Source organism: Populus trichocarpa, chromosome 9 (genome assembly GCF_000002775.5).
Source record: "Populus trichocarpa isolate Nisqually-1 chromosome 9, P.trichocarpa_v4.1, whole genome shotgun sequence".
NCBI classification, from domain to species: Eukaryota; Viridiplantae; Streptophyta; class Magnoliopsida; order Malpighiales; family Salicaceae; genus Populus; species Populus trichocarpa.
This window is the reverse complement of record NC_037293.2, coordinates 6886495-6941373: the sequence shown is the minus strand read 5'-3', so window position 1 is coordinate 6941373 and position 54879 is coordinate 6886495. Positions and strand designations below refer to the sequence as shown.

The following is a 54879-nucleotide window of genomic DNA, read 5'->3' as shown; positions in this document are numbered from 1 at the left end:
AGTGCATGAGTACAAAATATATTGTACTTATTCGAGGCTTCTTATCTGAGAATGTCTAAGTTCAAAAAAAAAAAAAAAATTCTCAATATTTGGTTCGTGTACCTTTTGTCGTATGCATATTAAATAATACTATTCTGATTCTGAAGCGCATCGTACTTGATAGCGCTAAGGTGCGTGTAATTTGTTTGCCAATATTATATAGTATTTGGCATAAACTTTTTTGATATCTCACACGATATAATTAACGAACAGATATCATATAATATCTCCTGCTGTTAGCTAGCTAGATACATTCCACCCTACCTGTACCAAGCACTCGTACATTCGTCTTCCATGGTGGTCTGTAGTAGGCTTTGCTTGTTTTTTAGCTGCTATGTGTTTCTCTAGTCCATGAACCATTTTCTTCGTATTATAAGGGAATCTCTAATACAAGAGCTAAAAGTAAAGCTAAAAAAAACTTAACTTTCATCCCTCATTTTTTATAGCTCAAGCATACGGTAGGAATGACAAGCTATGACATTGGTTCAGAAACATAGCATGAAGATAGTGAGTCCAAATTCCAGTCAAAATACACAGGTACATACATTGCTTTCAGACGTGACAATCACTGCACCCCCCCCCCCCCCCCCCCCCCCCATGTTAGTCCTCCATGGAGAGAAAGAGAGAGGTAACTTTTTTTTTTTTGTACTCGGTTAAAATGATGAAAGTTACTCAGTACCATGGTGAAAACATGGGTCAAGGTGACTGCAAGGACTGAGAGGGTTTAGGCCAAGTGGGTGCACGCGGGGTCAGTAATGCAGTGAGCAAGTCTGAGGTTTGTACACTTTGTCAATCTCTTATTGGCCAAGTATTTTCACGAGCTATGTAATTGTTAGAAAGGAGGGTAAAAAGCTGGTCTCAATTGGGAGTATTTCTTTCCACCTAGTCTAACATTTAAACAACCATGCCGGGATTGCTATTTTTGTGCCAGGATTTGCTTTCAAAAGGGGTTGAATCTGCAAATATGAAAGGCTTTTTCATGTGTTGGGAATTGGAACTTGGTTCCAGTGTGGTGAGCTGTATGCATATAAAGTGGGTCTTGTTCTTGTTGCTTCAACTACGTCCAAGAGTAAAGTTTAGGTTAGGGCTTAGAGGGCCGTTGTTTGGCTAACGTTCTCCAATGCAAAGGCTGGTTAAGTTTGTACTTCCAAATTGAATACGGAAAGTGTGGGATTGACAGATAGAGGAGAGTTCTTTGTCCGTTGGTTCTCTTTCGGTCCCCAGTGCATATCCTACGGTTCATTGCAATCTTCTGCTGAATTTCCTTCTCAATTGTCGATTGCTATCGTACTGCACTATGCAGTCATTAATTACTATAAGCATAGTTACGATACCTCCTGGACTTCGACCGATTTGATTTAGATCCTTGTTCTTTCAGACATTGAATTTACACCCCTTGAACTCTTAATTTGTTAAATTAGATGCTTTTTAACACATTACGAGAGAGTTGTCTTAGTCGGTTCATGATCATGTATTCCGATTTCTATTCCTTCTTGCGTACTTGATTTTGATGCATGTTTTGTCCAAATCTCAAACAGATTATTAATATAACAGCTCGAAAGTGCTTGCCATAAATTCTAAATTTGGTAGCTTTTCAAAATGATTACGCGGAGAAGATGCTAAGAATTAAAGAAAAAGAATTCAGCTGTGCTTGCTGAAGTTCTGAAATGAGAATCAGATGTGCATCTAGTCAATAGATCCTATCTTGACAGATTCTCGACAGTTGATCTCCAAACAGCAAGAGGTTCATGTGTGCTACACTTTACGCAAATACAATCGTCGTATGGACTAGTTAGCTAAACTTGCCCATACTGCGTGTCGCAGGGACAAATTTTTCTCTCAAAATGCCAGATTATATACAGCAGTCTAGTCTCACTGCACAAAGCCTTTTCTCACCCTTTTTCTAGCTGGTGTTTAGCTACAATTATGTGTTTTTGCTCATACAAAAAGGTTTTCCCACACTTTAACTCATTGTAATTAAGCAGAATTAACATGAACAACAAGATAGAATAGTGCACGACATGTACAGTAAAATTTGCAACCTTTATTATTATCTCAACAAATTACAAGGCAAAACTATCATATTAGTATGAAAAAAGGATTGTCACTTTCCTGCCGAATTCATTGCTGTCAATGCAAGGCTGCCACTGTACATTGCTACAAAATTCTAGACAACGTGCATTCATAGACGCGTCCTCCCGCCTAGGCCTCTAACACTTTGCCATTGAGATGTCATTATTATTAACCTTATTTTGTATGATGATACGGTTGAAGTTACTATTCCTCATGGACTCGATGCAATCCTCTTCCTGGACTTAGATCCCCTTCATAATAATAATAATAGAGAAAGAATTGAGAGAAAGCTTTATTAAGGAATATAAGTTCAAAGTCTGAAAATTTGAGATGAGTTTCTTACTATTCAGTAGTCTTTGTATACACTTCCATAGATTCCTCGTTTTTTATTGAGAGCTTTATTGACGAGAAGAGATTTTCTGGAAAAACATTATATTACAATATGGATTTACGAAATTGTAAATAAATTTATGAAAAAATAATTAGAATATGTGTTAGTGCTGATTAAATTTTCAATATAAGAGTACTAATATTACAAGGAATTAATATAATTATTCTAAAAAAAAGAAATATAATTAATTCCTGTATTTTTTTTAATTCAATACCTCTTGATTTGAATACGAAAGTAACTAAAGATGAAGTGTTAGTAAAAAGTTTCAGAGATGTTAACTAAAATATTGTGTTTAATTATTTATAAGCAGGATCGAGCATCATTCCAAATTGTAATAATTTGGAATACAGCATGAATAATATATGTGACCTGATCTGGTTGATTATATAAAAGAAATAATGTCGAAAGCTTTGAATTGATGAAAGAGTTCATGCAACTAATTCATGGATACTTGGATAGCTTAATTCTTCTTCATAAACGACGGCTTGCGTGTAAATATGTATATTAAATATTTTGACAAAATATTTGTAAACAATCGATCAAATTGTAGTTATTTTTATGATGAAGTAAGTAATCCTAATTCAAGCACAGGACACTGTTTTTCAATGTTTTTTTTTTTTTTTACGCGGCCATTGGAAAAAATATTCAGATATACTGTGGAGTTTGAAGAGTTTTTTCCTAGACTAGCTTAGTATAAAAGATATTTTCTAAACAAGTATAGTTAAAAAATAATTCTCAAATTAGCTTAATAGTTGATACATGCATAGTATACGTCATGTGCATGCTCAAAATATTTAATTACACATCTATTACATATGTATATCAATTATGGCGTTAATTTGTGAAATATTTTTAAATGTTGTGGAAAGAACTTGGAGTGTGAGCTAATTCGATCACTGGACGCGCTAGGGATTTTCTTTTATGTCAGTTTTGACTTCACAATCAAGTTTGACATTTCCATGGAATTTAATTTTTTTTATTAATGTAGGTGTCCAGGCTAACTTGCGTATACCTCGACTAATTTCACGGGCCCTAAAATTAACGACTATGTAAACCTCCAGTGACCATCATATTAGCAATCACAAGACTCGAACCTGAGACCACAGGGGAGCAAACCTCTTAGTTCCTAAATTTTATCACTGAACCACCTACTAGATGATTATCCAACTTCTTTTCATCGGCCATGACATGGACATGGTTACTAGTGAAGTGGTGAAATTTTAAGACATGAATGATGTTTTCATGATTCAGCTTGTATGGTATTTTGTGTGGTAGTTTTTTTTTAAAGAAAATTATTTTTGACATTAATAACATTAAATAGATCGAAAAACATCAAAAAAATAATTTGAACTAAAATTTTTTAATATTATTTTTAATAGCATTTTTGCATTGCAAAAATAAACGGTGTTCAATTATGTCTTAAGTTGTAGTGATTGAACTTGAATCTAAATTTTTGTTCTTTCAATGTTTCTTACAACATAAGTTTTTTTTGTACAAACAAGAAACCCTTAAACATTTAAATTAGTAAATGTAAGAGGATAAAATAATATATAAAAATAGATATAATTTAAGAAGTACGGAAAATAATGTTGCGGTTATGTGTTATAAATGACTTATACTTATGACTTAGCTTAAATGTTTTACCTTGATAACTATAGATATTTACAAATATTGATCACATTAATTTACTTTATAAGTGTTGAAAATAATGTTACGTATACCCCGTGACGTATACCCCGTGACGTGTAGAGTTACATGTATCTTGTAGTGAGTGAAGTGGTGATATTTAGCTAGTGATGAATGAAAAAAATAAATATTATTGATAAAGAGATTAATGCTTCCAAGTAATATTTTTAATATATATATATATATATATATATATATATATATATATATATATATATATATATATATATATATATATAAAAGGAATTTATGAGCCCGGAGGTGCGCAAGTGGGTGGTGTTCATGGGCATGCACAAAGAATTCATGTGTGTGTGTGTGGTGGAGGTAGGCAATTCACTGCATGACTTCTTGGAATTAAAATAAAAAATATAGAGAGGTGTTTTACCAAAGCAGGGATAGGAAAAGGCAAGAGACCAGTCCGATTGGAGTGATCCTATCAAAAAATGGATAAAATCCTGTCCGTTCAGGCGAAGTCCAAACCGGCAGGAATTCTAACCAAAAACGGACAAAAATTCTGTCCGTGAATGAATGAGTTTTTTTTTTTAAAAAAAATTGTGTGCTCATTTACCCTGTCCTCTCATGGTATTGGTACAACGCCTTAATTTAATCTCAAATCAATGATCCTATGAATTTGCGAGTTTAAATCTTAATATGTGTAAGTATTGATTAAAATATATATTTTAGAATACATCATACTAATATGGAAATATGATATTAATTATTATCTATACATATATTTTATGTTAACTAACCAGAGCACACTTGTTATCGTCAAATTAAGAAAAAGGGAATTCAAAAATGCTATTTATAGAAAAAATAACGAGAAAGTTGATAAGTTATTTGACTGGTGAAATTTTCCAAATTGACTATGTGATTGGATAAAACGCAATTACTTGTAGTGTACTGTTGTTGTTGAATCACCAGGATTTTAGCTAGAATCTTTATTTGTTCTGCAGCAAACTATAGTGATGGCAGACTGATGGGCCTTCTATGTGCTACAGGAGAATTGGATTCGTAAAGATACAAAAAAAAAAAACGTGTCTCTCTCCGGATTAAAAAAAAATATAGAAATAAAACATTTAATGTTCAATAAAAAATAGTGGGTGAAGAGAGCTGCTTCTCAGCTTATGACCTCACGAGTCTAATCACTAGCATTCGATTCAATTCGATTTTTTCCCCCCCTGCATTTCTAACGAGATCATGTGATGTGTTGAGCCTGACTGAAGGTTGACCTTAATTTCATGTGATACATTGCTTGCTGCTGATGATTTGTCAAATTAAATAAATTTTGGGCAGAGTGGTGTACTTTTCTAAACTAAAATACAGATCCTGAGTAATTGAATGAGATTCCATTGTATACTCCTTCCTAGCTTGGGTTCGTGTAACCCCAGATTCCCAACATTTTGGATCGCTGATCATGACTGGATTCGGTCGCACATCAGAACATCCGATCTATGCCTAAGACACGGTGGAAGTTCCGAGGAGTGGGTGCATATATATTTATATACAAAATGCATATGCGGGTGTGTGTGTAATAAGATCTTAACAAAGCAAAGCTTGTTGAACCGAACAAAGCGAAGAGATAAAGCTAGTTTTATTGAAATGAGTAAAGCGGTAAGCAACAGCAACTGGCAGGCTAGCTTTTTGCCTAGAACAAGAAACACCAAGAAGGAGGGGAGAGGAGTACAAGAGAAAACAGCACTAAGAAAAGCAGTACAGATGACACATAGAGGGATCAAGCAGGTTTGCCAGTGGACAGAGGCTTCTTTGCATTGGGTGGGAAATGAGAGGCTTGATCTTGATTGTGTTGATTGATGGGAGGATTACTTTTGGATGTTTCATTGATGACAGCAACAGTTGTGGCTCCAGATGAAACATGAGTAGTGCTATCAGCACCTGCAGTTGCCTGTCCGAAGTCTACTAAGGGCTCATTGCCGGCGAGTATCCCTGGTGGGAGGACTTGAGATGCTTGGCGTCTATGGCGAGACATGGTCTTTGCTGCTCTTTGATGTTTGTTTGAGAGAGAGAGAGAGAGAGAGAGAGAGAGAGAGAGAGAGAGAGGGAGGGAGGGATTGATTTGATGAAGGCCACGGATGAATCATGGAGTTTGAGTCTAGAGCTATATATAGAGATTTTTATTATTTTTTTGGTGGTGGTGAGCATGAGCTTTTTTTTTTTTTTTTTAATATTTCGGTCAGATGATGTTCTCAAGGAAGTTAAACCCAGATAAGGTTAAAGGTAATTAATGATTTATGTCTACGAAATGAATTTATTTATTATGCCATAGTAATTATTTTCCTAATTTCATTGATTACCTTTTGAATTGTAATGTGTAATTGTAAGAGGGTGTAGTTACAACTCACAAAAAAAATATAATTCCAAAATATAACAAAAAAAACACGAATTTGGATTTTCTTATACTCTCAAGAGAACATGACCGGTTCATGTTTAATCTCATAATTAGTCAGTTTTCAATTCAATTATTTATGAATTAAGATTTAATCATGTTTCTTCTTTCATGTCTTGTTATTTCTATTAAATCTAAATCATTAAATTCAAATTAAATGGACATTGTTTAGTGCGAAACAGATATGACAGAAGTGTTTATCTCTTTATTAGTCTATTTCTCTCACCGCATCTAAATCATAGATTTAGATTCTCTTATGATCTCATATAAATATGTTCGAAATCTCACAATTAGATTTGAATTCAATAATTTATATAGGTTTGGTAAGTGAAATAATAATAATAATAATAATTAAGAAAAAAAAGTTAAGTTGTTGCCATTTTTATGATATACTAAATCATGTATATTTAATATGAATTCAGTGGTTTGAATTCGATATATAAAATCTAACGAGTGTCTTTAGGGCACCTATTAAGAACAATCTAAATGCATTTATTATACTATATTTATTGTCAATCATGTTGAAAAAATAAATATTTAAATAAAATACTGATATTATTATTGATATTATACAAGTGTTATTATCAATACAATTAAAAAAACTTGGGTTGTAAATATTGTTTATATTTTTATTTTTTTTCATTCTCATCCTCACAAAATTTTAGAGGAAGCAATAATATAGTATAGGCCAAACCTGAAAAATATCATACAATTATATATATATGTGGTTCTAATGTTATAATTAATCAAGTTATTTTTTATATCAATTTTATTGAAAGACTTTCAGAAATTTCCAATTAAGAAATTCCATATATTTTTAAGGCTTTATTCTATATTTTCATCTCAATTGTTTGTTTTTTATATAAGAAACAACATCATTTTGTAAAGAGATTAATGTTTTCTATTAAGTGATTCTAATAGAGTCGTTAATTAATTAACACATGAAGATTTTTAGGAAAAGGTATATGTTTTCGTAGTTATTTTTATTTTTTTTTAATTTAGTTTAGAAAATAAAATATTATACTTACTAATTTTATTTTTTTAATTTGTTTAAGACTTTTATTGTTTTTCCTTTATTTTCAGGTTTCCTAGTTATATAAGTTCGTTTTGGATTTTTTAAGTAATTGTAAAAAAGAAATATTCAGTAATAAAATTATAAATTAAGGTTTTGTATGACAACCCTATTCGGCTTCAATTTTGTCTTTCTAGCTTGCTATGTTCTAGTGTGTTATTTCTATTCGTGTCAATTGGTATCAAAACCTAGCAATCCTAGTGGTTATTTATTTATTGTGTGCTAGAATAACCATGGCTGGAAGAGGTACTCAAATATAACATGTTCATGTAGAAGAGGATAAGAAGGTTTATCCTCATAAAAAAAATATTCAGGAACTAATGATAGAAGACATGTAGATACCGATTGTAGAATTAAAAATAGATATTTAGGAGCTGGTGATAAAAACATGCAGAGATAGATTGCAGAATTAACCTATCAATTGGCGGAAGTGATGACTTTGGAGGATCATGAGAAGAATGACCAAATATCCATGGTTAATTTTGAGAACATGTTTTAGAGGCACGAGCAGAGGAAGCAACTTTTTGATCAAGATGAATATGATATTAAAACTAAAAGTTTTGATGATTCTAGTTCCTTCGTGGATTTGAATCAACCACCAAAACTTGATGAGGACCGTAAAGATGATGCTGAAGGAGAGAATTTGGATCCAAAATTCTTGATTTGTGATGTCCGTGCGAATGGAATAAAATTAGATGTGGTTCTAAAGGTGATTTGTTTTATAAAACATGTTGCGAAAGATATACCTCACATATGTTTAAGGAAGATTTTGGAATTGATGAGGTCATAATTAATGTTATTATACTTCATATAAAAGTTGTGTAGTAAATTTTCAAATCTCTTCCTAACGCTAAGATTGATTCCGTTGTTAAAGAGACTTAGTGTGACAAATATGATGTTTCTAACAAAAACATTGAGCACGTAAAGGGTTGGAAACTTTTGATTGGATATCTACGAGATTGAGGCAAGAACAATTTGAGCTCAATGACGAGTTCTTTCAAATTAATATATTTGTTTTCTTAATTATTTTTATTTTTCCTAATTAGCTTAGGAAATTAAATATTATGCCTAATAAATTTTGTTTCTTAGTTTGTTTAGGACTTTTAGAAAAAAACATTTATGGTGCATATGGAGTAACTAGGGATATCCTATTAATTACTCTTTGAATTTCACTTTATAGGTTGTTTGGAACCCTTGTGATTGAGTTCAATTCCAATGGTTAAATCAATTTTTATGTTTGGAATTCTTTTAATATACAAATGACCTTTTTAATGATACAAATAACAAAGAAAACTCCCTGTAAATTTTTAATTTAACTTTCTCTTATAGTAACATGTTGTATTTTATGCACACACAACAAGAGAATGGATCATACTATTAGGCTCGTTGATCTAAGAATTAAAAAACATTGATCATTGTTAGTTAATCTCTTCTATATAGCTCAAAACAATCACTAGACTCTTACTAAAAGGAAGAAAAACCACTATGAGAAACAATAATAAATAGTCGATAAACAACTATATAAATCTAAATACAAGATACAAATTTATAAATAAAAATAAAAAAAAAACATTAGAATTAAAGGCAAAATAGTCAAGATTGGTAATTCAATTCATTTCCACATGTATTCCAAACAATATAATTGAATTTAATTATATGATTTAACATTTTATTCCAAACATGAAAATTGTAATAGGTTATCAATTGAATTCAAATTACACGTGGAATTGAATTCAATTCCACATGTGATTTGGTTCCAGACAAGATATTAAAGAAAGAAACAAACATCAGGAGGACAGATAAAATAAAATCTATAACCCACTAAAAATGATTACAAAATCTCTATTTATGATTTCTTTCTGATCCTTGTATTTATTTTTTCTTTGTTGAATAATTAGAACAAAATCACATGTGGAATTGAATTCAATTCAACATGTGATTTGAATTCAATTAATAATACATTATAATTCATTTGTTTTGAATAAAATACTAAACTAAAAAATTCAATTCAATTATATTGTTTGAAATACTTATAGAATTGAATTAGCAATCTTGATAATTTTACCTTTAATTCAAAATTTATTTTTTTTGTTAAAAGAAAAAAACATTTTTTTATGTTAATATAAAAATTAGAATCCATGAATTATTTTAATGGGATAAACCATCTCTATTAATTTTTTTCATTAGAAGACAAACCCATTTATATCAAGTTCAATCATTTTGGTGGTTAAAATATGGTTGTTTGATCACTTTCTCTCTTCTTGTGATTTTCTCTCCCACTCCTCAGCATCTAAAGAACAAAACGTAATAAAATGGAGTTTTAAATTGAAACGTAAAAATCCAACGCACAGGGATCAAACATGTATGATCTGAAACTTCAGGGATGAGATCGAATTTTCCACATTTTTGAAAGACAACTCTTTTTTATCCATGTAAATCTTGGTCCTATTTTTTCAACTTTTTAGGCAATAAATTTAAATTGTATTTTGCGAAATAAAGCTTTAGTTTAATGTTAAAATACTTTATGACATGCCGGATACACATTGGAATACAAATAAAAATAGACATTAATATATAAAATATGAAATCATGATTTAAAAGAATGAGACTGAAAAGAAACACCAAATGATTAATTTATAGAAAAAAAAACTACTGAAACATTGAAATACTATTGAAACATCAAACCAGCAGAAAATGGATTTTTCTTCTTCTTTTCTTTTCTTTTCTTTTGAATTCTGACGAGAGAGCATTTAAGTACAATAATGCACTTAATCTAATAGAAGGAAATACATACATATACGAAGAACATAGTATAGTCTATTTGTTGGAGGTGTCAGCAAGGCCATCGCCCATGTGAAGGGAATAACGAGACAAATGACAAGAGGATGTGTTGTAGGCCTAAAGACCACTTGCTCCTCTTGTGGTTACCACACCACCTAAATTACGAAAATTACAATTCTCTTGTTGCACCACACATTTTATGTCGAGAGAGAAAGAAAAAGGAAGCCATGTTTCTTGTGTCAAGTTCTCTGCTTATTCCCCACCTTCTTTTTCTCTTTTTCTACCACTTAATTCGCTTTCCTTCCCTCTCGTGAAATCATGATATGGAGAACTTGCATCTCGAAAAACTTCAGAAGCTTATCAACTTCCGGATTCAATTCATTCATGTAAATTGTCTCTCGAGTATTAACTCTTTCGGTCCTAACAACTGAATTCAAACGCAGTTGTTAAAAGAAATTCATGGAAAAACCTGGATTGGGTTGGTAAAGAATTCAATTTGATCATTGACTTGCTCCGAATGATATATGTAGTAAAATCTGGTCAAAATCTAATTGATCAAAGTATAGATTTTTAATTTTTAATTTTTTTACATAACAATGTTATTTAATATTTCTTAAGAGATCAACTCATGTTAACCCTCCCTTGTAGCCAATTATCTTAACTTCATCTTGTATCGATATCTTATTTGGTTTTTATAACCTCGGTACCCAATGCTCGAATTGAAAGATAAGTGAGAGGTGATAAATAATTTTAAGGTAAAAAGGTGATAAATCATGCATTCTCCTCCCAATCATTTCCATTTGGAACGATTGTAAAGTACAAGGACGAGAGTAGTGAGGGAGGACCCTTCTTGTTCCTCTTCTTTACACACAGGTCCAAGCAAGTACCTCTCCCGTCGTATTTAATTAATTTATATTCCTTTAGAATATGATTGTAGTTTTTTAAATAATTTTTTGTGTTAAAATATATTAAAATAATATTTTTTTTATTTTTAAAAAATTATTTTTGATATCAGCGCATCAAAATAATTTAAAAATATTAACAATATATTAATTTGAAGTAAATAAAAAAATAAAAAAAATTAAATTTTTTTAAAAATACTTTTAAAATGTATAAACAAAAAGAGAGGTGACTGCGGACAATAATTAGTTTCTATAAAGGGCAGGACAGTGTTTCCGATCTGGGGATGGTAATGCCTAAGAGATTAACACCTGTTTCCTTTGATCCATGGATAATTAATGTTACTGTTTTAAATGCAGGACAAGCGGGGGGCAGTGCTTTATGTAAATAATATATATCGAACATGGTAAAACGCCAGATCATTGCCTTCTATGCATTAATTTATTGAGTTAAAGCTTAAAAAATGCCCTTCTTTCCGAGGACCACATGGCATCCATTTTCTATCTACATTTTTCAGATCGTGCAGATCACGAATTGATGAGAAATTATTAACATTAACGTTAATAATCAACAAACAAAAAAAAAACTAGACAAATCGCACCTTTCACGGTAGCATTCTTTTTATAAATCACTATTCACAGCCACTGTTGTGGCATTGTTTTGAAAGTTTTCCTTCCCTGGTTTTTTCACTCCTAAGATTTCGTCTTAGAGTATTTCGAGGTGTCAGAAATTGTCGAATTTGTATTGGAAAGTATTGAATCGTAGCTAATGATAAAATTAAAATAACATGGATTAAATTTGACATTGACAATAATTGATACCCTTTTCTGTTTTTATTTTTCCATCCGTGTATAAATCTACACTTCAATCCCTCAATTTTAGTTTTTTAAAAATTTGATCCCTTTTATTCTTGAATCTTTTATTTGGATCTCAAGCTTCATTTGTTTTGTGTTTTAATTTCCAGATTTTAAGAAAGAAAAGAGAACGTCACTAGAAAATTTTGAGAAGAGAGAAAGCTGATGGGTGGCTGGATTCTGGTTACCAATTACTTTAATTTCTAGTCTTTAGTTAACATTAATAATATTTTTTATGATTTACTAGTTGATATAATTTTTATTTTATTTTATTAAATAAACACATCAATTTTTATTTAAAAACTTTCACACGTGTTCATAGTATTAACATATTCCACTTCTGCGTAGAAAAACCAACTTGAAATAACATCCACACGTAGCATCATGGATAAATGACTAATATAGTTGAAGTCATAAAAAAAGAAGCCATTTCATTAAACTTGAGAGATAAAGAAGGAGAAGTCCGATAAATTTTGAGCACGTCTGCATATGGATAACTTCTGTGGAAAACATCAAATGGCTACCTGTCAAAAATTCCCTGGTTTTTGGAGCGCACTACAACTATAAAGTCTCTGATCTTTGGGCAAGTACGTACGGTCATGGGACAGACATTGATATTTGGGCAGCACATTTATTATCAGACACAACAGGATCACACATGGTGTGCACACCAAAGGCTGTTCTTTTTACACAATCAATAGATGCATGGATTTATGTGGGATCACAGCTCTTCCTGGCCACATTCATGTATGGGAATCTGTGAATTGAATCCACATGAACGGCACTGCTCTGATGATGTGGGTTTGTGTTTGTCTTCGACAGCCTTTCAGCACCCGGCCTTTAGCACGATAGATTTATCACTGTCCATCGGTGATCTGGTCTTAGTCCAGGCCATCGTCGAAAAAAATAAAAATACCACTCCAAGAGTTCTTAGCTTGCATCATTTTTCTTACAGTGTTTGGAATTTCGATTTCAAGTAGATTATAATGTAGCTTCAGCTGCTTCAATTTGCTGGTGCTAAAAAATAATATAAATCATATTCTGCGATCTCATCTAATAACTTAAATTATTGGATCTATTGGGTTGAAATGGTTCTTTAACATAATATCAGAGTTTTGATAACCAAATAATCGCGAGTTCGAATCTCATCATCCCTATTTATTTGATAAAAATTAACAGCCGGTAATCCTGTTGCCCCTTCTTCGGTCTTGTTGCATAACATCAACTAGTTGTTGCTATAAACTGTTAATTGGGCATATATAATCTCGAAGGTAGATGTGTTTCGAAAATTATAAAGGTCAATATGTGTTTTTAAAGTAAAGTTGTAAATAATAGACAAGATTGGAGAATCAAGTTTTTTCATGTATGTCATCTAGAAAGTGGACAAACAATGTGAGATACTCTTAAAAGAAAACGTGAATGAACAAGGATATAGTTGATCACTACTACCTGCTAAAAGAACTTACAGATATATGCTTCACCGTTGATAATTCCTTTTCCATTTTTTCTTTTAAAAAAATTCTATCTCCCAAGTTTTTTTTTAGCTTCACACTTTAATTTTTTCTTGGTTTTAAATTAGTTATTATGATTTGTTTTTATTTGTTTTTTATAAAATTATTGTACGTAGCCCTAAACAAACATCTCTGTATTTGGTCAAAGCTTGATTTTTGCAAGCATTTATTTTTGTTTTCGTATCATTTAATAAAAAATTATTTTAAAAAATAAAGTTTTTAAACCTAATGAAGTTCATAATTCGGGTCTCGAGGTTTGCGATTTAAGTTGCGATGCTTAGGTTGATTCAATATATCGCTATCTTGATATTAAAAAAATATTATCTCCGTATTTGGTCAAAGCTTGATTTTTGCAAGCATTTATTTTTGTTTTCGTATCATTTAATAAAAAATTATTTTAAAAAATAAAGTTTTTAAACCCAATAAAGTTCATAATTCGGGTCTCGGGGTTTGCGATTTAAGCTGCAATGCTTAGGTTGATTCAATATGTCGCTATCTCGATATTAAAAAAATATTATCTTGAATTTTTTAAAATACAAATCACGCTTTCACCGGAGGTCCAGGTTACCAGAGTCTCAAACAAATATCACAATATTTGGTTGATACTTAATTTTATAAGCGTCTATTTTTGTTAATATATCATTAAGTAAAAGATAGTTTTTCAAAATAAAATTAATAACTCGGTAGAGTCCATAATCTGGATCACAGGGTTAGTAGGTTAAGCTGTAAAGCTCGGGTTGATCTAATTTGTTACCGTCTTAATATAAAAAAAATATTATCTTGAATTTTTTTATAGTCAATTTATTTTTTTTTACCGGTTATCTATATTGTTTTTGAACCCATCAAGTCAACTAAGTCACATCAAAACAACTCTCATATGATTTAGTTTCAAATCCGAGTTAGACAAGAAATCGAGTTAAGAATTTTTAAAACTACCTTGCTAGATCGGATTTAATAACAATACTAAATAATTTATTAAGATCTAAAAAAAAATTTAAATTATTTTTTTTTATCCAACCCCCATCATAAGTCAGTGCCAGGAAATTAGTTTAGTTGCCAAACTCACTGGGCACAATATATCCATCTCTACGAGTAGTTTAAGATTACTGAAAAAAAAAACTAGCTGTTTATGATATTCTTTTTTCTGGTCGATGAATTTTGTACCAGCTAGCCTGTGAGATTTTGTGGCAGGATTTGCTTGTAAGTTTACCTGTGAAAATGAAAAGTTTCCCTTCATAGAAAAGGGATTTTTTTTATCTGGATAGACAAGTTTATAACAGTCCCAGTTTCATGTAGCATTATTTCTTACTAAGAAATTCTTGGCTTTTATGTGGTCATGGTTTTGGAAGATGAGCAATAAAATGAAGTTTATGCAATAATTTGAAAATGCACAAGAGTGGAAAAAATTCAAAAGGAATCTTGAAAAAAAAAGGAAAAATAAAGATAATTATTATTAAAAAATCGTATAAACCTAGAAATTTTAAAACCTCATCAAAAAATTATTTCAATCTACAAATCTAAGTTATTGTTATCTTTCGGTTGTGTTATATACTAAGACAAATAGAAAAAACAAAAGAAAGACAATAAAAATACATATTATAAAATTCTTACAAAGAGTCACTGCATATATATAATTAATGTTAATTCAAAATTTTATTATTAAATATTTTTTTCAAGTAATCTTATCTTGAAGTTTACAATTCTTTAATATATTTGACTTAAACAAACTAAAAAAAATCCAAAAAAACAAACCTCAAAAATAAATTTATACTATTCCTTAATACACATCAAGTATACGGAAATCATGACTTAATTTCACGAGATAGGATCGCACCAGCTAGCGTCCTCATTGAGACATATATCTCGGCTCGGTGATTTTAGCTTGGAATTCCAATTTTAAGGTTCCAAGTTAACAACTGACTGAAATAGGTCGGAGGTTTCATGAAATGAGATTACGAAAACTATTCGAATCTTCCTGTCTACCAAAAGATGAGCTTATGAGACTGCTATTACACCCTCCCTACAGTATACTATACATACATGTACGTGTGCGACCGAACTAGGATTTCAAAGGGAAAAAAAAAAACCAAACTTTGACTTGGTGATAATTAGCATGACGCAAAACAATATAATTTTTTATAATTTGGATGTGAGCGAAACTGCATGCGTTAGATTAATGCACGTTGAGCTAACGTTTGAATCAAGTATCTGCAACCTATCAAGTAGAAAAAAATACTCTTGGAATATCTCCTTTACTTGTTAGATCTGAGCAAGAAAGAGAACTTAGTCGTAATCTATTAAATGCCATCTGACATTAACCAATAGTAGGAGATGAATATCTTAAAGCTAGCTAGCTTCATGTAGCAGCAGCTGGAACAAGTCAATCATGAAAGAATCGATGAACAAATGAGTTGGTGGTCTGGTGGATCAACCTCACCCAGATTTTGCCATGTTTAGATATTCTTTCCATTCCATTTTCTTCTTGTTTTTACCTTTTACTTTTCACGCGCAATATAGATCACTGGAAAAGTCTCGAGCAATCAACCTGAACAGAGTTAATCCCGTCAAGGGTCATGGGCGGCATCCATGGCCTTTAATTGACACTCCTAGAATCTTGTTTTCATCAATGGCGTTAGTCTTGATAGGTTCGTTCCATGGACAAAAGGTATCTACGAAATGTCTAGATTAAAATGAAGTTGCCACAAGCAATTGTTCCAAAATAGTCAACTTTCTCAGATCACCAAACACTGCCAACTTCTACAACACTCGCCGACATTAAAGAAACCTTCTTCACAATTATCTTGGTTGGTCCAACCCCCATATCTCAACCTGGCTAACATTCCCTCTTCAAAGCTGCCTCCTTTCTACTTTACATGCATGCACCTCCTGCAGAAAATTAAGATCAGAAAATGGCATCTTGTTTCCAGCAACCAAGTGTTGAGGAAGACTCGGTGATATTCTTCTCAACTTCTAATTCCCCAGAGGAATACTCCACCAGCCCCTCCTCTTCTTTCAATCCCTCACCACCGCCACAACCTCATCAACATTCACGAATATATTTTAAACTTTCTGTAAGAAATCTTTCCTATACCATCTGTCCTAACAGGCCAGTATGCACTTCATTTTCTCACTTGATGCAAAAGCCTAAGCCCATCAACATACTTAAATCAGTTTCTTTTGATGCGAGAGGCTCTGAAATTCTAGCCGTTGTTGGTCCAAGTGGCACCGGAAAATCAAGTCTTCTTCGGATCATATCAGGCAGAGTCAAAGATAAGGATTTTGATCCAAAGAGCGTGTTAATAAATGGTCGCTGCATGGCTAGTACAGCTCAGTTGAGGAAGATATGTGGATTTGTCACACAGGAGGATAATTTGCTTCCTTTACTGACCGTGAAGGAAACACTTATGTTCAGTGCCAAGTTCAGGCTCAAAGAAAAGAGTTCAAAAGAGAGAGAAGAGAGGGTGGAGAGCTTGATGCGTGAGCTTGGCCTTTTCCATGTTGCAAATAGTTTTGTTGGTGATGAAGAGAATAGAGGGATATCCGGTGGAGAAAGAAAGAGGGTGTCAATTGGGGTTGACATGATTCATGATCCACCAATTCTACTCCTTGATGAACCAACTTCAGGCCTAGACAGCACTTCAGCACTTCAAGTGATCGAGCTGCTTTCATCAATGGCAAAAGCAAAGCAAAGGACAGTGGTGTTATCTATCCATCAACCAAGCTATCGAATTCTTCAGTACATTCCCAATTTCTTAATCCTGTCTCGTGGTTCGGTTGTGCATAATGGCAGCCTGGAATCACTTGAGGAAACCATAACCAAGTTGGGATTCCAAATTCCATTGCAGTTGAATGCTCTGGAGTTTGCAATGGAAATTATCAATACATTAGAAGATGCAAAATCCAAAATGTACATGCCTGCTCTAGAAAATGAACCATATTCCAACTCAATTTGGCCCCAAGAAGAAATTGTCCAAATCCAACAAGGTTCTGATACCAAATACTCAGGCTTTTGTTCCTTCTTCAATTTGTCTGAAATTATATTTCTCTGCTCAAGATTTTGGAAGGTCATTTATAGAACAAAGCAGCTATTCTTGGCAAGAACAATGCAAGCCATTGTTGGAGGCTTTGGGTTAGCCAGTGTATATATCAAGGTGAGGAAGGATGAAGGAGGGGTTGCTGAACGATTAGGCCTATTTGCTTTCAGTCTTAGTTTTCTCCTTTCTTCAACAGTGGAAGCTCTTCCAATATACCTTCAGGAGCGGCGTGTTCTGATGAAGGAATCTTCAAGAGGAGCCTATAATATCTCCTCCTACATGATTGCCAACACCATTGTCTTTCTGCCTTTCTTGTTTGCTGTGGCTATGCTTTTCTCCATCCCTGTGTACTGGATTGTGGGACTTAATCCTTCCATCGCTGCCTTTGCATTCTTCGTATTTGTGGTCTGGCTTATTGTCCTGATGGCTAGTTCTCTAGTGCTTTTCCTAAGTGCAGTCTCCCCTGACTTCATTTCAGGAAATTCTCTCATCTGCACAGTGCTTGGAGCATTCTTTCTCTTCTCTGGATACTTCATTCCGAAAGAGAACATCCCCAAATATTGGCTGTTCATGTACTATGTTTCCCTCTACAGGTATCCATTGGATTCGCTGCTTACAAATGAGTATTGGAGTGTGAGAAATGAGTGTTTCTCTTGGCAGGGTCAGGATCATTCCACGTGTGTGCTTACAGGAAATGATGTCTTGAAGAGTAGAGGACTTGACAAGGATACTAGGTGGATAAATGTGGGAATCATGTTTGGTTTCTTTGTTTTCTATCGCGTGCTTTGTTGGATAATTCTTGCTAGAAGGGCTTCAAAAACAACAATATGAGATTGTAGAAATTCTGACATAAACATGAAATATTCACTTCAGAATGACATTTTATAAGGATTAATTGCGCCACCAGGGGCATAAGATATTTTCCTCCATTTATGGATGTTTTGCTCTCTGTTTCTGCTCTGGATACTGATGATTGAACTGTAGTTAAACAATTAAAGACTATAAATATAAGGTTTATTAAACAAATAATGGCAGTTGGAAAGGTAAACAGGAACCAAAAATCAACTCCTAGCCTGTAATGAGTTAAGGTGTGAAGTATTTTTATTCCGTCATTGATCTGCAACGGCAGAGTCGTCAACAATTTAGGCTTGTGTGATGTTTGATTCAACAATAGAACGCAATTCTTGTAGATCATTAATATGGATAAGCTCTCTGCAATCCCTTGGACAATTTCTCTAGAGATTCGCAACGTTGTACCCCGCTTGGAAGAGCTCTTAATATCAAATTCCAAACTATCAATTTCTTCAAAGAATATTTCAATTCTCGGAAATCGCCATGAATTGAGATCAACTCATGGCAATAAATTATATCCAATTCCACCAAAGCTGTGCAGTGCTGTACGCTTGGAACTTTTTCTACAATCTCGTATCCTCAAAAACTGAAGAGACGTGAAGCCAAGAAATTCACCAGATATAAATATCTCTGTTCATCACAATCTTCAATTTCAAATTTTACAAGATTGCATGCATGGCATATCCACCAGAATTCACAGCAACCAACTCCCGTCTCCCTTTAGGTTCATTAGGTAGACCCACATAATTAGGAAGAACAGAAGTTTTTTCGGAATCTGATAGTGGGGCAGTCCCGAAATCATCTGTGATCTTTTTCTTCTTATAATCTAGAGCATCTCCAAAAGGGTCATTAAACAATTCATGAGGGCCTAAGATCTTTTTCCTGTTGAATTATACGGGGGCATCAGGCCTCAACCAAAATTGGGCGTAACTGGAAACAAAAAAAGAGAGGGAGAACAGAAAGAGGCTGGAACACAATTGCCATCGCCATCGCAATTGTCTACGATGGGAAATCTCTCTGCCCACTTTGTTTTTATTCTCCAAAGGATATGCCCCAGCTTTTTAAGAGCTGGAATTTCAACAGGTAGATATTAAATTTAAACTTCAGGAACGACGGGTCTAGGGATCGAATTTGGATGATAGTTATCCAATTGTATAGCTTGAGATCGTGTGGACATTTGTTGAATAAAAGCAATTCCTTCTTTCTCGAGAATCAATATCTTTATATTTTAGGAATTAGTTGGTCGCCATATGGAGTTGATAAGTGAGCAAGTCCTGAGTCCTTCTGGCATCAAAATATGTAGTTGATGATTTCTCAAAATGAAAAAAAAAAATTGTCTCGTTATGATACAACTCTAAAATGATGTTGCCAAATATTGAGTCCACGTCATGGCTGTGATATTAGTATTGTTTCGTGAAATTAAATATGTTAAATTTTTCATAATGAATTATTGTATTATATCGTGAGTAAAATTATTTGATAGTCTATTATTATACTGTTTGGATTAAAATTATCATCAAGAATATATTTTCAGCTATTTAAAAAATAATTTTTTTAGAAAACACATAAATATCATAAACAACACAAATAATTTTTTTTATATAAAAATCAAATTAAAGAAAACTTAAAAGATTTGTGGATTCTATTATAGCTCTCCTCTTATTTCATTGTTCCCTAAAACTTAAATGCTCTGTTTTTTTTATCAGTTCTTTAATTTTTTTTCTTAGTTGTTTTTTTATTATTTATAGAGGCCTTTAACCATGTGTTTATTGAAAATTCATCTTCATAATTTATTTTTCATTGTTTTTTATGAAACTATTGTAGTCTCAATAAAACATTCTAGCTATTAGGTTGATTCTTAATTTTACAAATATTTATTTAATTTTATTATTTGCATCAAATTGAAAGTTAAAGATCAAAATTAAAAAAAAAAAACAAACCCATTATTAAAAAAATCCCTCCCTCCATTTTTTATGCTAAATTTTACTTCGAGATCTTGTCAAATCTTTTTTTTTTATCATTTTAGTTTTAAGGATCAAACTTTTTAGTCTAAATTTTTATTTTATTTTTATTTTAATCGGTGGTTTGAGAGAAGTGAGAGAGAATCGCTTGAAGACTACAAGGAAAAGAAGTAATTATTGATTGGCACCATCCTAGCCATGAAAATAATTATTCTTGATGTTGATAGGTTCTATTTGATAAAAATAGATCTATTAAAGTGTTACGTGATCTTTATCTTACCTATTTTATTTTTTTAAATTAGATACTCATCTAATTTAAAAAAAATAAAAGGTTAGGCGCATGGACTTAAGCAACCAAACCCACACATTTAGTTTTACTTTTAAAGGCTCAAGTGTTGGGCCACCTAAGCTAGCAAGCATGCTTGACCTGTTTTTTACTTTTTCTTTGCTAAAACTTGTGTCATTTTTAAATTAATTAAAAATATATACTGTATATTATGTTATTAAATTCTTAAAATAATTATAAATACATTTATATATTATTTTATTTGGCACCGTTGGATTTCTTATTATGTTTTCTAATAGGCTTACCGTAGAAAAAAATTAATTAGAAACTATTTTTTTTGTTCAATCTATCATTATCATTTTTTTCTAGCTTATTCAGTTTCTTTAATGTAATCTTTGAGTTTTGCTATCATAAAATTAAATAAAAAATATTATAATTTTTTTTATGAAACCTAGTAAAGCTCATGAACCAAATCATGAGTTTGGTAAGTTAACTTAGATTAATCCTGGTAACTTTGAGATTTTATCATCTTAATATTAGAAAAGATACATATTAAAATATATATTTTAAAATCAAACCGAGTTTTGCGGATCATTCAACCCTCCCTTTAGATTGAATATCATTATGTATACTTATTCAATATAAATATTTAACAAGACCTTGCTTTTATTGTCGGCTAGAAAAACATCTTATCGATGACTAAACACCAGAAACTTGAATTGACCCTCAATAAAAAAAGAGTCAGCCAATTAGTTATGCTATATATATATATATATATATATATATATAGTTATTGATTTTTAAAATCTCTATCAAATATATTTTTAAATACTTTTAGTTGTTTTGCTTTAAAGAAAAAACAAGGGTCAAACACACTCAAATAATATGCCAAATCACCTCTCTTGTTGTTACCCAAACCCTTTTTTTTCGTAAAATCCCAGATCGCCTAGTTATGGCCTCACATTTGTGATGGTTTCGGAAAAACACCCTAAACTCATCAATTTCAAGGGACCGTCCTTAGCACGGCAATTTACATGTTGCTTTCCTGGGATGGAGATAAAAAAAAAGGTACAGTAAATTGACTTCTTTGGACAGCATTCATTTTCTTAAAAAAAAAAAAAAAAGTAATAAAACAGTTTTTAATGATTGAAAGTGCGGTAATGATTGCAATTTAAATTATTTTTTATTTAAAAATATATTAAAATGATATTTTTTTAATTTTTTAAAAATTATTTTTGATATGAACTTGTTAAAACGATATAAAAATATAAATAAAAAAATTTAATTTTTAAAAATTACAATTTTAAGCATGTTTTCAATAAAAGTCTCGAACCCAAGTCTTTGTTCTTCCATACCACTAACTAACTGTGAACCAGTGATCATGACGTGTTAGGATGCTACAACGCAAGGGCCAAGAAGACCCTTTCAAGCCCGAATCTTAATAATCCTTTTATTTTGCGAGGGTACCAAAAAGGTTGTCGTTTGATTTATAGCTTGTAAGAATTTATGACTATAATATCTCATGCGGAGCCCTCTACATAAATTTGATTGGTCAAAATCAACGCCCTCAGTCGGTAGAGGTCATTTTCAACTCGGAAACACCATTCATTGTCTCGAGACAAATCTTAAACTTTGCACTCACGAGAGCAGGGCTCTGCGATCTCGAAACCCCTCTTGTTTATCTTGAGAAAAGGGAAACCTAGCCTCCGAATTCATTATCCTTGTACTAGGCTACTAGCTGATGATCCTTCTATCCAATTATTCTTCCATCTTTATATTATGAATGAAGTGGCCTTTGCTTTACAACAAAATTAGGATTCGAATACGACTGAGACAAATTTAAATGCGCTAATTAAATATTAGAAAAAAATTTATTTAGGGTAGTGCTTGTAGGGTTGAAGGAACTGTTTTTTAAAGTATTGTTTTGTTTGTAAATACATAAAAATAATATTTTATTTTATTTTTTAAAATTTATTTTAACAAAATAGTGTATTAAAATAATCTAAAAATATAAATAAAATTAATTTCAAAATTTTATAAAATAGTAAAATACGGTAAACACGAACTAAATCCAAAATGCTCGCCGCCTCCTTAAATCCAACCATTTCCACATCAGCTTCCACCTAATTAATTGATGGACAAGTATTAAAAACGCCATTATTTTATTCTTTAATACTCACAATAAATTAATGAATTTATTAAGCATTCAGTTACCTTTAACCCTCTCAGTTTCGCTTGTTGTCAACCAAACCTTCTCCGCGTTATTCATTTAGCAAAGAGTTGACAAAACCCAAAATCTCCTCTTTTGCTCCTCTTTGATCAGGTAAACAAAAAAGAAAAACCCTTCAACAGATCTGTGAATTTTTTATTTATTTATTTTGATGAGCATGAGCATGAGCTCTTATTCTTGCATGGATTTTCATTTTTTGACGTCTGGGTTTTGTTTTTGCATTAGAGTTATCATTGTTTGACACCAAGACTTATGCTTTCTTTTGTGGTTTCATGTTTAAGCTCTGTTTGATAATGAGAACAGGGTGGTATAGCTGTGTTATACTATTGACTCGTTGTTTTTTGTTTAATTGTTATTATAATGCAGATTGGTTCATGGCTTTTTATTTAAGTCTGTGATTGACCCATTGGATGTTTTGAAAAGATAGTGCGGTTTTAGCTGGTGAAATTGTGTCTTGGAGATGTGAATTGGAGTGGTTTAAATATGTTAGTATCTGGATTTGTATTTAAATGCTATTGTAGATAGCATAATTGAGGTTTGATTGACTTTGTGAAGTGTGAAGAGAGTTGGAATTTAGTTTCTGTGTATTGGGGGGGTTCAAGATGATTGGAAGAAAAAATATGGGGCGAGCGTCGCCATTGCTATTGGTGCTTTTGGCACTAGGGTTTTTCTTTGCCACGTATAACTTGTTGACTTTGATAATACAGTATAAGGATTCTAGTACAGGACTTGGATCAGGGATTTCTGATCCTGTTACAGGGATGCCAGCCAATTCTTGGAAATTAGGGAAGTCAAATTTGAAATTCCATGTTGCTCTTACGGCTACTGATGCTCCTTATAGTCAATGGCAATGCCGGGTTATGTATTATTGGTATAAGAAAATGAAAAGCATGCCAGGATCAGACATGGGAAAGTTCACTCGAGTTTTGCATTCGGGGAAAGGTGATCATTTGATGGATGAGATTCCAACTTTTATTGTTGATCCTCTTCCAGACGGCCTAGATCGGGTGAGATTTTCTGTTTTCACTTTCGCTTTTGCTTATATTTATTAACTGGCTTTTATTCTGTTACATGTTGATTTCCAAGTTAAAATTATCGTGAACTTGAATTTGCTTTGGGAAATTTATAGGTCTCAGATGTTTTTTTTATTTTGCTTCTAGGCTTACATATTGTAGTATTGGGAATTTCAAATGTTCTTGGTAATTTATAAAGAGATCCAGGAGGTGTTCTGTGCATCAATAGCATGAATTATATCGAGTCAATTTTCATTTTATTCTATTATATCTCTGGGGCATGCCATCAAACTTGACATTTCTTATGCAACGTTGTTTTAGATTGACTTCTGTGAGCAGTGATGCAGACTCTTAATGTGTTTCCCAGCCAAATCGCTGCCTTTTCCAAATCTTAGAGGAAAGCAGTCACTGCTCATGGTTTACTGCTATCAGTAATTAGTTAATTACATAATTTGCTCATATGGCCATTTCATGCTCTGTCCAGGGATATATTGTCTTGAATAGACCATGGGCTTTTGTGCAATGGCTGGAAAAGGCAACAATTGAGGAAGAGTAAGTTCTTAAAGTTATGGTCCTCATTTTCTTCCTTTTTTCTTGCTTTTGCTTTATGACATCTGACAATCGGTGATTATAAGACTGATACAGAAGCACTTTGTGATAAAAACAGCTACATTCTAATGGCAGAGCCTGACCACATATTCGCAAATCCTTTGCCTAACTTGGCACATGGAGATAATCCAGCAGGGTTTCCATTTTTCTATATTAAACCAACTGAACATGAGAAAATTGTTAGAAAGTTTTATCCTGAGGAGAAGGGTCCTGTGACAGATGTTGATCCAATTGGCAATTCCCCTGTAATAATAAAAAAGGTACAACTCTTATTGCAATTGCAGCCAGTTTAAACCAATTGAACTTCTGAGAATTTTTTGCGTTTCCATGTTTGTTATCAGAATCCCAATATCGTGGGAATATAATTTGAAATTCAGTTAGAAACCCATAGTGCTAATCATTGTTTATACAAAGCACCACTGTCCTTGTCAGAATATCACTATTACCGCAGCCATTGAGATGGACTATTTTCGTTTACTTGAAACAATATTTCCGTATTAACATTGGATGAACTACCTGTATCTTTACAGTCCCTGCTGGAGGAAATTTCGCCAACATGGGTGAATGTTTCGTTAAGAATGAAAGATGACCCGGAGACTGATAAGGCATTTGGTTGGGTGCTAGAGATGTGAGTAATATATAATAGGATTCTTTCTATTTTGCTAATGAAATTTAATTCTTGAATGGTTGGAATACTTCAATGTTGCTCACATGTCTCTGTTGATATAAGGTATGCCTATGCTGTAGCATCAGCATTGCATGGTGTACGGCATATACTTCGTAAAGACTTTATGCTACAGGTATCTATGGCATATGCTAATGCTTCTTGTATCTCTCTATTTTGTGAAGTCACTTTTAAAGAGTTACCTATATCCATTTATGTTTCAGCCTCCATGGGATTTGGAAGTTGGTAAGAGATTTATCATCCACTATACTTATGGATGCGACTATAATATGAAGGTAAAGAAAGGGATCTCTCTCTCTCTCTCATATTTATTCTTATCTTCTCTGATTTTGATGTTTTAACTTTATTCTTCACCTTCTATTTCTGTTTGTTTGTTTTTGACAATTAGTTTCATAAACGACCGATATTTGATTCTTAGTTTGTTTACCATAATTTGTTAATTTTTCAGGGAGAATTAACATATGGAAAGATTGGAGAATGGCGGTTTGACAAGAGATCCTATCTCAGTGGTCCTCCACCAAAGAACCTCACCCTGCCCCCACCAGGAGTTCCTGAAAGCGTGGTATGTTCACAACTAGATTTTTTACAAGGGACAATTGGGGAAATCATATTATACAGATGTCAAAAAATTCATGTTTGATGAGTGGGCTTAGAGGAAAAATATTAAAATTAAGTCTACCTGGAACTAGAATACACAGTACTTGTTGATAGAACTTACGATATTTTGATAAAGGTTGTAATAAGTTGGCCAAGTTCAACTTTCTCAAAATGGCCCTCACACAGACGCAATTATTTGTTTACTTGCTATAATGGGGATGCTTGAATGCATGGGTTGAACTTGTTTTTCAAGGAGTATGTACGAATTAGTAGCCAACTGGGCTTTATCCATGCACTGGAGATGTACAAGAGAATCGCCATCCCTGTACAGAAGGAAAAAAATTAAATAATGAATTGATAATTTGTAGGAGGCGTTACTGCAGCGTCCATGATGATTTCCCTGAAAAGCTGCATATAATAAACTATTTGATGCATCGATTGGAATACTTTGCATCAACCATTTATTTTGTCAAGGTTTTGGTTCGTATCTAACCATATGTAATGTCAACTTGGCATGCTAACCATCCTGATCACTTGCAATGTGAAACTGTCTGTCTATGTTATTATGTAGTAGAGAGCAAAAGCCTTGTTTGGTCTCCATGCAACACAATCAAAAACTACATGGACCTAACATCCTAGGTGAAAAGAAACCAAAACATACATACATTAAGTTTATCAAGCATTCTTGGGCTCTGATGTCATCCTTATCCGGTGTGAAATAAAGGGTTCTGTTATATATACTGTTTTTCGTAGTCACTTATCCCATGGGAACTGATAGTTAAGATGGTGATTCATATCTGGATTACAAGTCATTATACTATATTTCCATTTGCATGAAACATAGACCATGGATGCGAAGGCACTTTATTTGCTCCCTGTCTCTCATTGAGTTAACAATCCATTCATCATGATTCTCTGCAGGTGAGACTTGTAAAGATGGTGAATGAGGCTACAGCTAACATTCCAGGCTGGGACTCATTGAACAGTGGCTGAGATCTATACGTGGATCATGAGCACATTGATTCGTGGTTCAGTGTAATATCCTCCACAAGAGATTCACTCATACGATCTACTCGGTAACAAAAGAGTGGTATATGAAAATAGGAATGCCTTCACAAAAGAGGGATCTTTGGTTAGTGACACTTTGTGAATTAATCAAGGACTCAGAATTCTTTTTGTACACATATCTGCTACACTTGAGATAGTGCTGAGTTAATTTTGAATATTTCAGACCTGTAAATTGAGACTTTCTTTCTTGCTCTCACAGTTTGTTATGCTCTTTGCTGTTTATGAAACAATGGTGAAGAGAGTTGTCTTGTGCTAAACCGTGGCTGAAAGTCAGTGGGCAGGTTAATTTGATGGACAATACTCTGAGATAACTAAAAGCATATGTCTAACCATGAAGAGTGCGCCTGACTTTGGAGGTGTGAGATTTAGTGGTTCTGTGTTTCTCCAGGCTGGCATGGTTTAAGTGAACCCCATAGAGCTCTTATTCTGCAAGCTTTAGGTTTCAATCGCATGAGTCCTGGACTGAGGATTAAAATTTCAAACCATCTCTATGGTTATCCAATTGCGTTTTGTTAATGTGTCGGCACCGGTTAAAACTTTTCTGGGTTTGTAAGGGTAATGGATTTTTTTTCTGTGATCTTCTAGTATTCCTGAGCTCAATTTCATTATAAAACACTATCAGTAGAGTAAGAAAAGGAGGATTTCTTTTTTCTTTTTTAGCTGTGGATACAATAGCTAATGTTGCCGAGTATGTAACAAAGATCTTCATGGTTGATTGGTTGGTTTGGATGGTCTTGTAGTGAGGGAGGGCCTCATTTGCACAATTTGTTCTTCATCAACTCCCAGGCTTTTAGCATAAAGTCCTGCTTCGAAGAATCGTTTCAGTGCATCCTCCATGTAATCATTCCCTTGCTTGACTGTCATTTCCTTCCCTATTTTGTCAGGGTAGCTCGTCAAAATATGATCTCCTTTTAGCACAGCAGCAAGCTGTAGTAGCTCCTGCTGGAATTCAGTAAGCTTGGCATCTTCATTGGGCTCGCTCTTCCTGACCTGAGTTGGAGTTGGTAGTTGCACTATTCAGAAGAGAGGATGAGAAGATAAACAGTTAGCAAAAAGCTAAAGAATTCAGCTTGGAAAACGAGTTAGGTGACTGACCTGGGCAATCAGTTCTGGGCTCAGTCCGAGTCTGTAGGATTCCTTCAAAGGTACCCGCCCATTCATCCCTCCTTGTCAAGAAAGGAGAGGGCATGTTAAAGAGCTTCTTCACCGTCGCAGGAATGGATGAGTGTTCGTATTCTGATGTTGAAAATGGTGACCCATTGGGTCCATGGACAACTGCATCACCAAGCCGAAGTAACATTTATCAATTTTTGGTTAATTTTTTCATTTGTCAATAATCAGCAAAAGCAGTGCATGATGATGCTATACATTGACAATGGTCATGCCTTCCATTCAAAAAACTGACCCTCGAGATCTTGAGTTTTCAGAAAACAACATCAATCGTTACAAAATGATCATAATCATAGGAACTATCTCTGGTACTAACGTTATGCTAAGAAGCTTGAAATTTCGGTCTATTTTTCGTTCGAGTCCCAGTACTTTTGGGTTTTACCATGGGCCCACAATATGATGGACTCAATCTCGAAAAGTAAACTAGAAAAGCATGATTGATGAAGATCCGTGCTCATGTTAGGCTACCTGTTGGCTTAGTTAGTGTTACATATTCCTCGATCTCTTGCACGCAAAACCTTTTTCAGCAACAAAGCAGAAATCCACTACCTTTCCGCTCTTTCTTTCAACTACATGCAACTTTTAAGACGGTGTCATAAAAGAACTTGCACCCAGTTTTCCCAAAGTTTCTGTCCAAACGGGAAAGGACTCAACGACACCCTAACCACCCCATAATTAATTTCCTCGCATGTTTCGTTGGTTGAGAAAAAGAAGAGAAGTGACAAATTGGCAACTCTCACTTTTTGCTAGCCTGATTTTCATCCACAAGGATTTCGTTTCACATTGTATATACATTGACAATGGATGAGTACTAAAAACACGAGAGAAGTGGAAGGTCACCTGTTCTCTTTTCGTATCAAAAGCAGTGTGAAATAGGTAGCATATCTTGCACATAAACTACAGTTAGTCGTACGTAAAGGTGATGCCGAGAGTAACATTCAAGTAAAGTTAGCCATTAATCATACATGATAATGCTAGGAATATAATGCCCACGATGATATTATCCTGTTCGGTAAGCTAAAATCCCTAAAAAAGAAAAAGAGAGAGAGATGGTTGAAATTTGAAAGTGATATGCTACTTACCGGTTCCCTTCTCTATCCAAGGTGAGACCACGATTGTAGGAACTCTAACCCCAAGTCTATCAAACTTGAACAAAAATGGCTCAGGTCCCACAATCCCATCGGGACTAGGGACCCCACTCACAGGTGTAGCCACATGATCATAGAACCCACCATGCTCGTCATATGTGATTACCAATAGAGTTTCGTTCCATTGTGGACTTGCCCTTAGCGTCTCGTACACCTGCAATATTGACAATCACAAGAACATCTTTGACAATTTGAAAAAGAAAAGTAAAGTAAATATACGTTTTAAGAGAAACTATAGCTCAGGAGAATCCCAATAATGAGGTAGACTCTCTAATGAAAGATTAATTAAAGCAATCTTTGCATACTTGTGATCATGTGTGTATGAATTATATGAATACGTACGAATGACTTCAATATATATATATAAAAAAAGTTTATGAGTACCTCTTTGACAAACATTTGCCCTTGATAAACATCATGGGAAGGATGATCGTCGTTGGCAGGAGATATCTTGATGTCCATGTACCGCTGCTCAAGCACGGCATAACCAGGAAGCTTGCCTTGTTTTGCATGTTTTTTAAACGACATGCCATAAGGATGGAATTTAGTGATGTGCTTGAGCTTCCTTAGGTTACTATAAAATAATGTGGCGGGAATGTTCTGATAGTATATTCCCCAAGATATTCCAGCATCGTCGAGGTTCTCGAAAATTGTTCTTTGGGGGTACCCCTTAACGAGCAATGCCGGAATGTTGCTGGTGGCTCCGGCGGATGTGGCTGAATGAACAAATAGACGGTTGGGTTGTGTGGATGATGGCACAGAAGCAAACCACCTGACAGAGCAGGATGTTTTTTGTTGTTGTTAAATTAGACATTGCATGTGCTTTTACTAGTAATCGCGAAATCATGTCAACAATATACAAATGTTTGTGCAATAAATTAACCAAAAAGTATAGCTAAGTGGATATTTCGAAGTTTATAAAGTAATTTAATACTTCCAAAAAAATCCTCTTTTTTCCTAAATAAAAGATAAACAAGTATAAACACGCACGCATATTAATTTGGAGGATTAAAAACGCCACGTTATTTTCTCAAAATAAAAAATAAAATTCTGTGTCATATTCAAAACACTTGCAATAATTGTTTTTTTTTTTTGAAAGAAAGAAAAATCGGATTCCTACTGATTTCAACATGAAAACCATATCCATCAAATACTCTCTCTCTCTCTCTCTCCTCTCTCTCTCTCTCTCTCTCTCTGTGATTTGTTGTTATGATAAGAATTTAAGCTGAAATTCAATCTAGTTGCCATTGGGGCATTCCTGAGATTAATAAAGACATCAATGAATTATATTTTCGGGTAGAAAAATATCAGTATGTTCACATCGAAATCATTGAAAACGGAATCTTTATGTAGTAAATTACTTAAACGTGGACCGACAAAAAAGTAGCTGTACCTGTCAAAGACAGAAAATTCAGATACAAGTGTCTTATACACAGCTACCATATCAGGCTCAAATCCATTCATGACATCCCGAGACAAGTTGATCGATGCGTCCATCGAGAAAGCCTGTTGAGCAAAGCCATTCATGGGAGGAGGATTCTTGGATGTGTCTTCAGACCCAAATATTTGCTCCCTTATTGCTTGAAAAGAGTGGCCAGGATCAGGGTCGACATACTGAGCTTGGGTATTGGTGAAGAATTTCTGCGAACTTGGATCGCTTATGTTCAATGGATTCCATTGAGTTCCATCAACACCATTGATTTCAGGGTTGATTTTCTTCATCCAACCTAGCATGTGATCAAAAGAACGATTTTCCATCACTACTACCACTACAGTTTTTATCGGGCTTGCATGGATTCGGTCATGGAAGAGTACAAGGAGGAGGAGGAGAAAGATGGTAGTGGGTCTTTTTGTGGACATGTTTTGTTGCATTCGGAGATGGATCAGAGGGGAGAAAGGAGGGGATGATCTTTTACCTTTTGGTTATGGCTGTGTTTGACGATTTCTGTAATCAAGCCCGTGACCTTTTTTATAGTGCTCGTTACAAGGGCAGGCAGTTGTATTGAATTAGACTTCGATACTGTTTGTTTTAAACGCGTGGTTGTGACCATTTATTTATTTATTTTTAAATTATTATATTAAAAATAAAATTTTAAAATATATTATTTTTATATATTTTGAAAAGAAATTATTATTATAATATTAAATAGTATCTTTATGGAGGGTGTTGCTTTTTTGTTTTGCTACGGGGATAGTTTGTTATGACACAAATATTTGAGTTTCTTAAAAAAAATTGCAAATTGTTTAAAAATATGGCAATCTCATTTTTTTATTTTAAAAAAATAACACAGTTTGATAAAAATTATAGGTGCAAATTATGATTTTTTAATAACTTGTAATTGGAGAGTAGCAATATTTTAAATAAATTGTTAAAATTATCTTACATAAATTTTAAGAAAAATGAAAGAATGATCAAAGAAAAGGAAAGAATAAGACATGAAAATACAATAAAGTTTTGATCATGATATTTCTTGTATCATAAAAAATATCCCAACAAAACGAATTTAACAACCATAAAAAAGGTCACCAATAATAACGGGAGTGGTTCACACGTACTATAAAAAAAATAAGTTAGTCACTCGTCTTTATTCTACGACACGTGTCATTTATTTCGATCATTATTAATGATTTTTTTTAGTATTATTAAATTCATCTCATAAAAAAAAAATTATGATTTCACGGTATTATCATCAAACTTTTACTTATCCATGGAATCTCATTCTTTTTTTTTTCTCTCATTTAAATTTATGTCGGCCATTTTAACTCTGTTTAAAATGCCCCACTTTCCGACAACTGCTTTTAAAAAAAAACATACTTTTCACTTATGATTTTTATTAAATGGTGTTATTTTTCTAAAAACAATTTACAGTGCTAGTTTACCAAAATTTTAAATCACATTCAAATTCAACCAAAACAAAATAAAAAGAGGGAAAAATGTAAATACGCACCGTATTGGAAGGTCTGACTCTTGGCCACTCAAAAGCCGGTAAAGAAGCTAAAGACATTGTTCATTTGGTATTGTTATGTCGGTATGGTTAAAAATGTTTTTAGACTGAGTATAATTTTAAAAGTTATTTGATTTCTATTGCTTAAACCTGCTTTTCATCTTAAAAAGCTACAATTTATAGCATTTTTAAAATTTATTTTTTAAAAATAAAAACTATAAAAATTACCACAATATATATCAAACACATACTATAACAAAAAGTTTTTAAAAATAAAACCAAAACAGTTATTAAAAATGCTCAAAACTTTCAAGTAGAATCTCTAATTTAACTTCTCCATTGAGTCAACTCGCATGAGTCGACCTCTGCATCGGTGATCGGCTCTTTTATCTCAAGCTCAAAAAATAGTTCAAGATTGACTGATTATGTGAAAACTAGTTAGGTTTTTTTTTTTTTTGGATAGAGAAGACAATAAAAAATAAACAACAACAACAACCAACCAACCAGAATTACCAAGCAGCAGGTAATCATCAGGTAAGAGAGGATTAGTAAAATTCGACGAGTATAATGAGAGAGAGAGAGAGAGAGAGAGTAAATTCAACTACAAAAGAAGAGACAGGCGAGTAATTAGAAAGTGATAGAAACAATGTGGGCATGGGGCAAGGAATTATTATGAATAATCAAAGAAAATTAATTAACAACAACAAGAGAAGAAAAATATCGAGTTTTTTTTGTTTATTTTTTATTTAATTATATAATAAAAAAATAAATAATTATAATAAAAAAACCGAATAAAATATAAAAAGAACGCCTATAATGAGTTGCAAAAAAACAATACTTGCTAATATTAAAAAAATATACACAAATAAAAACACAATAAAAATTAATATTAAATATAATAATATCTAGTTAGGCCACTCTGCTTCTTTCACGTGTCAGATCCAATATCTTTTAACACCAAAAAATAAACACGCAGGCCTATTAATATAATAAAAGATTTTATAAAATAATAAAAATAGAGAGAGAAAAAAAGATTTTTGAACGATTTTTAAGGGTAGAAGGTGCTGGAACTACTCTGCTTTCTTTTCAATTTTGATCCCCGAACTTTAAATCTCTTACAAACAACAAAACTGGTTTTTGTTTTGTAAATTCAAGCACCAATTAAAAGTTAGGATATTTTTTCCAATATAGATAATATACAAACAAATTACAAAATTCATTTCCAAAAAAATACAATATCAAATGACTAAATTAGAAAAAAATAATTCAAATGATAAAAAAAAATACAATATCAAATTACTAAATTAAAAACAAAAAATTACTATGAATTCACATCAACTTATGAGGTGAGGAGTGTATGAAACTATAATAACTTTTGAGGGGATGGACAATGTTTCCAAGAAGAGAAATAGATTTCTTTTTAATAACTCAAAATAAATTATAAAACTCTAACCTTAAATAAATAAATAAAAAAAAGGTCAGTTTGAATTGAAAAAAAAAATAAATGATAAAAAAATTTAAAAACCAGGAAAAAAATCATCACGTGAATCCATTATAAGTTGTGAAGGGATAAATAGTGTTTATAAATTGTTTCTTAACTGGTAGCCTCATCGTCTCGTAGCCAAAAAAAACCCCTCTCCCCCTACATCAGCAAACAAACCTTATGTAACCGTTTGTTAACGAGGTAAAAATAAACCCCTCTCCCCTACGAACAATAAATCAATCACTGGAGTACAAGTAGTAGGGACTGGAGAGTACAAACACTTGAATGTGGAATTAAGAGTCAGCCCTTTACAACCATCTAGGTGATGGTCCAGTGGTAAAAGTTTGGGATCAAGAGGTTTGTTCTCTCTATGATCTCAGGTTCGAGCCCTGTGGTTGCTCATATAATGGCCACTGGAGGCTTACATGATCGTTAACTTCAGGGCCCGTGGGATTAGTCGAGGTGCGCACAAGCTGGCCCGGACACCCACGTTAAAGTAAAAAATAAAAAAGAGTCAGCCCTTTGCATATTGCAACCATTTTGTTATGAGTTACGCATTGATGGTTTGAACTTAATTTGAACCGTGAAAAGCTAAGCCATCGGCACCACAATGGAAGCCCTTGATTTGTTGTCTCCAGAGTTCCTCATTAGATCCTCTTTTAATCATCGCCGAATTAGACGCACGTTTTCAAACCGTGCCAATCCTACGCAAATTATTGCAACCCTGAACTGGTTTTGCAGCAAGGGGAGCCAAGCTACAATAATTTTTAAGAAATCTCTAAAAATGGGGGTTTCCCCATTTTGGAAATGCTGCTCTCCCAACCCCCAACTCATCCAAGAGCAAAAGATGTTTAAGCAGGCCAAATTATGCACTTTTCTGCAATATTGAAAAGATACTTCGCCTGCACAGATGGACATCCATAAACAATCAACATCCCACAAATTTCATAAAAATACTATGGGGTGTTTTGAAATATGATAGACTAGTAGCACTTACTTTTTAAAATAATTTTCATTTAAAAATGTTTTAAAATAATATTTTTTTTATTTTTTAAAATTTATTTTTGACATCACATATCAAAACAATCCAAAAACACTAAAAAAAAAAATTACAATCCAAAAACACTAAAAAAAAAATTTAAAAAAAAATAAAATTTTCATGAAAAGCAAGTTGAACGCAACCACAAACAGCCACTAAGGAGAAGAAGAGCATAAAAGAAAATTGAAAGATCTCATGGCAAATGCACAAATGAAAATGAAAAATAACAAAAGTTATTGACGCAAAATTCAGGAAAGTTCATCGCCCCAATAAAGCAACACGATCCTTCTGTATTGCCTGAGACAGGTTGATGTCAAAGAGCTCGCATCGTATAGGCATCTCCATCTCATAAAACGGGTTCTTTAGGACATAATCCGTGTACAATTCATATATGACTTTCAAGAGGCCTTCCATGTGCTGTGTTCCAGGTTCACACACCACAAAGAACTTTGTTCCTGTAGAAGGGAAAAAACCCAAATAAGTTTAAAAAGAAAATTCAAAAGTATTCAAAGAGGAACGAAGAGCTTGTCACTACAAATTCATGGTTTGAAAAACATGGACTTGAGATACTTTTAAAGAACATAAATCAGCCACAAATAAATACTCAAGTACCCAGCCCATCCACCTTAAAAAATGAGGCATGCTAACTAGAACCAAAAGTTAGGAAATAGCAAGCAATGCTCAAAACACTATAATCCATATGTTACAGAACATGGCAGTTCCCTGTAAAAAAATTTGGATCTAACAATCAGCTAGCTGATAATAACTTTGAAAGGGTTGAAGTTCATTAAATTAAGAAAAGTGGTGTCCAAATTCCAACACAGAAGAAATTGACAATTAAGCATAAGATGGCAGGCTTATCAATAACCAAATAACTAAGAAATTGATACCTTGGTAAATTATAGAGCATTTCTCTTTCTAATATTGTACCTAGTATGCTTGTAAATAAATAAATATATAAATAAATAAAAGGGTTGAGGTAGCCACCAGTGAGTGATTGGAAGCAATGAAGATCAAAGGTATCAGCTTCGAGGAGTTCAATGCCTAAACAGCCAACAGTTGGTGATAGCTGCTGAGAGATGGCATGCATTGAATGCCATAAACTAGCTACTCGTAAGCTATCATTTGTATCCATCCGTCCAGAAGATCCATAATCCTATTTTTTTTATAAAAAAAAAATGCAACAGTAACCCAAACATCAAACATCACAAATTGTTATTATTAGCAGTAGTCAGTCACTTGTATTGCTTTCAATCATGATCCAATCAAGCATCACACCCCAAAATGCCCTTGTAATCGAATTGAAGGGAAGTAAACATCTTACCTTGTAGAAGATCAAACCACCTGATTTGTTGATGATGTAAAGGCTGTAAATTGCTGCCATTCCCAAGGGCTTTTTCGGATTCACACAAGCCTTTCTGAACTGAATTTTTTTTTTTTTTTTGAGGTGCAAAGAGAGGAAATGAGATGGGACAAGAGACAAATAGTTGTATCACTTCTCTTGTTCAGTAGTAAACCAATAAAGGAGATAATTGGAGTTAATGGATAATAACTCATTATAGTTTATCAAAACTAATCAATTAGTCTCTGTGGTATAGACAATAATTAAATAACCCCTTCACTAGAGTTGACCTCTTTACCATTCAATTTAGTAGGGTTTTTTTTAAAAAAAAAAGAACCCAAACATGCCTTCTTTCTTTTCCCATCTTACCTGCTTCTCTTCTCTTTTTAATTTTTAAAACAAGAAAAAACCAAAAAAAAATAAAATTGAAAAATGAAAAATAACATGAACTTGGAAACGAATTTAAGAATGCACGGATTAAATGTATACTTTATGAAACTATGAAGTCTAGTTAATTAGTTTCATTATACCCTAATTTGTATAAATTATACCTAATTGAAATAATTTATCAACTCAATTGGTAACAAGGACCATCCAGAACTTGACATCAAAAAAAGGCTTTTGATTCGGTTGTTCTATCATAGAACCCATCCATAAAACCGCAGTTGCCGGTTTAGGATTTGTTTACAAATCATTATTTTGAGTAATATTAAACAATGGAATATTAACCTTAAAAACCCCTCTTAAGTTCGTTGATAAAAATAAGAAATCACCATGTCACACAATTAAGCCACCACAGAATTGATTTTCTAGTAATTTCTAGTATTACCAGAATCTATCATACAATTAATTCATTCATTAAAAAAAAAATCCAGTTCAACTTATTTTAGTCCTTCTACACTCCACAACAAATTCACTTCTCCCTCATCCGGGCATAGAAAACACCATTTGACATTCAAGACAAAACTAGAAGAAACCAATTAAGACCAGCTAAACCAAACATTAAGAATTCATGTCCTCCTCATGGATTTGCACAGCACAACCCACTATGATAATTCATAAATTATTGTCACAAATACAACATCATTATTGAAATCCCACCTAGTTCATCCATATTAGTCACTGGCCACTTGTTATCGTATTTAAAATAATAAAAATGAAATCATATTTGAAATTTTCAGAGGACCACCTTTTAAAGAGAACTCACTAAGTGGATTGATTTGATTTTACCTGTGATTTTCAAATTTCACATGCTTATGGTCAGTATTTAAGTAGGAGCTTTAGAGGTAGTGAGGTACCAACTGCCATAAAAGGTGCTCGGCAGGATTTTGTTCAAGTCAATGAGCAATTAATCACTAATCCCATAATATTAACAGCATCTGAAAAAGCAAGCTACTAATGAATATAATAAAACCATATTCTTGAGGTTTTATCCAATATAAATCTTAAGTTTTTGTGTTGAGATGTGCTTGAGATATTTAAAAATATCAAAATGTATTGTTGAGAAATGAGCTAAATAGGTTGGCATCTAAAAAATGAAGTTTGGGTAAAGTTATGCCTAATTAGCTAGAAGATGCCAAGAAATTTTCACAACTTTACCATTGACAGCTGTTGATGCTAAATATTGCCTGTTAGATTTAAATACTTGAGTGAAGAAAATCCAAACAGATGTGATAAAACGCTATCGTTGAATCTATTAAAGCTCAGGTCAAGGTTCTCTAGCTTCTTCAATTGTGATGATAGGACCTCAATACCAGCAAAAGACTTGTTGCTATATGTAAGTCTCACCATATGCAAAATAAAAGGTAAAAATAAGCTACCTCTACGCAAATTATACATAAAAAGGATTCATTAAGGCATCTTTAATCGTCACATTCTCAGAACATGCTCTAAATTAAAAAAAAAATCCATAAATGAGCAGCAAAAAAAAGGTGCTTTCAAAATAAGAAAAAATAAAACACCAAGTACTAACCGATCCGCAAAGAGTAGATAAGCAGAGCAGTAAAAAAAGAAGTTAATAATCAATCAATCAGTTAGAAACCACAAATTCCAAGAAACAAAAAGAAATAGACAGAGCGGAGCGGAGCATACCTGAGTAATCAGATCTGAGAGTGAGAGAGAATTTCTTCTTCTTCTTCTTCGGATCAAAGTGAAATTTGATTTTCAGTGAGGGTTTGTTCGCTGATGGTTTGGCTCTGAGAAGGGGGAAGACTGCCACTTAATTCTGCGTGATTTCAATTCCCTTCTCTCCCTTCGCTTCTTTCTTTCGGGCCGCATACCACTCCTTCAAACGCTGCCGTATTATTCACTACTCAATCCTTACATTTATTTACTATTATTATTTTTGTTGATTAATTTTCAACGATTATTCCTCATAATTCCTTACTTCACTCACGCTCCATTCCACCGGAGTTTCTGAGTGTGTTTGATATTGCGATAGCTGTTATGATTGTAGTTTGGAAAAAGTTGTTTTATAAAAAATATTTTTAGTTGAGGTTGGTTTGAAAAAATAGATGTTTGGTTAAAACTGTGGTTGAAATTGAGGTTGAAAAAAAAACAGTTTAATGTGTTTGGTTAAGAATGCTTTTTAAATTAAGGTTATAAAATAATTTTAAAAAATATATATTGATAATGATGGTTTTAAATTTAAATATTGTAGAATTAACTACTCATATTATATCATGAAATAAATAATACTTGATATAAACTATTTTTTATTATTCCATTAAACTATTTATAATTCCATTACATACAAAATTCAGCTGATAAGAACTACAGTTTTTATAATTTTGTGAGCGTGTAATAAAATTAGATAAAATATTATTAGATATAAAATTGATATTACAGTGCGAGTGAATTTAATTCACTCTATACTAGTTTTTCGGGAAAAAAAAATATTGTTCACATCATAATGCGAGTGAATTTAATTCACTCTAAACTAGTTTTTTTTTAAAAAAAATATTAAAAAAATTAACACTGAAAAAAAAAATTGTTCGCGTGAACAGTGCATTCATTCATGAACAGTGTGTGATTCACAGGTAGAAACTAGAAGAAAAGGCAGTATTTTACTGCTTCCAACAAATCGTGGTCCTGCCGCATATAAATGGTGGGACCCATATGTTTTGCTTGTTTAGTAATTTGTAACCAAACGGCCATTTTGTGCGTTTTTAAAAAAACGCAAACGGTAACGCGTTGCCAAACAGGTTCTCTCTCACTCTCCAATTACTTGCCTCCCTCTTCTTTTGCAGTCGAATTTTACTAATCCTCTCTTACCCTACCCGCAACTTATTTTCAGAAAATGCAGTTAAATTCTCAATATCTTGATAAAAAATTATCTGTAAACTTATCGATGCAGCATGCATATTTTTATTGATTCTAACTTGTTCTAGCAATTTATTTAAGCAAGAAAACAAAAAAAGAGAAGTAAAAGCAGCGGCACTCAGATCAGGTCTTGCCATCTCGTTATTGGGACATAGTTTCCAATCGCTCTGTTTCTAATTTATCATAAACCAAATACAAGAGTTCAATTCACGGGTCCAAAACCTAAACGTAAAATAGGATCAAAGTATCATTAAATCACCTTTCGGGTCCAGAAGATTTCTTTTTTTCAAGGATTTGAGCAAAATTGCGTGGAAAAAAAAAATGAAACTAGCAGGTCCCCTGAAATCAAAATGCAAATAGGCTGCCTCATGCTTCAAACATTTATAATTAATTTATTTTAATTCATTTCAATTAAAATCGAACACCTGCCAAACCAGGCATGCCACACGTATACTTTACTAATCCATTTTAATTAATCGTAGTTTAAAATAATGCAAGAAAAAAAAGAAGCTAAAAACAGGGCCCAGGCCCCCCTGGAACTAACCCGTCAAAAGAGCAAAATTGAATATTTGAATTACAAGCATCTGACCACTACTATCCACCCATGTTGTCAAATACAAAAAAAAAAAAAAAAATATATATATATATATATATATATATATATATAGGATTTTTATATTAAAAAAAAAAAAAAGGGCTTCTCTTCCAATGTGTCTCTGTTCAATACATACCTCCACCTACTATTGACACAACAGGCAACACTCAGTTTTGTTTACAATATTTTGTGACAAAAGAACGCAATACTACGGCTGAAAGAACACTTGATCATTATGAATTCAATCATACTCGCACTAGAAAAATGCCCGCAAAAAAAAAAAAGGGGAAACAGAGAGAGAGGAGAAGAAAAGAAAAATCGGGGGTAAGCAAGGGTGCATGAGATACAATTATATGCAACACTGAAGAATGTACAAGACCGCAAGTCAATCTAGTGAGCATCATCGTCTTTGGTCAGTTCCATGGAGGGGATGATGGTCTATAAATAAAATCTTGTGAAGACGTTGTGCCATAGTTCAGATCAAGGTTGTGGAGCTGTTCCATGAGCTGAGAACGCCTTTCCTTGAAGAAATCCAGTCGAGTTGTTAGTTCTACCAAAGCTGAAGATGCTGCTGATGGATGTCTTGGATAGTCCATCACCTGCAACAATGGTGAATGACAATACTGGTATCTAAGCGGATCATTTGCATGGTATTATTAAGGAATTAGGTTCCTCAAACATGCAAGTTATGGGACCACGTGATAAAATTAGGTTTTCATACAGGTCAATGCATCTGTGTTTTCAGCTTAACTCTCTAGTTGTCCAAATAATTGTGGGCAAACAGTTACCTCTACTGCTCTGGAAGTAGAGGGGGCAGAATCAACACCACAAAGCTCATCCATGGACATGTTTGTTGATGCCTCAGTACTTTTTGAGTCACTAAGATTTGCTGATTCCATAAATTGCTTTCGAGAAGGCTGCCTGCTGCTGCTTCCAGTTGCTATCCCTGGTCCTTTAATATGCTTCCGATCGGTACCCAACAAGCCCTCCTGTAGCATAGCAGCCATGTTCCATATTTAAGAGCACATGCAGGTATTATTTGAAACATGAGGTGACACAATGCTGCAAATAAAAGACTTCAAGACAACGGATTCTAGAGCTCAAGAGGAATTAATCAGAGAGGCACCACATCATAAAGGAAATACAATTGATACATCACTAGTGTCATTGTTTCCTCTTTATTTTTATTTTCCAATTTTCTAAACCATTTGGAGAAAACATACTCAATGAATCAAGATACCCTAGAAAAGGAGCTTCTCCATCTCCTTGATCAATTTATGTTCCAGATAATTATTTCAACCTTAAATGATCCCTAACTCGTGCAAGTTTGTAATCAACGTTGTAGTAAAACCACATCAGAATCTCTAATGCAACCTATTGCCAGGATATCATGATCTTGGGACCTACAATCAGCAATAAAGGTTTAGCAAAATGAGTAGAGGAACATATGAGTGGTAGTAGTTCATTTCGACACTAGTAAGCATTGCATTCAATTTTTTCTTTGGCATGCCATTAACTTTAGTTTAATCACTCTTCCCCATAGGGAAGAAAGTTGGATGATTGTTTGGCAATCACCCAGGCAGGTCATCCTTAAAATACTGAACATCAACTAAATCACCGGTCAGTTTGACCAACAATGGAGGAGAACGAGTATGGGGTAAAAGGTTGGAAATGGGAAAGGCAAGAAAATAGGAGGTTAGGATAATGAAATATGAGCTGGAATGATCTTTCTCAAGCTCATAATATATGTTTTTTTTTATGTGAATCTCATAAAGGCAATCAACTGGGAAACAGAGCTCCATGCACCTCAGTTCTCTGTTTCCTCTCATGATTAACAAAAGCAACGGTTGTATCAAAATCTTGCTGCAAAAATCTCCTGCAGAAATCAAACACAAAATGAGAAATACAGTAAGCATATGATAGCAGTGAAACAGCCCATCTCATCAAGGCCTCTTCCATCTACACCACTAGGTGAAACAATGTATCTCAATTCCTAGATAGTGACAGTATGAAAGTTCTGTTTAACTCAAGGAAAAGTGACGTGCAACTAATTGTAATTACGGCCAGCTTAAGTGGAGAAATTAAAAAACGATAAGACTTTGCAGACTCACTGTTGAGGGTTATGATTTTGAACATGTTGAAAACAATCACTTGCATCCGAAAGGGAACCATAGTGATGCTGTCTTTGCTGATTAAGTTGATGGTGGAGCTCTGCAACTTTTTGCTTCAACCTGGCCACATCTGCTTCAGCAAGAGCAATCTCCTCAAGCTCAGCCCTCGTCTTCACATCATTTTAAATCATAAGAATGGGTGTTAGTCCAGATTGGAAGGAAAGAAAAGTCGGGGAAAAAACACAAAACTACTAAGGATCTATACACACTTTAGAATCCATGCCGTGAGAACTGGAGAACTGTCCTGAAGACATGCTCAAACCAACTTCCAATGCAGCTCTAAGATCTCTTTCAGCTTGCAGCTGCTCTTGCAATCTTGCAACCTATGTGGTCATTAACTTTCAGTCAACAAAACCAGTGTGGAAAAAAAATGCTATTAATTTTACTCCACATGCAAATACAGTTACATAGGTTGATCAAGTATGCCCACAGAGGCAGAAGAAGCCAATGATCGTGATGCAGTTCCAGAATACTAGAAACATGCGATAAGGTGTACCATCAACATCAAACTGGTACTAGAGATAGCAAGCATAGAATGCCTGCCATTACTGTGTCAAAATTGCAAAGAGATTAACTAAAAAGTAGCATTCTTCCTTATTTGTTCCATTCTTGTGTGGTGGAACTGGCTTGATTTAGTTTTGTGTATTTCCCCGCATGTCTACTGAAGTAAAAATAGTACGTTCAAATTAAGCAGGACTAAATTTCTAACAACAATTTTAACATTCAAGGTGAAAAGCAACAAACTGATAAAACGTGGTGAAACATTGGAAAGAGAAAGCAGCATGTGACAAGCTAAAAATAATTACATCTTGTTCAAGTGCTAAGCGACGCTCATGCAAAGCTTGCTTTCTCCTCTCTAAGCTTGCTTGTAAAATGGCATTTCCACGAGCCTGGACAGATGGAATAACCAATCCTATCAGGAAAACATGCCAACATTCCATAATTGAACAGGAAGCAGATTTAAAGAAAATGTTGAGACCTCCTTAGCAATTCTGTGCCTCAAGTCATTCTTTGTTATCTCAAGCCTCTGAATAGCAAGCCTGAAAGCAATACAACTCTATACAGTTAAACAGAATAGCACCAAATATGGATCAAATTAAACATGAAAAGGTTAGCTAGTGACAGTTGAGCTTCAAAGAAAACTCAGAAGATAATGCAAGAACCTATCGAATAATTACTTTTGAACAAAATAAGACTGTAAACAGTTGAGTATGTTCATGTACTGAGGCAGGGATATGGAAGGAAAGCAAGAGCTGCAATTCAGAACAATTTTGCCAGCTTTTTTAAAGAGAAACGGAGACAAATAATGAAAATAAAATCATAATTAGCAAAAACATAATCTAATACATGCCGCTTCTGTAAGCATAACTCTTTACTAAGATTCCAATATACAATTTCTGATTTCACATTTCCTTTCTCAGATTCAACCAGATGATATATGTTTCTTCAATTTTTTTATTTTTTTTTGTAAAAAAATAAAGCCATATAATATGAAATGCCAAGTTAGAAAATGATGTCACACGAGAACTTTCAAGGAGAAATGAGAAGGAAAATAACAATCATAACTGAAATGAGAGGACCGGATCACATTAGGCCCAAGTGGAATCTATACCAATAACTAATGCCAATGATGTACTTATTACTTGAACACTACATGTTGCTTTCAGGGAGCGCACAATATCAAGGCAGATACATTCTTTAAACTTGCATGGCAGCATGGGCTAATGAAAGATATGGATAAATATGATTCTCAGGTTTAAAATGTCAAAGAACATGTATTGGTGTTGTAGAACGCAATGCATAAAACGAGTATCTTACTCCTCTTCCCCAGAAGAATCAACTGATTCCATTGATGGTGTCTTTCTGGCCTGCATAAAGATAAATAGCGTTATTAGGCTTCTAATTACAATCTACGAATATAAACTGCAAGAATTCAATTGATACAAAATCACACTTTCTTCCTTCCCAAGAGAGAGAACCTATGCCACCCCAGTCCCCCACTGCTATAAATATTAGGTGCAGGAACAGTTTTGAATGGGAGGGGAACCAATTTGAGGCAATTACAACACTCACTGCATACATCCTTGAAGGCATCTTATACTTTCCTTAAAAATTATGATCCACGCATGACCGTTATATGTATATAACCACATCAAGTTTACAGCATAATAACATGGCAACAGTCAAATTGTGTAAGCCTTTGATGGTTGTCCCTGCTTTGCATTCATTTGCCCCCTTGAGTTGAACTTGCAGTGCTTGATCCCTCAGAAGAAACTTAATCAGTTCCTTTTGAAACTTAAATTCATAATCAAGATGTATTGCTCTAAAAACCTTTCACCTGCCTACCATAAAGGTTGAGGTTTTCAGATAAATATCCTCATTGACAAAATTTATCAGGATATTCTCAAATTGAAAAAAAGTATCATTAACTGCATGTGATTTCAGGGTTTTTGGTAGTTAATACATGACAGAAAAAATATCAAGAGATGATAGCTTACGTTACTTCTTCCCCAGAATGTCGATCGCTTCCCATTGAGATTAGAGGCTGCAACTTTACCTGCCGACTTCTCAGCAGATGATTCCACTCCAGATATGGGCATGGGAGACACAGGATCCACTGAGGATAGAATTTCACCCATTGACCGGTAAGATTCACCAGTTGGTAACACACTTGAAACATCCATCTCGTTTGCTGAATTTTCATTTCCTTTCTTTGGTTTACTTTTTTGTTCTATGGGTTGAGCATTGGAATCTCTTGTTTGTACAGGATCAACAGATATATTTGAACTCTCAGCTGGAGCATTATTGGTTCTAGGTGATCCAACATCTGAATCATCACCACCAAAAGCCTGCAGAGTACAAGATGAATATATGCATTGGTCAAGATAACTATAGCTCAACACTGGCAAGTATTTGAACAAAGTTGAACCAAACAAAAACTATACGGGATGCCAATAGGAAATTTAAACAATTTAAAATCTATGTTCCATTACTTTTAACCTCGCAGTTAGCATAACAAAGGAAATTTAAGACAAGTCACCAGATGGTTGCATGGGCCCTAGCATCAGTAAGCAGAAAGGAAAGATCCTTGATGACCATAACCCAATCAATTATTAGGAGATTTTTATTCACACACTTTATAGGCAAAAGGCAGGTGACGAATGCTTATCCCAAATATTCATGCAAATGCAACTGTCTCCACTGCAATGAAACCCACTCAAGTACAAGAATCTTCCTACAACAATTCTCCACTTATTGTCATCACAATGATTAAGATACTCTGGATAAAAGAAAGCTGGAATCCTTAAAAGTTTCTCCACAAAACCAACCTTCCATGAATTGTCCATTATTTGACTTGTCAGCAAAAAGTTTAAAACCAAAAACCAAGAGGAGCACCAATTAGGAGAGACAAGGACCATTCAAATCCCAATTATCACAATTGTGCATCCTTAATCACCAACCCTTTGATGAAATTAAATGCATGTTGTCTAACGTGTGTTGATGCCATTTACAAACAAATATACTGCAATGATATACCAAAAAATCACAGGATGAAATTTAGGACACTAGCACTCATCACTCCCCACATAAAATCCAAACAAAACCACTACCCCAGTATTTGTAAATGACAACATTTATAAAATCACCAGAAGCAGAAAAAAGACAAGTTATCTTTTCCAGGAAGCACAGAAAATCAAACACAAACAGTTAAACTGATTATAACATCCCATCAATTCCAGGCTGAAGACATCATCTTCCAGCAGCATGTGATGGGTGCAGAAAATTTCATTCTCCCAGAGACATGATCATGACTAATATCACTAGTTCAACATGAAGGAAAGGAAGAGAAAAAGGTCAGAGACATATGCAAGTGTTTATAAGAGAACCTTATAATCATAGAGATCACTGTCAGCAGAACCACTGCTTTCACTTAATTTTCCACTTAGTACACGCTCAGGGTCATCATCTGAATCTTGATCAACTTCATTTTCTGCATCATGATAACCATTTTCTTTCATGTCCATATTTTCATCATCAGTTGAATCATCACTCCCACTGTTTTCTATCCGAGAATCAGCTGAAATAGAGCACCTGTGTAGATTTTCATCCTGAAACAACATACAATTGCTAAGCATCATTCTTCATACAAGGATCCATGATTGTCAGTAATCCTCAATACATAATAATCGCACACTATTATCCATTTATGCCACTTTTTGAAAGGACTGTTAAAAGTAAAAATGTACTGATAGAAATATGGTGGAAAAGAAAGATTGTTGAACAATGGTGGCTTGGAACAGCATTAGACTAAACGACTTACTATTTTCTCGAATGAGTTATTATCATGGAGTCAACCTGATCCATTGATGGGTCAAGTTTCATATCTTATCCAGGTAAACACTAAATTCAGGTGTCCTCCCTATACATTACAAGCAAAGTCCCCTTAAACAAGCTGAAACCAAAAATCTAACTTGACAAAGCATGATTGCGTGCGTAAAAGAAAATTTAGTGGTATTTTGAGTTTCATAACAGCAGCACACTTTGTATCAAACACAGAAATTGGAATACCAGAACTCAACAAAGGAACTGAGAGTATCTTACATCGAAAATATTTTCATACTCCTCCAGAAGTGTTGTAATAATGGCTTGAGCATTATTAGCAGCATTTGCAGCAGCAAGCAGCTGGGCAGAATTATCACCATTAAAATCGAAGTCATCCTCCAACTCGCATTCACCAGCTAATAAAGGACGCAGTAGCAAGGGTGCCATGCAAGCAGCAACAGCAGATGGATTCATTCGATTTTCATGAGCATGTGAAGAGATTGTGTGCATCATCTTCAGAATTCTGCAATAATGACCAGCTTAGCAACTAGATTTTTATTTTTTTTTATCAACACTTAGGTACTAGATTGAAGCAAATATAAAATAGATGTACAGAAAATTCTGATGAGAACCTAACAGTCTTCAGTCACAAAACAAATAAATTTGAAGTGCAATTGCAAACATGGAAAGATTACCTCTGTAATAAACGCCGATTTGGTTCTGGAAATGTCTCCACTATTGCAGAGCGCATTGCATTAATCCGAGCTTCCTTCCGATCGATTTCTTGTAAATTACAGTGGCAAACAAACAATATCAGTATCTAACAATACCAATAAAGTTCTAGTCCACTAATAAGATAAGGAAATACTTCTGTGCTGCACATGAAAACATATAGAAAATAACTTCTGAGAAAAGATCTAATCGGCTTTTATTTTTCCATTTTGAAGACTTATTTATTCAGACACTTGACTAGTTGATTTATTTTTATGCACTCAATGATGATGATCTGATTTCAGGTGCAGGAAAAAAGGAAGGTTTTAGCTTGATAAGTAATTTTTTTAGCTCATCTTTGATGAGATGAAAGTCAGTACTTAGCATCCTTGAATTACCCAACACTTAGGAAATGTGTAACATGTATGCATTTTGCACATTCATTTAACATGAACCAATTTAACCTGCTTCTTCAGATTATTCAGATGAAACATTACGTTATAAACCAAATCTGAGCTATCTATCTGGGATTAAAAGGGAAAAAAATAACTCCAATTTCATGAATGATGGACATGAAAGCTTTCCTATCATTTGAAAAGAAGTTCGATTTAGAATATCGATGAGTATGGAATGTTGAAATGATTCCACAAAATTATTCAAGAAACAACATTTAAGCGATAATGCATTACATTCATAAATTATAAAATAAGAAATGAAGGGTGATACAATTCAAACTTACTATAGGCCTCTAGCAATGCGGTGCAGCAAGATGCAGGAACTGGAGAGGAGGGCAGTTCCCTTAAAACATGCTGCATTTAAAAAAAAGCAGGATGAATAATCACAAAGTGTATAATCTAAAGGCACAAGTTATATCATGCAAAGCCAGAAAGTACCTTCACACAATCACCAACAACATGAGCATCCTCATCTGGTTCAAATTCATTCTTGCCTAGAAATGATCAAGAAAAATTGAGCAGAGGTCTCAGTTTAGAAGGTGTGCAAGCATTTTAAAACAAAGGAAATATACATTACATTAAGCTGGAATCTTCCAAAAAGTACAAGAGTTCTCCAGTTCATCAAAAGCATTAAAGAGAATGCTAACTTGAAAGGAAATGATACCTTGTTCATATTCTTGAACCCTGCGGTCAACTTCCTCAACATCCGCAGCTTGACGTAAGATTCCTTCAACTTTAGTTCCTGATAGAAAGATATGCACCATAAGACAGCGAGCAAGCACACCATACGTAGGAACAATGTTGGACCATAAATTTTTTTGTTATATATATTACACCAAAACAGCCAAATGTTGTGTAACCCCGAAGTACATTGCAACTGCAAAAGATACATGATAAAAAAAGTAAATGAAGCAAGAAGACTAAAAGAGGGGTGGAAAAAGTTGGGTCCAAAAACTGCTGTCCTGCTATTTTGCACCATTTTTGTAACCGTGATGCCACACTTCTGCAAGGCATACTATCATCACGTTACGCATGCAAATGCTAGTCACTATTTGATAGTGTAGCCCGTTAAATATGTATTTGTTCAGCTGAAATCATTTTTTTCCTAATAAAGAAAAAAGGCATTAATATAAAACACCAGTTTTTCTACCACAATAAATTACAAAACCAGATTTGGGGAAGAAATAAGCACATAAACTTACGAAAATGACAGAAAAGCCACATTTTTCATTTCAAGAAAATTGCAGATTATAGAATAATAAGCTCAACACAATTAGGGATTATAACTTTACCAAACTTTTCAAGAAATCGGAGAGCTTTCTCAAGGAATGATGGACCACCATCAATATCTTCAAGGGCAAGTAAAATGGGTCTTCCAACAACCAATGACTTAACCGGACGTTTATCCCTCCCTAATCAAAATATGATTTCAAGTGAAAAGGCAACAGAGAAATTAGCATGTGTCTGGCTGAATGAAGATCATTTCTGAAAGAAAGGGAAAAGGGAAAATGATAAGATTTATGGTGGAGAAGAACAAACATTGGTGGAAAGACCCTTCAATAGCTTCATTTGTGTCATTTCGGAATATCCCATTGTGTCTCATTACAAGGGCAGGACTTGGTGCTTGTGCAAGGGCAAGTTCAAGGGCTGTCTTCCACTCATACAAATCCTCTGACGTCTCAGCCTGAAATTTGGAACAGGAAAATCGAAAAGGCCATAAACATTGAATACACTTGAAGAAATAAGCAACATCGAAAGGAAAGAGATAATGACATGCCTAGAAAGAATCGAGCTGGAAAAAAAGAAAAGGGATAAACGAAGCACCTTAAGGGTGAAAGCTCGGCCATCACGTCCATCAGGAAACAAGACAGTTAATAATTTCTTATCTTCTCTAACAACAACGCTGAAAATAAAAATAACAACTATTATCAATAGTCTTCAGAACACAACTACACGTGGTATTTAGTGACCAGACTTACCTTCCAGAATTGTTCAAATCAATGCCCCCTAAAGTAAGATTTACTTCACCACCTCTTTGTGGTAGAGCACTCTGCATGAAAACAAAATATGAGCATTGTTACAATTAATTCATAATCATAAGAAAAATCAAGTGAGCCAAGTAGTATAATGAACAAGAGATGACACGTGTTAAAGCATCAATTATTTACAAAGAAACTGGATACACATCAAATGCTGTAAGCAATGAAACATCATTGCAATTATATTACCAAAATGCGTAACTAAATCAAACATTATTTTACAACTCCAAAAAAGTCACCACATTGTGTAAGAATATAACATAATGAATTTCTAATTCATTGAAAAGAAAGGATTTATGAAGAAGAACAACTAAGTATATGAAGACAACAAATAACACATGCCACATGCCACATGAAAGTTCTAAGCAAAATTTTCAAAGATACAATTCCTTACATATGATAACAGAGTTCGGCAATTCTTTTAAGTACAATAGGAGGGGGACAGGAGGGCATGTTCAGCTTATTTGTATGGGCACAATGACACATAAAGTTAGATAAGACATGCTGCCTTTCTTTGCCTATCATTAAATTGAGCTTTCAACAGTTTGCATGCCTATCATTAAATTGAGCTTTCAACAGTTGCAGTCTTTGAGGTGTAACTCAAACAAGCACCAAAACAATGAAAATGTTCCGTGTCAATATAGGTTTCTGCCCACACCTATATTTAATGTTGAGAGGGGTTAATCAACATGCAACCCCCGTCCATCACAAATACAGGCAATTGCAAAATGACTATAAAACATACATAAATACCAAAATATATATAAAGAGGGAGAGAGAGAAGATGGGATGAAATAAATCATACTGACAGGGTCATTTTTGAAGAACACCAAGGAAGTGCGTGTGAGGATAAACCACCGCTTCTTCCATGACTTCCAGCCTATTCCTGCAGAAATTCAACATTAACTTAATTGAGTAGCTACAAAAGGTCTCAACAAGCTCTAATGATAATTCAATGAAATAAAATAATTACTACTAATACACTTCAACCTGTATTGATGAAAATCCTTTGCTAGCAAAAGCCTTTATACAATTAATAATTAAGCAATTATCTTTATCATCTAAAAAAATGTAAAACTAATGGGTGGGGAAAAAATGTAATTGTTCAAGCTGAGAAAGCATGGATGTAGAATTTGGGAATTTTTAGGTAGCATGTAATTCTATCTAATATGCTATGGTACTTGAATATCCAGTTCTCAAGGTAGATGTAAAGCATTCTAAAAATGAATGTTCACAACACCCAGTACTCAGGAAATTGGTAAAGCACTTCAAATTCATGCCTACATCTATCCATATACTTCATTGAAGAAAATCATTGTAACTGAACATAGTAATTGCACATAAGCCAAGTGACATAAATATGTACTTACATCAAACAAGGTATAATATAAAAATTTTGAGAACCTAACCAGGACAGAGAAAAATGAAACACAGATCAACAAAAAGAAATTTTACCAACCTTTTGAGGATATGAAAAGTGGGCCACTCTTGAAAACCTGTGAATATGCCACATAGAATATATTATTAATACTTGCCTAATGTATAGAGACAACTAATAGGAAATAACCCGCGTACTTGCAGCATTCCTCGATGATATCATCAAGTAAACAGCCAAAATTTTGTATGAGCTGCTAATAAAATACGTATAATTAACATAACTTTGGTTTGATAAATCATTTATTTCCAGAAAAATCATGTAGCAACACATTTATCTCGAGAGTTGAGATCTTTCTACTAGCTATATAGTGAACAACCACCATTTAGCATCCCATGGTTCACGGTTGGCCATCTAATTTTAGAGTATGATGTACAGCCACAGTTTGCAAAGAAAGCAACTCTAGTTAAACCTTAATAATATCAAAATTCCATGTAATATTGAACGGTTTATTTGGTAAATTGTACAAATTGCCCATTAAAATTTGACACAAAGCAAAGATATTTCAGCTTGAAACATCTAAACTACAGGAAATCGAATCATGTTCTATTTTCTCGCTATAAAATTTCAAATTGCCAAGTCTCAGCACTACAGATTCTAACAGAATTAAATATCCAACCATCCTGATTTAATCCTCGATCGCAACTACTTATCTAAAATGAAAATGAAAGAATGATTCATCCTTTGACAAAGCAAATGAAGAATAAATTAGCTTCAAACCCCACATTATGTCTGGGATGAAACCTGGTGTCGTGTCCCTCCCACTGCATTGTTAGTCATGGGTTCGGTTTCTAATGATTACAAATTTTAAAAAATGTTCAAGATGTTTTGCACCACAAACTCCTTAACTTTTTCTGCGTGTATAACCATTACAGTATAAAACAAACCAATCTTTTATCTCCTTATCTCCATATTTCTCATCGAGACAAAAAGAAACAAATGCACTTCAAAACTCTATTGCCAGAAAAAAAAAATATATATATATATATAAACCTCCTTACCCACACCGAAACAGAAGAACCCAAAAACAGGAAAAAAAAATATTTCAATTTCAACCTAGACCAGAAGAAAATATATTACTGTTTCAGTTATTGACTAAAACAAAGATCCAAGAAAAAACCAACTCACATTCAAATTCAACCAAAACAAATTAAAGGTGGGGGGGGTAAACACGCACCGTATTGGAAGGTCCGACTCTTGGCCGCTCGAAAGCCGAAGACATTAAAACTGAAGTAAAAAAAACCAGAATAGTCCTTAAAAATGCTTAACATTTCCAAATAGAATTTCTTAACTTCTCCATTGAGTCAACTCGCAGGAGCCGAGTTCCGCATCGAAGATCGGCTCTTTATCTTGAACTCAAAAGACAGTTCAAGATCTGACTGGTTATGTGAAACTAGTTAGGGTTTTTTGATTTGATAAGAAAAAAAGACAACAAAGAATAAACAACAACCAGAGCTACCAAGCAGCGGGCAATCACTATAGATTTATTAATGCTTGTCTCTTTGTTTATTTATTTATCTCGTCTGGTTAAAATTAAGTTTTGATGAGAGTATTGGTTTTAGGTATTGGATTAGGTAGGGACTGGAGAGAAGGAGGGTAGCAGTAGTGGTTGTGCAGTAATAATTTTGTAATCTCTGTGTGTGTGTGAGAGAAAGAGCGAGAGAGTGAGAGAGAGACTTCGGCCTTTGTCTTTGCTTTCCACCCACTTCTCTTGCTGGCTGGGGGGGTGTTGGTCAGATCAGGTCAGGGTCCAATTAAAATCTGCCACGTTTACGACATTTGAACTTGTTTTGAAACCGCTAAGCTTGTTTATTTATTTATTTATTTATTTATTATTTAAGCATTTTTTTTCTAAAGTAAAAGAGAGAAAGGAAAAAAAAACTATTTCGCCAAGTAATGCTATTGTTTGCTTTTTCTTTGAAAGAAATCGAATTATTTTTCGGTTTAACTCCGCGTCAAATTGTTTTTTATGATTTTCCATGACTGAAGAGTTATTATTACAACGCAGTCATATTTATTATTTATACAATCAGTGTTTAGCTGAACTCATGCTCTTTCCACGTCATAAATATCTTATCTTAATAATTTAAATATATTTTTTTAATAATTTCTCTTAAAAAAAAGTGTTGGGGGACTATAAAAATAAAAGAGGGTTTCCTTTAAAAGAAATTACGTTGGTTTCAAACACCCAGCTTTAAAATATTATTTGAAAGAATTCGGAGGAAAAAAAGAGTTATCAATATCGCGCGAAAAAGATAAATTACAGTAGGAGGTTACATAGGGTAGCATTATTACTCTCGAAACGTGAGAAAACAATGCGATTGGCGGTATAATTTCAGAATCCTAAACCCAACGTGTTTAGCACAAGAATAATATTTATTTGATAAACCTCGAGATCATCTAATAATGATCATACGATGATTTCGGTGTGTGTGTGTGTGTGTGTCTGTGTGTGTGTGTGTGTGTGTGTGTGAAATAGAAAAAAAACAGTTTAGGGCTACTGGATATTTTTTTTCCTCTCGAAGAATCAGTAGTTCAGTACTACCGGATTTTAATCACGCACGACAACAAAATTTTCTCTGGCTCATTTAATTTTTACCAAAATTACAACTACTCTTACACCTAATATATTGAATAACATCATACCAATGCAGAAAAAAACACCAACAAATTGAAAGCCCACGTGTACATGTGACTTCGGTGACCTGGCATTCCCTTGAACGGTAACTAGTGCACGTAGCTGAAGTTGAAATTTTTGTTTGTTTTTGTATTTTAAAAAAAATTAAAATTTTTTTATTTTTTTTATTTTAAATTAATATATTTTTGATGTTTTTTATATTATTTTGATGTTCTGATATCAAAAATAATTTTTAAAAAATAAAAAATATATATTTTAAAAAACAACCGAAAAAAATTCTAAATAGTCAAGTTTTACACCTACCAAAGTCCTCTCCCTTCCATCGAAACAGAGAACCATTGCCTGTCTCTCTCTTTGAAGGGGCGTTGTTGTCATTAAGTCTAATTATATTTTTTAAAAATACTATTTTTTTATTTTTAAAAATTATTTTAATATACCGAGATGAAAATAATCTCTGTTAATTGTTGTTTTCTCAAACAGCCACTAACACGAAGGACGCGTTTTACTTCATCGAATCTATTTACTTCTCGGACAAACATGACTCCGTGTATAATTTTACATGCCGGTGAATATCACGTGCACGCGCTTTCCCACGCGCTACTCTTCACGGGACGCTTAGCAACATCTTCTGCCCTGGGCCCCTATAACCCGGTGATCCACTAATCTCTCCTCTGATAGGGGCGTGCAAAGCAGATTCTAGTTTTGAGAGTTTGCATACGGAGAGGATGGTATCATGTTACCGAATTATGCAGCAACAGGTCTCGTGCCTCTCTGCACCGGTTTGTCTATTTCGGTTGAAACAAAAACAAACGTAAAAGTTTCGTGGTAATGGCTGTTACAATGTTTTTATTTTTGAAAATGTATTAAAATATTATTTTTTTATTTTTTTAATATTAATATATTAAAATGATTTTAAAATATATTAAAAAAATCAATTTAAAGAAAAAAAAATTAAAAATATATTTTTAAAATACAAAAATAAAAAGATCTTATTTAGTACCCGTTACACCTGTCC

General features: G+C 33.6%; 6 protein-coding genes across 10 annotated transcripts; 2 read left to right on the top strand and 4 right to left on the bottom strand.

Moving 5' to 3' along the window:
- Positions 1-5768: 5768 nt before the first annotated feature.
- LOC7475024 (uncharacterized) lies at positions 5769-6280 on the bottom strand. The gene has a single exon (XM_002313963.4). It carries the CDS (start codon positions 6177-6179, stop codon positions 5925-5927), a length of 255 nt encoding a protein of 84 aa, XP_002313999.3. The 5' UTR covers positions 6180-6280; the 3' UTR covers positions 5769-5924.
- Positions 6281-16175: 9895 nt separating this feature from the next.
- LOC7454871 (ABC transporter G family member 23) lies at positions 16176-18677 on the top strand. The gene has a single exon (XM_002313224.4). The coding sequence runs from the start codon at positions 16624-16626 to the stop codon at positions 18577-18579; it is 1956 nt and encodes a 651-aa protein (XP_002313260.3). The 5' UTR covers positions 16176-16623; the 3' UTR covers positions 18580-18677.
- Positions 18678-23009: 4332 nt separating this feature from the next.
- Positions 23010-27221, top strand: LOC7475025 (hydroxyproline O-arabinosyltransferase NOD3). Its single transcript, XM_002313225.4, has 9 exons — positions 23010-23170; positions 23444-24084; positions 24575-24642; positions 24758-24959; positions 25230-25327; positions 25430-25499; positions 25588-25659; positions 25833-25946; positions 26903-27221. Exons 2-9 carry the CDS (start codon positions 23680-23682, stop codon positions 26972-26974), a joined length of 1101 nt encoding a protein of 366 aa, XP_002313261.2. The 5' UTR covers positions 23010-23170; positions 23444-23679; the 3' UTR covers positions 26975-27221.
- Positions 27222-27690: 469 nt separating this feature from the next.
- On the bottom strand, positions 27691-31351 carry LOC7475026 (non-specific phospholipase C2). Of its 2 annotated transcripts, none has more exons than XM_024608894.2 (5): positions 30761-31351; positions 29752-30139; positions 29302-29521; positions 28145-28324; positions 27691-28039 (listed from the first exon to the last, which is right to left on the bottom strand). In XM_024608894.2, exons 1-5 carry the CDS (start codon positions 31237-31239, stop codon positions 28017-28019), a joined length of 1290 nt encoding a protein of 429 aa, XP_024464662.1. In that variant the 5' UTR covers positions 31240-31351; the 3' UTR covers positions 27691-28016. The 2 variants fall into 2 exon arrangements, with proteins under 2 accessions (XP_024464662.1, XP_002314000.3); XM_002313964.4 differs by having other exon boundaries at positions 27691-28062; positions 30761-31348.
- A 3639-nt stretch (positions 31352-34990) lies between these two features.
- Positions 34991-38422, bottom strand: LOC7454872 (uncharacterized). Of its 3 annotated transcripts, none has more exons than XM_052455983.1 (4): positions 38268-38422; positions 36159-36248; positions 35822-35990; positions 34991-35289 (listed from the first exon to the last, which is right to left on the bottom strand). In XM_052455983.1, the coding sequence occupies exons 2-4, from the start codon at positions 36216-36218 to the stop codon at positions 35093-35095; spliced, it is 426 nt and encodes a 141-aa protein (XP_052311943.1). In that variant the 5' UTR covers positions 36219-36248; positions 38268-38422; the 3' UTR covers positions 34991-35092. The 3 variants fall into 3 exon arrangements, with proteins under 3 accessions (XP_052311943.1, XP_024463820.1, XP_002314001.1); XM_024608052.2 differs by having other exon boundaries at positions 36159-36257; positions 38268-38420; XM_002313965.4 differs by having other exon boundaries at positions 36159-36252; positions 38268-38420.
- A 1759-nt stretch (positions 38423-40181) lies between these two features.
- Positions 40182-52921, bottom strand: LOC7454873 (rho GTPase-activating protein 7). Of its 2 annotated transcripts, XM_002313966.4 has the most exons (22): positions 52404-52919; positions 51251-51287; positions 50601-50677; positions 49732-49802; positions 49577-49655; positions 49292-49436; positions 49045-49164; positions 48417-48494; positions 48191-48246; positions 48037-48106; positions 47282-47369; positions 46866-47109; positions 46151-46372; positions 44762-45112; positions 44082-44131; positions 43243-43303; positions 43070-43153; positions 42473-42586; positions 42204-42373; positions 41899-41968; positions 40881-41081; positions 40182-40691 (listed from the first exon to the last, which is right to left on the bottom strand). In XM_002313966.4, exons 1-22 carry the CDS (start codon positions 52446-52448, stop codon positions 40506-40508), a joined length of 2619 nt encoding a protein of 872 aa, XP_002314002.4. In that variant the 5' UTR covers positions 52449-52919; the 3' UTR covers positions 40182-40505. The 2 variants fall into 2 exon arrangements, with proteins under 2 accessions (XP_002314002.4, XP_024464431.2); XM_024608663.2 differs by lacking the exons at positions 40182-40691; positions 41899-41968 and having other exon boundaries at positions 40891-41081; positions 52404-52921.
- Between the last annotated feature and the right edge of the window lie 1958 nt (positions 52922-54879).

Excerpts from the sequence above, each read along its gene's own strand:
- LOC7454873 (XM_002313966.4), bottom strand. The coding sequence starts at position 52,448 with ATGTCTTCGGCTTTCGAGCGGCCAAGAGTCGGACCTTCCAATACG. Across the intron at positions 42,587-43,069 it reads GCTTAGCACTTGAACAAGAT|GTTGCAAGATTGCAAGAGCA; the intron begins GTAATTATTTTT and ends ATGACCACATAG. Across the intron at positions 42,374-42,472 it reads CTCACGGCATGGATTCTAAA|ACGAGGGCTGAGCTTGAGGA; the intron begins GTGTGTATAGAT and ends AATGATGTGAAG.
- LOC7475024 (XM_002313963.4), bottom strand. The coding sequence starts at position 6,179 with ATGTCTCGCCATAGACGCCAAGCATCTCAAGTCCTCCCACCAGGGATA.
- LOC7454872 (XM_052455983.1), bottom strand. The coding sequence starts at position 36,218 with ATGGCAGCAATTTACAGCCTTTACATCATCAACAAATCAGGTGGTTTG. Across the intron at positions 35,991-36,158 it reads GTGGTTTGATCTTCTACAAG|GATTATGGATCTTCTGGACG; the intron begins GTAAGATGTTTA and ends TAAAAAAAATAG. Across the intron at positions 35,290-35,821 it reads TTGCTTCCAATCACTCACTG|GAACAAAGTTCTTTGTGGTG; the intron begins GTGGCTACCTCA and ends TCCCTTCTACAG.
- LOC7454871 (XM_002313224.4), top strand. The coding sequence starts at position 16,624 with ATGGCATCTTGTTTCCAGCAACCAAGTGTTGAGGAAGACTCGGTGATA.
- LOC7475025 (XM_002313225.4), top strand. The coding sequence starts at position 23,680 with ATGATTGGAAGAAAAAATATGGGGCGAGCGTCGCCATTGCTATTGGTG. Across the intron at positions 24,960-25,229 it reads CCCCTGTAATAATAAAAAAG|TCCCTGCTGGAGGAAATTTC; the intron begins GTACAACTCTTA and ends GTATCTTTACAG. Across the intron at positions 25,947-26,902 it reads CAGGAGTTCCTGAAAGCGTG|GTGAGACTTGTAAAGATGGT; the intron begins GTATGTTCACAA and ends GATTCTCTGCAG.
- LOC7475026 (XM_002313964.4), bottom strand. The coding sequence starts at position 31,239 with ATGCAACAAAACATGTCCACAAAAAGACCCACTACCATCTTTCTCCTC. Across the intron at positions 30,140-30,760 it reads GAATTTTCTGTCTTTGACAG|GTGGTTTGCTTCTGTGCCAT; the intron begins GTACAGCTACTT and ends CTGCTCTGTCAG. Across the intron at positions 28,063-28,144 it reads GCCCAGAACTGATTGCCCAG|TGCAACTACCAACTCCAACT; the intron begins GTCAGTCACCTA and ends TCTTCTGAATAG.